Below are 72089 nucleotides of genomic sequence, written 5' to 3'. Positions count from 1 at the left end.
CTGACCTCAGAGGGCTCATGGGGGAGGACCAGTGATAGATAAAAGGAAAGGCTATGCTCCAATCGGAATGTACATCCTGTGTATAGGCACTCCCCATTGCATTGTTCTGTGGGAGGGGATTGACCTTATTCATGTGGGGGGCATGTGTGTGTTTGTAATAAAACCAGAGGCTGAGAATGAAAACTTCCTCTATGTGAATTCGAACAGCAACCTGAGAGTGTCGTGTGATCATTCCTGGGTATAGGGAGCTCCAATTCCCCACATCTCAACAGAGCTAACCCAGTTGGGGGCGCAGGAATCGTGTAGTTTAGCTGCAGTCGTGGTAAGCAAGATTCGCACAGCTTTAAGGGGGATTTCTGCGCATCCAACTGCGAGTACTCACGATAAGGAAAAATTCGTTAAAAGTGAATTTCCAAGACACCAGGTCCAGGCCTAAAAAAAGTCACTGCTATAAAATGTCACTTGAATGACAGGTCTGGGGCTGATGACACCACATCAGTGATGGCAGCTCCCAGAGCTCATTAACAGGTGCAGTATATCTGACATGCAGTTGACCACCTCCTTGCCTGCATTTGGCCTCCTATGCTGCGTAAACCAGCTTCAAGCTGCTTTTGCATTCCCAATTACTTTTATGGGGAGAAACCGTTCTTACGCAGACCCTAAAAGCAAGCCTCTGCTTTTGTTGTGGAAAAGGAAACATCCTTAGGCCTGTTATGTATATTGTAATTAGAGTGAGCAAGGCAACCAGCATAGAGTACGACGGCAGTGGCCAGAGCCTACGCTATAGTACAGAGGGAGTCTACCATTATATTGTATGACTGAATCCATCATCACAAGCTCAGGGCTTAGTTTTAAACATGGCATAGCTGAAAATGTGAGGACCTGTCTAAACTAACCAGTGAATTTGTACCCAATCATACAAATAATATCATTATTGGTACTACATAGTTATACATGTGTGGTGAGCTTAAAGCCCAGAATTGGACTGTGTTTTTTTTTTTTTTTTTTTAATAAAACCGCTCTTTCTGCAACACTTACTTTTTAGTGTTGTCTCCTGCAGTACCTCTTCTCCATTACAAGATGTCTTCAGTCTGTGTTGAGTGCCTAACATCATTCAACGTGGAAGATTGAGGACATACTATGAGTGCATTGTGTCAGGAAGTGTCACCATGGTGCCCTGCTTCCACTGTTCGAAGTCATTGCCACCCTCTGCATCATTGTGGACTGTTGGGAAATCCAAGAAAAGTGGAAAAGGACACTTTGTGTGGTTAGCACTCATGCCTTGCAGCAAGGCCTTCTGTATACCAAGGATATAATCTGCATTTAGTTTATATGTTCTCTGTGTTTCCTCCCACAGGAGTTCCATATGCTCCTTTGAGAACTAACGAACCTCCTCTTCGTAAGGTACTACAGAAAAAATTGGGAGTGCTATATAGATGTGTAAAATAATTTATCTGAACTATAGAATAAGTTTCATAATGTAACAGGCTGAGGTGTTAAGGCAACACTCCCCTATATATAGGCTTTCTAATTTTGTTGTGGTTTAGTAACTGGAGATTCACATGGGGCTATTCAAATCAGATTAACCCTGACAAGCCAGAAGGCCAAGCTGTCAGGTCTGACTTGTCCTTGGTGTTTGTGCTACAGATAGCAGAAAGGTCTGAAATAAGGTAAGACAACCAGCAACATAGGTTCAATGCACATATAATCTTATGGGAGGATTGTTGAAATGAACTAGGCTAGGCAACAGGGTCTCTAACACTTCACCTAACCCCTAAATTAAGCCCTTAACCTTCCCCCTCCAAAAAAAATACATAATCTAAATTTAAAGATCTTTGAAGATCATCTCTTGGTACAATATATCTCCTCTCTCACTCCCCTCTAAGCCATTCTGCAGGTCCCTTGTCCAAGCCCCTTGTCTGCGTGCCTGGGATCTTTTGAAAACCATAATTCTTGAGAATGAGGGTGGAGTAGTGGTCAAAGCAAATAGCGGTGCACGAATGGTGGATGTGGAAATATTTTGCGAATGGTAGGAGGAGCTTTACAACGTGAACCTACGTATATAGAAATATACTAATATGTACAAAGTGCAGGGGCCCAGGGTGGGTAATGTATATACAGTGCAGGGATACGGGATCAGTAATATAGTACAGGGGTCTGGGGTGTTTACCGTATATAGTGCAGGGGTTTGGGGTTTTTAACATGCATAGTACAGGGGCTGTATTTGTCAGTAAAGGCCTGGCTGCTTTTCACTAAGGTTGCCATCTTGTGATTACCTGTTTGGCTGGGATTACAGGAACTGATGCAGCCAGAATTGAGTAGCCAATTGTTGTATTGGATTGTTACAGAATTATGAACTATACAGCAGCAGCCATGGTGGTTCAGAAGCCTCATCTCCAGGACTACAAATATTCTATGATGTCTCCTAGGCATGGGAAATTGTGCAGCTCCACTCCTGTGATATATGGAGAAATCAGAAATTCTCCACTGACCAGTAGAGGTGGACTGCAGTATCTAGTAGTAGTAGTAGGCAGCCTACTGCTTTCTGTGACTGTGGGGGCAGGTGGAAGTACCACAAACCGAACTTGTGGTTAAACAAGCTGGTGGAGTCCATGCACCCTGAACTCAAGAAAATTATAGCCTGCTTCATTGTCAACTGGATAAACTCTGGGATTAGGTTCTTTTTTATTGAAGGTGAGGGTCTTGTGTCTGTTCACTAACTTTATATAAGGTATAAATCTGGTTCTGGTACTGGATCCTATTTTGGAGACAATTTTCATAGGGTGTAAAAAAAAAAGTCTTTCTTCTTCTTGTCCCCATCTTTTTCCCAGTGTGTATATAGGCATGGATATTGATGCATAGGTGAAAAATGTATTAAACTGTGGGTATTGAGGCTCTACGCACACTGGCTTTTCTGCCAGTGATTTTGGCAGAAAAAATATGCTACTTTTGAGCAACTTGTGTACTGGCATTTAGCGTTTTTCTTTTCTGCCAGAAAAATGCGCTCAAACGCAAAACAGAGTAGGATACATTGCAGTGTATACTTCACGGTTGTCACAGTTAAAAGGAACTTGACATGGATGGCAGGACAGAGCTCAGACAGGGTTCTGTCACTCAGCAGGTGTCCTGTACATCAACCAGTAGGCTGAACCCTCCTAACTTTACTGAAAATACATAAAGCAATAGTACCAAATGTCACTGTTTTATTTTAAATTTTATTTCATGTGAATGAAATCCATTGAATTTATTTCTTGTTGTTTTATCCCTGCTGGAACACCTTGATAGTTGAAGTTGACTTGTATTCCATTTCATGCTTTTAGGGTAAATCTTATGTCCAAAGAAATCACAACTCGTGAGATAAAAACTAAAAAAGGATCCCTGCACTCTGTGTATAAATACACAAACCAGCAGCACACTAATCGTCAGAATACTGGACCACAAATACATAAATTGAAAATAGATGTGCTATTTCATTAAATGTAAAATAAATCCTTACAGCTTTCCCCGAGGATGTCGATTTAGTGTTGGATGGGGCTTGACTCGTGACATCATCACGCCCGCAAGTGAACTTGATGCAGTGCTGTTTTTTGTATAGTTACATAGTTAGTCTGGCTGAAAAAAGACAAAAGTCCATCTAGTTCAACCATAAAAAATAAATAAATAAAAAGTTATAATCCTATACCCACAGTTAATCCAGGGGAAGGCATAAAACCCAGCAAAGCATGATCCAATTTGCTCCTGCAGGGGAAAATGTCCTTCCTGATCCCCCGAGAGGCAGTCTGATATTGACTAGATCAACTTTACCTATAAATGTTAGTATCCAGTTATATTCTGTGTATCTAGGAAAGAATCCAGGACTTTAACATAATCCACTGAGCTGGCCTTGATTCCCTTTTTACATATTCTGTTATATTCTTTGTAATGTTTAAACATTGATAGCGTTCCTTAATTTTTATATTTTATAAAAGCTCTTTTCTTATTTTCTATAGCTTTTTTAACTTTGGCTGTAAGCCACAAAGGTTTAATTGGTAGCCTTTTAAACTTCTTGCCCATGGAAATACTGTATATTTAGCAGTGTGTTCACATACAGTCTTTTTAAAGAACTCCCTTTTCTGTGTTGTGTTCATCAGTGCCAATATTCCCTTGAAGTCTAAGTCTTGGAGAGCAGCTCTCAGCCTTGGAAAATTAGCTCTCTTAAAGTTGAGTGTTTTTGTTTTTTTTTTTTCCCGTATGTGCATGTTATTTACAGCTAACAATAAATGAAATGTTCTGGTCACTGCTGCCTAGATGTTCTTTTATATGGACATTAGTAATAGGCTCTGCGTGTTTTTAGATTACCAGGTCCAGCAGAGCATCATTTCTAGTTGGGGCCTCTACGAACTGTACCATAAAATTGTCCTGTAGTAAGTTTATACATTTTTGCCCTTTAACTGATCCTACGGTGCGATTACTCCAGTCAATTCCCGGGTAGTTAAAATCCCCCATTATTATAACTGTGCCAGCCCTTGCAGCCTTTTCAATCTGTGCAAGGAGCTGAATCTCCACCTGCTTTTTAACACTGGGTGGCCTATAACAAACTTCAAGGATTACCTTTGTAGTACGCACCCACATGTTCAGTTCCATCCATGTAAGTGGCATTTTTAAATAAACGCTATTGTGTGTTTTAAATACTACACTATGGGATCTGCCCTTGTGTTCTTTCTATGCTTTGTGTGACCTTTTTTGAGGAGGGACAGATCACCAGGGAAATTATAGCTGTGTGGCAGTCAGGCGTATTTGATCTAGTTTTTTTTTAGATCAAACCATCCAGTAAAGGGTTTTTAAGCACTAGTGGAACACCGTGTGTTGTTTTGGGCACATCATCTCTCTCAAAAAACTTGATGTTCTGGTTTATTGAAAAATTTTTCCTTGTTTTAGAACGGGAATTGCACTGATTGTATTACAGTATATGCATTGATTTTACTTTTTAGATATGATTTTATATGTTGTGACTCACTTATATACTTCCAAACCTCACAAGATTCCTGATATTATTTGTTTTAGCAAGAAAACCTTCTTCTGTGCTCCTGTCTGATTTAGTTTCACTTTTTTTTTTTGGGGGGGGGGGGTGTCCTGAGGTTCTGTAACTTTGTGTCTAAGCCTTGCCAACTGTCATTCCTGTGTCTCTTAAGACTGAATCAGTTATCAGTAATGGCACTCTCATTGTGGACAGTAGGTTGATAGTTAGTGAAGCCTAACTATAAAGTCAAGGAAAGTCAGACAAAAGTGAGAAAAAAAAAAAGTAACTAAACCAGTCGGACCCAGATCTGCACCTGCAACCTCTGCTGTCTGGTGACAGCTCTTCTTGCCACCAAGGATGCTGTACAGCAGCCTGGACAATTTCTTGATCAATCTTGCCTTGAACCTTGTTTCTCTTGAATCCTTTGCTCATCCCACAAACTTCCTGTTTTAGTCATGCCATTGTACTTGCTGTTTGTCAGATTATTGTGCTCTCTCCAGCAAATATCTTGCTCTTGCCACTCCTGCTGCCATTGGTATCTTTGCTACCACTCGTTAGTGACCTTTGGCTTTTTCCTTGACTACGCTTCTGCTTGATCCCAACCTGCAACCACTTGTTATCAACCTTTGACTTGTTACTGACTATGTTTCTGCTTGACCCCTACCTGCTATATCTGCTACTGGACCCTGGCTGGCTTACCTCCTGGTGGGGCAATCCTGAGGACTGTGACCTGCTACTAACATGCAGCAAAACCCATCTCCACCATTAGGAGCTCTGATAAACACCGGTTAGTGCTTAGACTCCGCACCTTGGGTGAGCCTGTGTCATCAGCCAGGGTGACCTGCTTCTGTACTTATCCAGCTGTTCAGTGGGATTCTCTACTACTGTAGCTACTGGTCTCTGACCCTGACTGTAACAAACAGAGACTTTTCTGGGTGATAGTAGTATCAGGTAAGACTTTTACTTGAGAAATTTCAAAATGTTGTACCGGTTCAACCTAAAAGGCAAAGACTTATACCTACAAGAGACAGGTTATCACGCTTTTCGTGCTATCAGTTGGTTTAAAGTGTAACTACATTTTTGTTGCAGTTACAGAGATACTGTAGTCCTTCCTCCCTTTCTTATACTCTGTTCACAATCCAGCAAGATATCACCAATGAGGCTGCTCCTGTCAAAATCTTCTGAACCACCCCATGCATGCCCTCTGCATTCCCATCCAATCCTGTGGAGAGCTTCCAAGTGTGAACACCAGTCTAACTTTCCATAGGAATGAATGCGACTGAAGTTTTGACAAGCCAGAGTGCAGACAACTGAGGGAGGGCAGCTAAAGGTCCTACAATAAGGGTACCTGCACCACATTTTTTTTCCTGCATGTTTTGAGTGGGTAGTTCAAAATGTGTGAATAATCCAAAGACATATCATTAACAAATAGCATTGCGTTAAAGTATTACTAAACCCACAACAGTAAAATCAGTCTGTATATGCAGTAAAGCATGCTTGATATACTCACTGTGGAACCTAAGGGTTTAATACTCTGCATTGTGTAAAAATGCTGTTTGATCCTGACTTCTCTGATCCTCCCCTTCTTGCGGGGTTCCCCTCTTATCTCCTGATGAGACATATCATGTGAAGACACCCTGCACATGCTCAGTTTGGTGTGCATTGCTAGAGAGGTTTTTGTTCATAGGAGAGTGCATATGATCAGCATGGGGCCAATCAGCACTGTCTATACAGAGGTCAGGGGTTCTCCATCCTCCTAGAGAAGAATGAAAACCCCCTCCTACAAGCTTTAAGCAGTGCTCTGCTGGACACTGATAGAAGTCATGACTGCTCTAACTGTTTTGAGAAAAGGTATTTAGCAGTTTATATTTACTAAAATAATTGCACTTCCATGCTCTTTGTACTGTGGGAAACAAGATATAGTGAATGCAGGGCCCTGGGTTTAGTAACACTTTAAATGAGAAACTTTAAAATGTATGCAAAGACAAAGCTACCTTTTTCTGTTTTGGATAGAGTATGGAAGGTGTTAGGCTGAGTCACCCCTCTATTTGTACTGATGTTCATAGTCACAAAGACAGAAAATTAAGGGAATCCAAACTTAGAGATGTCACAAATTTAGAGAAGTGAGGTTAAATCCTTTAAATGGGACACCTGTTTAAGTGACAGTTGTCTAAGAGACACTCACTTTAGAAGATTTCCTCGTCACAGAAAAATGTTCTCAATTGTATACAGACAACAAAAAATAAACTGACAAGGGTTTAAGCTATTCCCTTCATTATAAGAGAAGGGTTTTTTTTTCTAATCACCTAGATGTATAAAAACGTATCACAGGAGTGTAAACCGAATTGCACTCCTGTGCTCAACAGAAGTACAGCCAAACGAGCTTTGGCTGTACTTCTTTAATCCAAAACAAAAAAAAGTTTCAGGTATACGTACACTTTAAAGTATAAGTTCACCTTTTCAGATAAAATGAAAAGGTGAACGAACACCGTGCAGCCTCCCCACCCCCTCCTTGTCACTGCTGTACTTAGCTCTGTGGGTGATGAGCTGTCAGTGCCCACATGGCCGATGCAGCAGTCCAGGAAATTGAAATCCCCACTCTTCTCCCTCTTCTTTCTGCAGCACTTAGGGACAGATCCAGGGGCGGACTGACCATTTGGAAACTCGGGCACTGCCCGAGGGCCCGGGGTCAGTAGGGGGCCCCATGAGATGCCCCTGGTACCTTTTTCATAGGCTTTTTTGAGTTTTGGCAAGGACACAGGGGCCCCATGATCCCCTATTGCCCGGGGGCCCCATGAGTTGTCAGTCCGCCCCTGGACAGATCAGAAAGATTCTGCTTGGTCAATGCTGGCACAGAGCATCACTCTGATGCATTTCAGAGGCAAGTACAGGGGCAGGGTGTTTGACAGGCACTACTCCTTCAATTAAAGCGGAGTTCCAGTCAGTTTTGTGTTTATTAAAAGTCAGCAGCTACAAAAATGGTAGCTGCTGACTTTTACTAAACACACGCTCGCCTGTCCCAGGGTCCAGCGATGGGCTCACCCGCGCCGTCCCTTCTCTGCCTCTTCTCTCCCCAGCACCGGCATCACAACTGTGGGCACCAGGCTGTGACAGCTTCACAGCCGGGTGCCCACTGTGCATGCGTGAGTCGCGCTGCGCACCCTGATTGGTCCAGCAGTCTTCTGGGACCTGTGAAGGTTCTCAGGAGACTGCAGGAGGAAGGAGGGGGGCGAACACCTGGCTCACTTCGCCGTGACAAACTGAGCCTGAAGTGGGAGAGGGTACCTCTCAAAAACAGGCATCCACTCCCCCCCTTTCCCCCAAAAGGTGGCAAATATGACAGTGGAGGGGGAGAGGAGGCAAATAAGCGGAGCTTCCACTTTTGAGTGTAACTCCGCTTTAAATTGGGATGTACTGTAACTGCATGCAATGCAGCGTGGCATTTGTGGGGTTGAAACAGGAGATGACATATTGCCTCTTCATTGTCTGTCCAGTGCCTTTGAAAAGCGATTCAAAGCTGTGGCAGTACAAGCAGCATGTGTAAACTACACCTTAATCCTTCCTCTCCAGCAGCACCTACTCCCCCTTCATTCTCTCCCCCTTCAATTTCCCTTCCTTCACTCCATTTAGTTACCAGTAGCCAAGAAAATACTTCGTACTTCCAGGTATAATGGAACACGTGACAGCACAGGGTCAATCACTAAACACCACCAGTCAGCTGAGGAGAGTTCTTGACCCTGGGCATGCTATAATTGGACAACTTTGAGCTTAAACATGGCAGCTTCCCTTGCTTCTGGTTGCAAGACAGAGGGGTAGCGGAGAATGGGAAAAGGGAATATTACAGAGAGGGGTGATTAAAGTGAATCTGAGGCTTTGCCCTGCGTAGGCAACTGGTTTACTTTCATGTAATCAGTACGTAAATAATCATATCATTGTGTACTAATGCTTTAAAACAAACAAGTTTCGGTGCACAGCTTGTACTTACACAGTATATGAACATAGAGGATGCCATTGTTATGTGCAGGTTTTGCTAGAAAGGACCCTGTGAGAATAAAAGTATCTGATCTGATGCTATTGACTTGAACAATGACAAAGGTAGAAGTTTAGTCTTCACTAGCTGCATGCTTGTTCCAGGCTAATAGCTCACTAGGTAGTAAAACCAGGATTAGAATGCCAATCTTGGAGCTTGTACCTTTTTAAAAATTGATGGTTGAAGCTCACAATACTTCTGACCTCCCAGGTTTTCTTTACTAGCGCTGCACATTGAGCGTGCTTCACTGCTAATCCCCCTCAGGGCAAGGTTGGGGGTCACCTCTGACCTGCCTGAAAATGATAGGCTTTCTATAGAGCTAATTATTTTTATCTGAAAAACAACATAGTTACAGTAAAATCCAGCTCTACTTTTGGTAAAAATAGTTGTATAGTTAGTCTGGCTGAAAAAGACCAAAATCCATCCAGTTCAACCATAAAAAAAAAAGTTATAATCCTACACCCACAGTTGATCCAGAGGAAGGCAAAAAAAAACCCCAGCAAAGCATGATCCAATTTGCTCCTGCAGGGGAAAAAATTCCTTCCTGATCCCCGAGAGGCAATCGGATATTCCCTGGATCAACTTTACCTATAAATGTTAGTATCCAGTAATATTCTGTGCAGGGGCAGACTGACAACTCATAGGGCCCCCGAGCAATAGGGGATCATGGGGCCCTTGTTTCCTTGCCCAAACTCAAAAAAGCCTATGAAAAAGGTACCAGGGGCATCTCATGGGGCCCCCTACTGATCCCGGGCCCTCGGGCAGTGCCTGAGTTTCCAAATGGTCAGTCCACCCCTGATCCTGTGTATCCAAGAAAGAATTCAGGACTTTTTTAAAGCAGTCCACTGAACTGGCCAGAACCAACTCAGAACAATTCCACAGTTCCATATTTTTTTTCTGAATTCTTCAGACCTGCCTGTTGACATTATGGTACCTTCCTCTTCTTCAATAGTGGTGTTCACTCCTGCACAGGGAGGTGCACACATCATTATGTTCAAGAGTACTGTGAGCCCTGGTTGGCATGTGGATGGTCTTCAGGGAGACATGTGCATGATGGCCGGGGCTCACAGGAAGTGGGTTTGGAGGTCATTAAAACCAAGGAGGAGCAACAGTCAGGAGTGGAGAGCTGAGTATTGCAGCCAGAGCTGCTTTTTTTTTTTTTTTTTAATTTTAAACCTCCTGGCCAACATAATTTTTCACATTTCTCTAAAAAAGTGGAGTTGGGCTTAAGGGCCCTTTCACACTGATGTGATTTAGACGTGTTCCCATTGACTTACAATAGAAGGTGCTTTTTTGGTGTGCTTTTGAAAATCTACACTGAAGCTGCAGTGTGAACAGTTACATAGGATTTATGGGGAATAGTTTTCATGCGCTTTTGGAATAGCGCAGCAGTATGAAATGAGCCTTAATTAAATTCTTTGATATACTGATGACTATTAGAGGGAGGGTTTACAAATCTATGAAATATACAAAATACGGAACAACAAGACATTAAAAATAGGAAAGTCTTATGAAAAAATGACCATCTGCAAAATTCTACAATAATAACGCAATACATGTACTCACTAAAGAGGCTGTCCTTTCCCTTTAACTTAGCACAGCACTTTCTGGATCAATTTTTACTGAAGACACTTTTTTTTTCCTTTTTCTTTATTTAGAAGTTTCATTATTTCTGTGAATTTACCATTTGTGCAGTTTCACATATATAGTAATGTGGAAGTTTCACTTCAGTTTCACAAGCATTGCACAATGCAGCTTTTACAGAAGAGCAAATCTGTAGCTTCAAGAGTACAGTCACACCAGCTACTTGAATTGAGGGGATGAAAAGGCTTCTGGGTGATTACATTTGTTTGGCCACTCTTGTATGTATTCACTGACTTTTCACAGCATAAAGAGTGCATGTGATTATAACAAATATTTAACAAGCAGCTTGTTTCTTCCGTATTTACCCTGCTTAGTGCAACCTGAAAATTTCTTCCCAGCAAGTGAGACATTTTAAAGCTAAACTCCAGGCACACTGCTAAATACACAGTTGAATTGCATATGTGGGAGCTGTCTTACCCTACAAAAGATTTGTATCTATCCATCCACACCTGGGATTTACACAGATCTAACACACAACTCAGCTAGCCAGGTGAATGGGCTTTCCTCTGCTGTAGCTAAGCAATACAGCTAGATCATCAACCTGTGATTGGACAGTGAAGGAGCAGCAGCAGACTGAGGAGGTTATCTTTCTTCTCCTGTCAGCATGTTCCTTGTAAGTGTAAATGCAGGACACCCAGATGGCTCAGTGTGCTGCCCCTACCTTTTCCAGTCTGAGTTCTGCTGTGCAGGGGACTACAGGAGGATGAAAACAAGTCGGATATTTATACTTGCTGCATTTAAAACACAATGACATAATAACTGCATCAGTTGGTGTTTTTTACTATCTGCCTGGAATTTAGCTTTAAAAACAGCCTCACATGGAGATAACAAAGGAGAACTTCCATTTTCTACAGTATGACAGGCCTCATTTATCACAGTTTCTTTAGAACGGTCTGTAATTCCCCAAATGAGGAATTAGCTTGCCTACATTGTTTTAGTGCAGAAAATAAAAGGGAGAACTTGCCTGTTTTTTTTTTCTCAAACAACACAGTGCATTCAAACACTTTATAAACGTGACTGCGTTTTTAGACTGACATTCCTATCTAAGAGGTTCAGAATGTGAGGATTCTGCAGTCTTAAACAAACCTGACCTCTATTTGAGTTACCTATCGTGTAATAACAGAACAAGGCAGTACCTCTTTTTATTACTTCGAGAAGTAGAACCCTTATCCTGCTACTCATTAGGTCAGCCTTTGGGATATAAAGAGACTGGTGGAGGGTCATCACATCCCCATAGGCCATGGCAAAATATCACATTTCAATTGCTGGTGGTCCTGAGGGCAAAATTTGAAGTCTTTGATTTTGATCACTCTGTAATATATGGAATTAGAGGGAATTTGGCATTTTAATTCATCTTGGAAAACACCTCTAAGGATTACCTAAAATGTGCTGGTGTCCAGTTCCTTAGACCATTTGTGTAATCCACGTTAGGTGAGTAACCTTTAATTTGTATTGAAAAACATAAATAGCAAGTCTATTTAAAACTGATAACACACTTTTTGGGTGAACACCAGCAGGGTGATTGTCTACCTTAGCATTCTTAGCTGATGCCACACTTTTGAGTTGTTGTAGATGAATTTAATCATCTCCTGGACACTTATATCATTTCAAGATCCCGGCAAAGGAATAGTCTCTTTATTTCCTAGTTTCTTCCTTTTGTTAACTCTTGGTGAGCTCATTTTTTATCTCCATATGGTGACTCCAGCATAAGTTGCAATCCCACATGGCTCATTTGATGGCCTATGCAAGTCCTTACGGTGAAATGGAGCCACAAGTTCACAAGCAGTTTCTTTCCACCGGAGTGCCTGAATGTTATAAGTAGCCAGAAGGTGACTGAACTTTATGGTATCCATCCAAAGTTTCTTTATCAGTTGGGAATAAACCTATCTTTACAAAACTCTTGAAGCTCTTTTCCAGTAACAAATCAATTTTGTCAAGAGGACCTGCAATATGTACCATAGCTCTTCTTTTTTATGAAAAGCAGCTGTACTGATAGAGGGATACAATAGCACTGGCCAGCAATGCAGGTATATCCCTTCAGTAGCTAGGCTACTAGCTATTCTACCCCTGAGTTTATCTTTTTACTAACTAGGACTCTTCCATTAAAAAAGGAGCAAACCAATGGAGGCTTTGCCCGTAGCAACCAATCAGGTTCTGTTTTGATAGTGCAGGAGTGGATTCTACAGGCAACATATGTTCCTTTTTGTTTTTCATAAAAGAGCCAACTGCACACAATAAACTGGTGCCATTTTTGCCATTGCACAAAAAATACTGTATATTCTATGTCAGCTTGTCAATCACCAAACCTAGTCTGTAATCCTTCAACAAAGGCAGCACACAAAAAGTGCCTTTAGGGGCAATGGGGTAATGGAGACATTTTGGCAACTTTCAAACCATGAGAAGAAAGTTGGTCGGAGGTATTGAATCTTTCATAAATAACATCCTAATGAAAATAAAATTCAAGGAGATCTTAGAAGGCTTAAACTCAAGCCTCAAATGAATTCTCTAGAGCAGATTTGTATCATTTTGGATCATAAATCCAACCTAAAAATGAAATGGATCCAGTACAGATGAAACAACAGTGTGTTTGAATGAAGGTCAGTAAAAGCTGGTTGAAGGTCTGAGAAGGTATCTGCAAAAGTTGTGCATTCCTGATATACCTCCTTATAACTTAGTCATGTAACAATGTTCTTGTGTAAAAAAAACACAGTGATACCCAAGGATTCAAAAAAACAAAAATAGTTATTTGACCTTTTTTCTTTTTTTGGTATTATTACATGTTTATTAGCAGCTATTATCTACTTTCTCAGATTCACCGACGCTTTGGGGGTATCACAACTACTGCCGGTTTGTTTTTTGGCCTCCACATAAGGACCTGTGCATCATTGGCATTCGGTTTCACAAGGGCGCTAGGAGGGATGGGTTCATTTTTGGTGAGCACTTGTGGTTGCTCCTGGCTAAAGGGTTCCTGCAGTTTGGCGCGCTGTCCCAATGGTAATGTGGGTTTGACCTCAATCTCCAGTATCATCCTCCACTTGATGGTATGTAGGACAACAAGTTCACCACTGGCAATGTTGATGGCCACCAACCAAGTAGTAAAACTTTGGTCCCGCCGGATGCCAGTCAACATAGGCACGTTGGAATCGCTAACAGGCACTGCCCACGTAACACTGGGGTAGAAATTATCATTCATACTGACGGTAAACTTGGTGTCTCTTTTGGTGGGGCCAGTAACAGTGCAGGTCTCAGTAGTGTTGCCATACCAGGGGTAGTTGACTCCATCTGAATCACTAATTGCTGGGATCTTACCATTCTCCAGATCTGGCAGTTCCCAGCTAGACCTGAGAAAAAGAGACCATTGTTAGTGAAAGACTTTAATAGCTGTATTAACGACAAAGTAGAGGTTTCATAAACATATTTAAACTTCAGATCGCCATTGTTCACTTCACTGACTCAATACTACCGAAAAGAGTGAAACATCAGCCCAAACTTCTTAAATTTGTTTGAATAGGGTGTGGAAAGGTTAGAAACTCTGCAGAGTTTATAATGCTGTATGTGTGCTTTGCCCCAGGAAAATCCAGCCTCCCTTCAAGTAGCAGTTTTAGGAACTTGACAGGGGAACAGTCAGTAGTAAAAATTTAGCAGAGGTTTGACATAGAATTCCAGGTTTACTTTGACTTTAATTTGTTTGAGCCAAGCCGGCCAACTACTGATGTCGCTGTGCTGTACTATACTGTAGCAGCATTGGCTACATACGGTAAGCTACACTGTGTTCTGGCAGCAGTATATTTGACTTCCCATCTGTTGCCGGAACTAAATTGAGAGCAGACTCCCACATGTGCAGTGTGGATTGAAGCTCAGGTTTCACAGCTAATTGATTCAGTATTTGTTCACCCGTTCATATCAGGTTTACATCAGGTTCAGGACAGGATTAGCTCTCAGGATTATCCTCCTCATACATATGCAGTTTAGAAATGGTTCCCATAGAAGTCAATAGCCTGTAGTCTGCACCTGAACCAGACCACACTGCTCAGAAATCGTGCATTACTCTTTTTCAAACCGCACTGAATCCGCACTGCCAGTGCTCCACACATGTGTGAACAGACACCATAAGAAGCAATAATTTTGCACGTAGTGCAAATTGGATGCGGTTCAAACCACTTCCAATCCGCATAAATGGGAATCTGCACTGAGTCAACCTGAATGCCCTGTATTTTTATCAATTAATACAAAACTTTCTGTGTTTGGCCAAGGCAGGGAGGCAGACACATGACGTTATGATTTTCATCTTGGCCACTTAGAGGAAGCCTTGCATTCATTGATAAAAATACAAGGCTTCTCCTGAATAATAGAGAAGCATTCAGGCTGACTCAATTTAGTTTCAGCATCAGATGGAAAGTTGTCTGTACTGCTGTGGGACACAGTTCCCCATACTATATGTAGCTGATGCTAATTCAGCATAGTAGCGCAACCAATGACAGATCGCGCCGGAAAGTGACCCGATCCTGATGTCCTCACAGGGTAATAGTGAACCTGCTTGCCAGTCATCATACAATATGCTGGGTGGGAAGGAGTTAAATATGCACTTTAATTATAGAAGGAAGTATGATTTTTGCAGAACTAGGATATATAAGGAGTGTGCTATGTACAGGGTGCAGAGCTATGGAGTGTGCTATGTACAGGGTGCAGAGCTATGGAGTGTGCTATGTACAGGGTGCAGAGCTATGGAGTGTGCTATGTACAGGGTGCAGAGCTATGGAGTGTGCTATGTACAGGGTGCAGAGCTATGGAGTGTGCTATGTACAGGGTGCAGAGCTATGGAGTGTGCTATGTACAGGGTGCAGAGCTATGGAGTGTGCAATGTACAGGGTGCAGAGTTATGGAGTGTGCTATGTACAGGGTGCAGAGTAAGGAAAAAAAAAACCCTGTGTTATTAGGGCATGCCCAGGTACACCCCATGTGCACACCTATGTTTGGTAGGCAGTGTCACCCGCTGAACGCAAACCATTCACCTGAATGGTTGACATTTGTCCAAAAGCTGAAATTTGCCACCAATCAATGCCTATATGGGCTTTACCGCCTCATGCCTGTACACATCAAGCAGCAAAAATGAAAAAGCATGTGGCCAAATGCAACCCATGCAAGTCTGTGGGGCCATGCTGCAACCACCCTGTAAATCATGCTGTAGTGTGGAATTTATGGGGTTAAATTGGGCAGTGAGGAAGCGATATAATGCCTCTTCATCACTTGTCAAATGCCCTCTGAAAAGCAATCCAAACAAGCCATAAGATGCCAGTCTTCTTAGCAAGCTAGCAGACAATACATGCTGCTTGTGTTGCGGTTCTTTCAAATAGGCAGTAATGCTTATGGCCCCCTGATCACTTTTCAGAGGGCAGTAAAACAGCATCTGGCAGGCATCCAGGGGGAGCTACTGACATCTCCTAATGCCTTTTTTATTTTTACATTGAGGAACTATGTCACAACTGTGAGCCAAGTGTTTGGCTCGTGGTTGCAACGTGGCTCCGTTGATCTCTATAGGCAAGTAGTGCCGCCTGTTAAGCTGTTAAAAATACCACAGCAGCCAAGCAATCTCTGTAAGGCTCTAATCTCAGAATACAGGTGGGCGGCCAGGGGGGTAATAAGACCATGGCTCAGCTGCCTGTTTTTACCCCCTTCCCATCCAGAGGTAGTTTGTTTGTTCATGTTTCAACTGGCATGATTTCCTCTCCATTCCAAATATAAAAGTTTCACAAGGACGTGTTTCACAATGATAGACATCCTGTCCTGTCTAAGACAGATTAGGGGATGAGACTCTACAGATTCCCTTTTCTCTTTATCCCCCCCCCCCTCTCCCATTTTAACTGGTCTTCCTGTGTCCTGCTGTGTACGGGAGGCTTTCGGATATGAGCAGCACTTCCTGTTGTAGGGGGAAAGATTTGAAGACCGCTATAATATGAGCCCTGAAAGGGGGGTGCAGCAGCTGCAGATGTAAATCGGATCATCAATGTATTGCTGAATGGAGAGAGTAAACCAAAGCAGTTATGTCATCCAGCAGCGGATAAGCCGGAAGGATGTGCTTTGTTGTTCTCTTCCTGCACTTTGCACTTAAGTCAGAAAAATAGAAATCTTTAGGGCTCCTTTATACTTGCAGTGTGTGTGTTTGACAGGCAGTGAGGTGGTATGTCACCTTCTATTTTAACCCCTAAGAAAAACTGCACCACTGTGCCGCAAACTCAGACCATGGTTGCAGTATGGTCTTAGGTGAATGGGTCATCCTCAGGGGGCCTTATCACCCCGCAGATGGGACAGGGAGTATCATTTTTGCCTGCTTTGCTTTACGACCCTGGTACATTTACACTCCCGTTCACTACCTGTGCAGCACGGATCAGAACATAGAAGGACTGTGTTACAATTCATGCATTGATCTCACATGGATGTACAGTCAGATTGGAGGTTGCCTGTATGGAAAACCCACACATTCTGTTACATAGTTAGTCTGGCTGAAAAAAGACAAAAGTTCATCCAGTTAAACCAAAAAAGAAAAAAAGGTTATAATCCTATACCCACAATTGATCCAGAGGAAGGTAAAAAAAAACCCCAGCAAACCATGATCCAATTTGCTCCTGCAGGGTAAAAAAAACTCCTTCCTGATCCCCCGAGAGGCAATTGGATATTGCCTGGATCAACTATACATATAAATGTTAAATCCAGTTATATTCTGTGTTTCTAGGAAAGAATCCAGGCCTTTTTTAAAGCAATCCACTGAGCTGGCCAGAACCAACTCTTGAGGGAGTCTATTCCACATTTTCACAGCTCTCACTGTGAAGAAACCTTTCCATGTTTGGAGATTACATTTCTTTTCCTCCAGATGTAAAGAGTGCCCCCTTGTCCTCTGTGATGACCTCAGGGTGAATAACTCTACACCGAGTTCACTATATGAACCATTGATGTATTTGGAGATGGCCCTTGCATGGGTGTACACCTGTCTGAATGAAACCTAAAAGCTACATAAAGCAAAGACACATATGTGCCTCTGTATTTTTAGGCTTGTCTTTGTATCTGAAAGCATAAATATGTGGATTTTAGAAATATACACTGACTGGCCACTTTATTAGCTACACCTGTTCAATTGATTGGTAACACAAATTGCTAATGAGCCAATCACATGGCAGCAACTCAATGCATTTAGGCATCTAGATGTGGTGAAGACTACTTGCTGAAGTTCAAACTGAGTATCAGGATAGGGAAGAAAGGGAAGGAATTTAAGTGCCATGGTTGTTGCTGCCAGATGGGCTGGTCTGCGTACTTAAAAAAAACTGCTGATCTACTGTGATTTTCATGCACAACCATCTCTAGGGTTTACAGAGAATGGTCTGAAAAAGAGAAAATGTCCAGTGAGCGGCAGTTGTATGGACGAAAATGCCTTATTGATGTCAGAGGAGAATGGGCAGACTGGTTCGAAATGACAGGCAACAGTAATTCATGTCAATATGGACCAAAATATCTGAGGAATGTTTCCAACACCTTGTTGAATCTATGCCATAAATAATTAAGGCAGTTCTGAAGGCCAAAGGGGGTCAAACCCAGTACTAGCAAGGTGTACCTAATAAAGTGGCCAATGAGTGTATAACCCCCGATGAAGGAACCCAAGGGCTCATGTATGTTTTATGGCCCCCAGCAATGCTGAACACCACCGGATTAATATTACCTAAATAATGTAAGCTTCATGAAAGCCACTGTAGATATTGTGTAGTGTTACCAGTCTACGGAGTGTGCAGTATTACCAGTCATTATACACAGCTCTCCCAACTGCCACTGCACAAACCAGTCTGCCACTGAAAGGCCACACATACAGTCATTGCTACAGTTGTTCTCCATCTCCTCGGCTGCCAGTAGGGAGAGGGGGAGAGAGAGAACACAGGACACTTGTAAGATTGTACTGTAGCCACTGTGAGTTGGAGGAGAGCCCACCCACCACCCCAGGGTGCAGTGGACACTGTATATGGCTGCTGTGCAGCCTGGGAGGAAAAAGGACTGCAGGGAACCACCTGGGACTATGGGAAATGTAGTCCCCAGGAAACTTCTTCCTATAAAACCAAGGATGGAACAGTGTTACGAGTCCCAAGAGACTAGAGTGCTGCAACAGAAGACGGGGAAGAGAAGAAAGCCTGGGGCTTGGGATAGTCTTATGGGGAACTGAGAAGTGATCACAGCAGAGAGAGCCTTGGACAGCTGACTGCCTTAGTGTTTGCCGTGGATACTGGAGAGCATCAGACTGGGCTTCCACACTAGCATGGAGGTCAACACTGACAGAAATTGTCACTGGTTCCATGAGAGATTGCCATCTCCTGGTCCTGAGTCACAGCTGACACTATAAGTTCAGTGGTAGATCATCATTGCAGAGTACTGAGATGCAGCTGACATCATTGGTTTCAGATGCTAGAGAATGGAAGTGTCAAGGTCCTACCTTTCCTCAGACCTTGTGCTGCTCCATGTGCTGGCATCCATCTTAGGTGTCTGTAAAGCATTGTGGGATCCTTTATGCTTTCAGCCCTCGGCGGCTGCTCCCCCAGGAGGTGGCGACTTATCACATATAAGTCTGCTGTTTGTAGCTGTCCATTGCATTTGTGTCCTGTCTGTTGCACAACAGCAAGCTCCTGTTTAGCTACTCATTGCTTTCCTGGATACTGACCGGCCTTGGCTAAGACTCCTCCTGGCTTCTGACCCAAGCTCTGGCGACGATTCTTCCTGGCTCCTGATCCCGGCTCTGGCGACGATTCTTCCTGGCTCCTGATCCCGGCTCTGGCGAAGATTCTTCCTGGCTCTTGACCCCGGCTTTGGCTACGATTTCCGCTGTTGGACTTGCATAGACTCTTGTCTTATTTTTATATTAATAAACCTACCTTTAATTGCATCTCCTTGTGTGTCTGGCTCCTCGCTCCCTGACAGAAAGCAGGTGTAATCACAGATTCTTTGGTGGTGAGAGGCCGCTGGCTACAACTTCCTGCCCACTGCTTAAAGGGACAATTTGGGTACTTACCCCCAATATTGTGGGTTCCACTCAAATTTTAGTTGCTGTAACTTTGGGCCCCAATGATCATAACACTGGCCAGTTGGAGGGATTTGGAGAGACTGATAGACCTTCACCTCTCAATATCCCTTCCCCTCCTGGTTAGGAACTCCCTGGTTTTAGGGTTCAGGGGAAAAGACATTTTGATCTTCCAGTTATTTAGGGTGTTGACAATTTTTAAGTGGTACTATTTTCTGTTATTACTGTTTTGTATTTTTGGAGGGAATGTTTTTCCTAAATATGTCCTCCTCATCCAGTCTTGGTGTATCAGAGAGTGTGGCATTGCCAGGAAGGTCATTGGCATCCAGATTCTGGGGACCCAAACATTAGCGGCTCCTTTTGAGGGTAAGCTCAACAATACATAATATGCAGTATGCTATCTATCTACATTGTATGCAGTGTCACTGGTGGACACTTAGTATGCAGCATTACTGGACCATTTATATAGTGTTCTGTGTTACAGTTGTATGTACACAATGTGTACTGGTCTTGTACTGTATATAGTGTTCAGTGTTACACTGTATATACTGCACTTACAGTGCAATATTACTAGTCTATGTATAGTGTACAGTATTACTGTGTATGTACATAGTGCGTAGTGTTACTGTATATATACTGTACTGTATATAGTGTGTAGTGTTACCATCTAGATGAGCCGTTCTCAATCTTTTTACTCCAGAAGAACCCTTGAAATAATTTTCAGACATCAGGGATTTTCTGCTAAGAATAGTCCATTGGGGGTCATTAGGATATCTCCACTTACATTGGTGGTCATTAGGAAGAATGCTTCGCCCTCCCCTCCTATAGTGTTGGTTAAAATGGCACCCTTACAATCATCTAAAAAGATCACTGGTGTCATGCTATGGCTCTGCCAAGTGGTTTTGGGCCCAGAAATATAAAGGGACCATAAGGTGAAAGGCTAACTAGCCACAGCTCATGGAACACTTAGAAACCTTTTGGAGGAACCCTAGGAGTCTTATGAAATCCTGGTTGAGAATGGCTGCACTAAACTGTTCTTTTAAAACCATTTACTAAAAAAAACTGGTGAAAAAAAGCACTTGTGGGTTAACCAATCATTTTTTGCATAACAATTCTTTGATGTCCTTGTAAATGGGGGATGTGACAGGGGTGAATTCTTCACCTACTTCAGCCTTTCTCGATGGTTTTACCCCAGAGGAAACTTTGAAACAGTTTTTATGTATTGGGGACCTCCCTGCTAAAATTAATTTATTGAACGTCGGTGAAAAAACTTAAACTTGCATTGTTGGCCTGTGAAAAAAATCCTTCCATACAGTGGTGGGCAGAATGCTATCCTTACATACAGCAGTAGTGTCCTACAACTGGCTCTGCCAAGTAGTGTTGGTTCAGGAACTATGAAAGCATCATCAAATAGGAGTTCAATCATCCAAAAGTCGAGGAACTCTTAGCAGCCTCTGGAGGAACCGTAGTTGAGAATGGCTAATCTAGGTACATAGGGAGATATTTACTAATACTGGTGCACACAGAATCTGATGCAGCTCTTGCAGAGAAACCAATCAGCTTCCAGGTTTTTTTGTCAAAGCCTATTTAAACAAGCTGAAGTTAGAAGCTGGTCGGTTACCATGCACAGCTGCTCCAGATTATGGGTGGTCCAGATTTAAAAAATAGATACTGGTCTATGCTTTGTACTGTGTGTGTATATGTATGTATATATATATATATATAGTTAGTCCCATCTAGTTCAACCATGAAAATAAAACAAATTAAAAAAAGTTATAATCCGGTACCCATAATTGATCCAGAGGGAAGCAAAAAAAACCCAGCAAAGCATTTTCAAATTTGCTCCTGCAGGGGAAAAAAATGATTTCCTGATCCCTTGAGTGGCAATTGGATATTCCCCAGATCAACGTTACCTATAAATGTTAGTATCCAGTAATATTCTCTGTATCTAAGAAAGAATTCAGGCCTTTTTTAAAGCAATCTACTGCGCTGGCCAGAACCAACTCTTGAGGGAGTCTATTCCACATTTTCACAACTCTTACTGAGGGTTTACTGAAGAAACCTTTCTGTATTTGGAGATTAAATCTCTTTTCCTCCAGACATAAAGAATGCCCCTTGTCCTCTGTGATGACCTCAGGGTGAATAACTCTACACCGAGTTCACTATATGAACCACTGATGTATTTATCCATGGAGATCATATCCCCCTTAATCTCTTCTTCTAGTGTGCAGAGTTTCTGGTCTATGTAGGGTGTGGTGCTGTTAGTCTATAAAGACTGGATTTCCATTTAATCTAGATAGGCTATGGCCTAATGAGTTTATATCCTAGGAACAGGATTAAGCTGTTAAAGGCCCTTAAAAATTTATAGAAGCCATCAATGCAGATTGTCATGTTGCCTTTCTTTCTACATACAGCTCCCTGTCTCCTGGTAAGTTGTAGTGGGGTAGGTGTTCCTTATGGGCAGTAGCCTTTCCTCCTGCACATAAGGAAGTACTGCCACTGGCTCCTACAGAACCCTTTCTCCAATAGCTGTGTCAGGGAGAGAGTTGCTGTTGGGCAGTAGACCACTGTTATCTCCCTTTGGTCACTTAAAATATCTTTACTTTCTACGGATTAGCCTGAACATCTTTTCCTAACACCATATATGTAAAAAGGGATTAACATTCTTCTCTCGGTTTGGGCCCCCCCCCCCCCCACAACATGTTTGACCCACATGAGCTTCCCCTATGATTGGCCTTCCTGCATGGGAGCTAACCCCTGATCTTGTGTTCTTCGCTGTAATGCCAATGGTTATGATTCTATTGCAGATGGGTTTCCGGACAGTGTTAAATAACCCAGGGTTGTTATGTGCCTTACTTCAATGCCATTATTTGGAAATTGTATTGACTTAAAGTGGTAGTAAAGTCTGTTTTTACACTTGTACCTACAGGTACAGTAAGCCTATAATAAGGCTTTCCTGTAGGTACTGTAAATATCTCCTAAATGTGCACTGTGAAGGAGATATTTACCTGTGTAGAGCACCAACATATGCGCTCTGAAGGAACAGCATGCCTGTGATGTTCCTTCAGAGCTGTGTGCTGTAAAAAAGTGACTCACGCACATGCGCGGGAGTGACGTCATCGTGGTTCGGCCACTCAAGCTGCTGGAGCCAGTGAAGATGGAAGCCCTGTCAGTGGTGACAGTGCACCACTGGAGGGCTTTGTTTTAAAGTAAGTTTCACATAATGTGCTAGTATGCGGTGCATACTAGCACATTATGACATTGCCTTGAAGGGGAAAACTTTTTTTTTGGGGGGGAGATTTTACTACCACTTTAAGGTCTCATGCACACAGGACGCTTTTTCTTTCCCTGGATGCCTTTGCTCCTGGCAGGAAAAGAACACTTAAAAAAAAAACACATCTAAAGCCACATTTTGCACACATACTGTATGTACGCACATTTAGATTCCATTAAGCAGATCAAGCATTTGGGCTTTCAATGTTTCCATTGGCCAGAATATTAACTTATTCTCGCCATTGGAATCAATGAACACTTGAGCTAAGCGTGGCTATTGTTTAGACACTTTTAGACGTGTACATGTGTTGACGTGTTTAGGTGCGTTCCGCATTTTTACTGCCCAAAAGTTCCTCTCCTGAACATGCTGGTGGTGTGCTTTTTTTCAGCCTCTAAAGGCTCCTCTTCTATGGGCAGCACAGTGGCTAAGTGGTTAGCACTCCTGCCTAGCAGCCCTAACATTGTTGGTTCAAATCCCAAACCACAGCACTACCTGCACATAGTTTGCATGTTTTCCTGTGCTTGCATTTGGTTTTGTCTGGGTTCTCCGGTTTCCTCTGACACTCCAAAGACATGCCTGTATATTAAGGTCCCTAACTCACATTCATATATATACATCCCAGGGCCACTTTAGACAGGAACCAATTAGATTGTATGCTCCTTGAGGGTTAGGGACTGATGTGAATGTAAAGCACTGTGTAAATTGATGGCGCTATAAAAGTACCTCTAATAAATAATAATAATACTCCTGTAAAGGTCAAGTGTGTATGGTCACATAGGCTAACATAGTGGTGTGTTTACAAGCTGAAAAAAGTCAAATGTCTGTAAATGTGACATTTTTGTACGTCAGTGTACGTGAAACCTAAATAAGTAAGGGAGATGGGTTTGGCTTCTAGCTGAAGGTGTGTTAATCAAAAAGGATGCCTGAATGGAGTGGAAGAGAGTAAAGTAGGTCTGTACAGAGTTAGGCCGCAGGCAGTTAGATGGGTGCTGTCTCATGATATGCTACAACAATACGGATCCTCAACACAGGTAATACGATGAAGAGAGGACCTCTCAATGGAACACATGTAGGAGACCCCAACTCCCGTGTCCTGTGGACCCAAGGTGCTTGGCTTGACTTTTAGAGCCTTAACCTGTAACCGTGAGAGAAGTGCAAGGCCTTGCTGTTTAGGTAACTCCTGACTGAGTGGAAGGATATATGGTAGTGGATCGGGGAGGGTAGCGTTGAGGGGTTTTGAGCCCACCATACATACATACATACATACCGGAGCAGACGGGCTTGATTATGTCTTTATATTTCGGATATTTATGTGTAAAAGTGTGTTAGGGGAGACAGCACCCAAACCAGTCGTTGGCGGTGGTGCACAGGTTAGTTAGTCTAGGGAGAAGAATAGTAATCTAATCCTGCAGTCTATATAGTGTATATAGTGTTCAGTGTTACCGTCTATGTACATAATATTTTCCTCTTGGAGAATTCCACACTTCCTACCGAAAATGAGAAGAAATCTCAGTAGGGTCACAGACCTTAATAAAATCCTGACAGAGGATCTGTTACCTACCCTATTCTAAACCAGGAAAACATGGGTACTTCCGGGGGTGTAGAAAAGCATGTGACTCACTCCATGTGACTGTACCGAGCCAATCATTGCTGTCACCTGAGGAGTCCATCATTGTTGTACAAGCTATGACTTTGGCCATTCTCAGCATACACAGGACGTTTCTTAGTTGCCTTCTGCTGAATGGTGCAGAGGGGAACCGAGAGGTAATAAAATGTTGTTGGGGATAAGTAAAGTGAACCTGTGTGGAAAATTTGAATGAGCCACATAAAGCTCATTCAGCTGGAGATACATTCATAGATTTTCAAACAAATGTTCAACCATACATATGAAAATTCTCACTACCCTTGATGACTTAAAGAATATATACACGGAACATTACATATTCCTGATATGTGCCTGCTGTGCCATGTACTTGTGTGAAAAAGTATCCTGTTCTCTTTGTATTGCTTCCTTTTTGTAAAATCCCTGCTGTTCCTGCCAGTCCCTCTGCTTTCCTAATAAAACCTGACCACACTAGGGATGAGAGCACACTGTGGTCAGTTCCCTAGCTGCGCTGGGAACTCAGTGTGCTCTCCTCCAATGATCAGACTTGCCCTGACCCCCCCCCCCCCACACACACACACACACTTCACAGCCATTCACTGGGAAGAGCGGTGAACTGCTGTTTCTCCTCCCCCATCTCTTATGTAGCTGAGAACAGAGGGAATTTGTAATTATAAAAAAGGAATAATAAGGTATATATAATGCTTTTTTTTTATATCAAACACAAATGTTTTTTCATTTCTATTTTAACACTGTCGCTGCCAGGCCCGTAATTTGTACAGACAGGACGGGACAGGTGTGGGGGAGTTGTACACACATTCCCAGTGGCTATGTGTAAATCTGACAATCAGACTCTTGCCTGTATGGTGAAAGAAGTCAGGTGGCTGCCCTGCTGCCCGATGGCTTCTACACATCCCGGATAATGGTGCCCTCCCCGCCATGTATCCCACGCTCCACTTGCCAATCTGCAGGCCTGGGACCAGGTGCTGCCAAATTGAGGGGAGGGAGCAGAGCAGACACACATCCTCTCTCTTCCCATCCTTGTTGCTGACCTGGAAAGCGATGTGTTTGATGTCACTTCCGGGGTCTCGTCTGTCAGTGTCCCCGGTGAGCATGACTGATAAAGAACGTATTGCAATATGATCTGCATTGCATTACATTCAGTGGAACACAGAGCTGACATCCAATTTAGACCCTAAATGTCTCATTAAAGAGAACCTGTCAACTTTTTTTTCATCATAAAGTCTCCTATGTGATGATTTTTTGGGAAGTAAAAAAAAAAATTTAAATTGTAAAAAAAATGAGGTTACACCCAAGTACATAAAATCCCCCCTCCCCCAAAAAATTGAGGCCCCTCACCCCCACATTTACACACGAATGAACATAAATGCATATGTCGGGGCTCTTGCGCATGAAAAAGTCATTTACGATACACGTTACATATTGCCATGCATGCTGGAGTGAAAGCAATATTTCTAGCACCAGACCTCCTCCTTAAAGTGGTAGTAAAGCCTGTTTGTGTACTTGTGCCTATAGGTAGGCTTTTAATAATGCTTACCTGTAGGTATTGTAACCTAAACGTGCACAGTTTGTAGTGTGTAGTAGCACCGGCGCATGCGCTCTGCATTCCCGTGTGCTGTAAAGAGTGATTCGCTGTAGTGACGTCATCACGGCTCCACCATTCAACCTGCTGGAGTCCGTGAAGCCGGAAGAAGGACTGGGTGAAGATGGAAGCCCTGTCAGCGGTGACAGTGCACCACTGGAGGGCTTCGTTTTAAAGTAAGTTTCACATAGTGTGCTAGTATGCGATGCATACTAGCACATTATGACATTGCCTTGCAGGGGATTTTTATTTTTTAATTACGTTTACTACCGTTTTAACTCTAAATTGATGACCTATAGGGGGCTTTTGAAGTGTCAGTACCCAATATTTTCCATAATCAAATTTAAGGCTTGACATGTTGGATATCTATTTAGTTGGTGCAATCTTGTCGTTTATCTCTCAAGATCTCTCCCCTGTAAGCTCCTACACACAGCTTTGTATTGCAATACAAAGCAATGCGCTGACACAGTGAAAAACACATAGCACACAGTAAAACAGCACACAGTTAACCCTTTGATTGCCCCAGATGTTAACCCCTTCTTGTCCAGTGTCAGTGCTTATTAGCACTGGTCACTTTATTAGTGTCACTGGGGATGTCAGCGACAGTCCCCCCCCCCCCCATCAGAATGCCCGCCGCAGTCCCGCAATAAGTTGCTGATCACCGCCATTACTAGTATAAAAAAAAATAAATAATTCCCTTAAATATATCACCATTTGTAGATGCTATAACTTTCACGTGAACCAATTGATTTACACGTATTGGAATTTTTTTTTTTTTTAGCAAAGATATGGCAGAATACATTTTGGCCCAAATTTATGACAAAATTAGACTTTTTACATTTTTTTACTAGATATGTTTAACCTCCCTGGCGGTATGATTATTTCAGATTTTTGGTGCTGAAAGCGGTACCATTATTTTGCATGGAAATATGTAGTTTTTTTATTGTAGGCTGTAATTTTTAGGAATCACTCACTTAAATTTGTCCGAACAAGAGTCTATTAAACATCCCGGGTATGATAAAATTTGAACCACGAAATCATAAATTATAATTTAATAAATAATCATAAAAAATAATATAATAATAATACATTTAATTCAATAATATAATCAAACCGAAAACACTGAAATTTGAAATATAGCAGCAAGTTCGCACATTGCTGAGCAAAGTCGCAAAATCGTTTTCAGTGTCTGATGACGAATTTCCCCCACAAATCATCACTCAATTCTCCAAGTGGTTCTGATTTACTATCGCTGTTCTCTAGCTGGTCTAAAACCGCTTTTGACCTAAAGGGACACTTTTTGGACGCCATGGACATTTCTCAGTTTCCAGGCAGAAAGAACAGACAAAACGCAGGCAGGGCACCCGACAAAGCACTAGGGACAATATGTATGTGAAATGGGTTGAAACAGCAATGTTTTATTATGAAAAATGTGTTTTGAAAAAAATGAAATTTTTTTAAATTTTCAAATTTCCCACCGCCGGTGGCGCCCATACGTCCCGACGTCACAGGGACCGGAACACAGAAGCCGGATGCCGGCATCGGCCGGAGGAGATGGCAGGGGATGCTGCAGGGGACGCATCGCGGGAGCGAGGGACAAGGTGCTACAGGGACTCCCTATGCAGCACTGCATGGTAAGCCCGAGTGTAGCTCGGGGTTACCGCTTTTGGCACTGACATTTTACCCCGAGCTACACTCGGGAATACAGTTAGGGAGGTTATTAGCAAAAAGTAAAAAATTTTTTTTTTTCTCAAAATTGTCGGCATTTTTTTATAGCTCAAAAAATAAAAAACGCACAGGTGATCAAATACTACCAAAAGAAAGCTCAATTTGTGTGAAAAAGGGGACATAAATATCATTTGGGTGCAGTGTTGCATGACCGCGCTATTGTCAGTTAAAATAATGCAGCTCCGTATTGCAAAAAAATGGCCTGGTCAGGAAGGGGGATAAATCCTCTGGAGGGCAAGTGACTTATTAATGAATGTCTTTCGAAAGTACTTTTTGCATTTAAAGGATAGGTTCACCTCTTGGAGCATGTTGCACCCATATTTAGGGTGTAACACGTAACACGCACCAGACTTGTCCCATGCACCCCCAATCACCCCCCTCCCTGGTAATAGCAGGTGGGGGATCCTCTTCCGAACCTCATTGTCACATTTTGAAAACTGTGGGTGGAGCCCAGCACAGCTGTGTCATTTATTCACAGGAATCTGCGAATGAGAAAACTACATGGCCACTCAATGGACTGAAACTGTTTTCATCAGCATGTATATTCATACTGCGGATAGCTTTGTAGCAGAAAGTCCTGGAATTGCGGGTGCAATGCTCTGCAGGCCCCTGCTTGTAAAAAATAATAAATGCGCATTTTTTTCCCTGCAAAAATATGCGCATTTATTATTTTTTTCCCATAAGGTGAACTTGGCCTTTAACCTTCGATTATGGATAATATTTGCATTTATTATTTTTGCCAAAAAGGTGAACTTAGCCTTTAACTTCTTCATGCAGGTGCCTCCCGGCCCTTTAAGGAGTTTCAGATGCCGGGTGCCGGGGTTTTAGGGTCATGTGACCGCCGTGATTCACTGTCACGGCAGTCACATGATCGGAAAAGATCACAATCGCAAGGGGAGATCGGGACCTTTCTGTGAGACACTGACATATGTGCTTGAAGAGTGTAGGGCGCGGGCTCTCAGCACATATGTGTTTTCAAATGGTACGTAAATATGCAACCGCTCTGCAGCCACCGAGAGGCCGCATATTTCCGTACGGTTGGCGTCAAGGGGTTACCCTTCGATTATGGAATGAATGGACTTTTAAAAAGGAAAACCACATCCACATTTTTAACAAAACTCTACTAGTGTATGTCCAGCTTTAGAAGATGAGAGTGTGAGACTTTTCTCTACATGTCCAAGTGGCCTGGAAGTGACAAAGCTTCCTGACCCATTCTATTAGTAGCACAATTTCAAGGGCCAAAACTGATATTTCCATCACAAGTTTCTCAGCGTCACTTCACCAGATAACCCCTGACACTGTGCCAGACATCCACCACAGAACGTGACTCGGGGCCATCGCTGTGAACACCAAACTAAATACAGCCACTGCAAACAGCTCTTCATATTGTCTGGCAGTCCTAAAATGAATGACTGCAATACAATGGAGAGGAATGTGTTATGTGACAGCCAGGAAGGGATATTACTACTGGAATTTCCACTAGGTATCCAGCACCAGGACTTCCCTATTGTTCTAATGGCTCTTCCTAAGAAAGTTCAGATTGAAGGTCAGAAAAGAAGTGTCTACAACAGTGTTAAGCTTAGTGACTTTAAGTGGACCATGCAGTTCAGTGCTGCACGGCATGCCTGGGGTGAGCTCGGGGATACTAGGGAGAAGGTTCAAGGCACCTACACCCAGCCTCAGACTCATATGGTTCTCCAAACCAGCTCATAGATTTTCAAACCATCATTCATACGGATTTTCGTGCACACGTTTTTACAAAAATTCTCATTAGTTTATTTGATGACAAAGTACTTAAAAAAGAAAAAAAAAAAGTTTGCATTTTAATATTCAATTTTGAAAGTCGACTTTTCCTGGAAACCACATTCACTGTTAGAAATTTGCTCGATCAGGAAACATTTTCCTTCCTGCTCCTTTGAATTTTTTCATCACTGTGGTTGAAAATATTCTGAAATTAAAAGTTTTTCAAATTTAATTTTACTAGTGTATGGCCACCTATAAAGTGCTGGAACAGAGGAGTGGGTGATTAAAACAGGCCTTCTGGGAGGTGTGTATAACACCTGTTCTATTCTGAGGAATGGGCATTTAGAATATTTAAAGTGTTCATCCTTATAGAAAAAATGTAAAGGTGAGCGAACACTTCCAACCTCCACACCCCCTCCATTGCCCGTTCTACTTACCACTGGGGATGCTGAGCTGTCAGTGCCCAAGCAGCTGCTTCAGTGGTCCAGGGATTTAAGATCCCCGCTCCTCTCCCTTTACTCTGTGCCGTGCTTCTGGGATGGATCAGAGCTATTCCGCTTGGTCCATGCTGTCACAGAGCATTGAGATGGTCAAATCCCTGGACTGCTGGATGGGCTGTGTGGGCACTGACAGCTCAGCATCCCTGGTGGTAAGTACAATGAGGACAGGCAGTGTTAAGAGGGAGTATGGTGTTCATTCATCTTTACAATTTTCTTTAAAGGTGAACTAAAGCAATCCATAGATGATGCAATTTTTCCTTTCCTGCAAAGAAAATCGCTTGATTCCCCCATCAACACTGACTGAAGACCCCCCAGCACTATTGTGTTCTGCTGGTGGAAAGCCTTCCCTGCCAATGACTACTGCTGGTGGCTATAGTCACTGGTAGTAATCGAATGTAAAAAATCCAACAGGCTGGTTGTACTGAAGTCCATCAATGATCGACTTCAGTACAACCAGCCTGCCCGTAGATGATTGAATCTCAGCTAGTCCCTGCTGGACCGGCTGAGATGCTGTCCATCTATGGTCGGCTTAACACTTTAAGGCAATGGACAAGGTTGCTATAAAAAGAGCCAATCGTAGAACTTATGCAAAAATCTCAATATACATCCTTAAAAGGCCATTAATGTGCAGATTTACCTATGGAAGGTTTATCTTTCCCCCTCTTATTAAGATAAATGTGCCTTGTATTCTGGGCTCTACTGGTTGGTGGTGAGAGGTCTCCTAACATTGTGTGGGTAACTCGGCTCCTGAGTATGCACAACAGTGTCGTATAACAAAACCATGCAGCTAAAGTAAACACGTCAGAATTACGGGGCTGGCAATGCTGAGCTCTTCTGAAAATGCTAGCTGACTGGCTGTTAAGTTGACCCTCTGGCTTTTTGGGTTACTAGCCTGGAACAAGTATCACATTTGTGATTACTTGGGAGCTGGAAAACAGTGTTATTGGCATACTTTAAAGTGTGACTAAAGGCAAATTTTTTTTTTTTTTTTTTTTTTTTTTAGTTTTGGATGCAGTGGACAGGGATTTTAACACCTGCCAGGTTTTTATTGCTGCCTGTGCCCTAGTAATAAAATTCACTCTCTTTATTTGTCCTGTTTACCAAGAGTAAGAGTGAAAGAAAATCCAAACTTTTGGGTTGTCACTAGAACAGGAATAAAAGTGAAATCTTCCACTGGGGTCGCTAGTTCTGGGGACAACCTCACTTGGGAGGGGAGCCACTCACTTCCTGTGTTGGCTATGGGACATGAAGTGAAGGGAACTCTCCCCAACTAGCAAAAAAAAAATGACTGGGGTTATAATTCTCCCTTATGCTACCCAAAATGGGAAAAAAAGACTCTTTAATTCTATATTAAACGGTTGACTGGACAGCAACTATCAGACTTTAGGGGCCTCTCTCCTTTGACTTATGGCTTGAAGCCATCCTCTGATTAAACAATGATTAATAAGAGGAGACAAAAACATCTTTTATAAGTAAGCCTGCAGCATTATAGTCAGCTACAGTGTATGTAAAGTCAAAACTTTTCAAGTTTTGGATAGATTAGGACATTACATTCACTTCATGTTCTATAGATGCAAAAGGAAGTTGGAGGAAATATCTACAAAGTCAGGGCAATTCCCTACTTAGACAATTGTCACTGGAACAGGTACCCCTAGAAGATTTTCTCTCACTTCCTGTTCCTGTGGCAGCTTTAAAGCGGAGCACCACCCAAAAGGGGAAGTTCCTCTTTAAAGGCTGGTCCCCCGCTCCCCATTAAGGATTGGCACCTTTGGGGAAATTGACAGTTACCTGCTCCTAATTCCTAGGCGAACGGAAGCAGAAGTTGTCCTCCTAACCTCCCTCTCCGTAGTCAGCTCCCAGAAGACTACGGGGCCATTCAGGAAGCACACGCTACTTGCGCAAGCGCAGTGGGCACCTGGCTGTGAAGCCGCAAGCTGTTACAGCTGGGTGCCCACACTGAAGATGCCGGCACCTGGAATACAGGACGGCCACTGAAACGGGCTGCGGGGAGGACTTTGCAGGATCATGGGACAGGTAAGTGGCTGTTTTTTAGAAGTCAGAAGCTAGTTTTTGTAGCTGTTGACTTTTTTTTTTTTTTTTTTTTACAGTGTGAGTGGAACTCCGCTTTAAAATTTTGGAATTCCTATCTGTGATCACTAAGACAAATAGCAAGGGGAAATCTACCTAACTGGCACAGAGATGGCAATAATAGGGGGTCTAATCTTTTCTTTAACTAACCAAAATACACATTAACCATTTTCCACATGCCGACTGTTACTGTGGATGGACAGGCTCAACAAAGTAAAAATACATTGACTGGCACATGCACACTGGTGCGTCCGCTGGGGTTACTCCTGTAACCACAGAACACAGTGGATTACATTTCCTGGAACTACATAGAGCAGCGAGGGGATCACATGATTGCATAGCGATCAAGATGTCAACAAAGCTTTTATGAATGAACAGCTGTGCTTCCTATAGTGATGCTGTGATTGACCCACAGCTATCAAATGGTACCTGGGCCAATCACCTCAGCCTGTACTATGTGATTGGCTGTAACTAATCACAGCATGTCAACAAAACAGTAAGCACAGCTGTTATGAATGGAAACCATTCACGACAGTTCATGACAATAATGAGTACTGCAACAGCAATCACATTGAAGAAAAGAAAAAAAACCTGGTCATCCCTCATTCCCAGAGTAGTACAGTATCACTATGGTGACACTGTACTACTCTGATGAAATTGTGTAGTAAAAAAAAAAAGGTTTAAAAAAATTGAATAACATGTTAATTATTTTTGTAAATACTGTCACCAGTCAGTATCCCTGATCACTGCCACACTAGGTATATGATGTTGCTGTACTGCACTGGTGACTATATAAGAAAAAAAATTGTGGGGGGAAAAACATTTGTATTTAATTTCTTAATTTTCCCAAAAAAGTGGCAAAAAATTATAACTTCAAAAAACTCGCCATGCCTCTTACTAAATACCTTAGTCCTTACAAAAAGGGGTAGTTTGGGGGGTATTTGTACTGTCCTGGAATTTTAGGGCCTCAAGAAATGAGATAGGCCATCAATACATCAGGATTGATCAATTTCAAATCTATATACCATGGTTTGTAGACTATAACTTTCATAAAGACTAAATAATATACACTGGTTTGGGTTATATTTACCAAAGAAATGTAGCAGAATACATTTTCGCTTAAATTTTTTAAGAAAAACTTGTTTTCTCTATTTTTTTCGTTGACATCGCAAATGATTAAAAATCCAGTAGTGATTAAATACCACCGAAAGAAAGCTCTATTTGTGTGAAAAAACTGATAAAAAATGTAATTTGGGTACAGTGCTGCATGACCAAGCAATTGCCAGTTAATGTAGCACAGGGCACAGCCTTGGTTACCCTCTCCCACCACCAATGCCTAGGGTGGAGTAGTTACTGATGGGACACGTACATCATTTTTCAATGTACCATATGGCTGGGTTGTGAGCTATCCCATGATTTCAGTCACTAATGCTTAAGCAAGGCCATACATGGGTCGAATTCCAAATGATTTTTCGATTGATGCTCGAAAACTTTGTTCTGTAGTCCGTTGGTGCCACCAATGATTTGAAATTGGTTGTTTTTGACAAATTTTCCAGCAGGCCCGATAAACGAAATGGGGAGGAACCACGAAAATCGACCGGTGCCATTGCCCCACTAACAGCGAAAATCGACCGATTATTCTTGGGTCCGACTTTTCAAATGAAAAATAATTCGGAAATCGACCCATGTATGACCGGCCTAAGTTTTGTTTATTATGTCCTTTTTGCAAATTGTAATTCTAATTACTCCTGCTTTGCTCCTAAGGATGTTCTTTTGTTCTTGGGGACTTGGTTTTCTTTTCGATTGTTAACTAGCCCACTCGCTTCTCATTGGGAGTGGGGTGCTGCTTGTCGTTCTGGGGGGGGGTTGGTTTCTCTTGTGTTTCTGCGCCAAGCTCTGCTGAGCATTAGGTGCATGTTTTTTTGTACTTGACTGTCTTGAAACTTGAAGCACATTTTAGCTTCTTCAGATCCTCTCCCCAGGTTTTATAAAGAAATTCATAAGGTTTATATTAAGAGGTCTCAGTTTTTTTTATAATTCTCGTGTTTCACATCCCCCCCCTCCCCCATGACGTAATTTTTCCTCAGCTCTGTTTCCTTGCTCCAGGAGGAGGACTTTCTGCCCTGCCACAGGTCACATCTGTGCAGTTATAAAAGACTATATTTGCCTTCCTGTAATGGGAACTGCAGCAAGTAATGAGCAGGCTGGTGGGCGGAGCTGAGGCTAAACGTCACACTGAGATACAGTACAAGGTGGGCGGAGCTGAGCTTGAGTCGTGGGCAGGGCTATCTCAGTTTTTGCGATACGGCGCTGCATTACGTTAACTGACAATTGCGCGGTCATACAACACTGCACCCAAATTAAAATTATTTCCTATTTTTCCCACAAATAGAGCTTTCTTTTAGTAGTATTTGATCGCCTCTGCATTTTTTTTTCTACGCTATAAACAAAAAAAGACCAACAATTTTGAAAAAAACATATATTTTTTACTTTTTTTTATGAAACCTATCCAGTAAAAAAATTTAAAAAAATAAAATTTCATCATAAATTTAAACTAAAATGTATTCTACTTAAAATCCCAATGCGTGTAAATTAATTGGTTTATGTGATCGTTATAGCGTCTACAAATGGTGGTATATATACTGGAATTTTTATTTATTTATTTTATACTAGTAATGGCGGCGATCAGCAACTTATAGTGGGACTGTGGTGGGCATTCTGACACTGGGGGGGAACTGACTGCCACTGACTTCCCCAGTGACACTAATACAGTAAAATAAATTGAAAAACTCAAGCACTAACTATGGTGAAATAAAAACAAAAAATTAAAAATTACAATTAAATACTGTAGCCGCTAGTGCACACAACCCATGTCTCCGTGGGGCAAATTATACAATCATAATGTGAAGTGAAAAAATGCTGCGCTACATGAAACAATGGCATAATCCATAGTCAATCCATATATCAATTATAAGTGAAAAAAAAAAATAATATATATATATATATATATACTGTGTGTGTGTGTGTGTATATATATATATATATATATATATATATATATATATATATAAAGAAAAATAATAGTAAAAAGATTAATAAAAAAAGATTAATATTAAAATAAAAAAATGATATATATATATATATATATATATATAAACAATAACCATACAAAAAATAAAAAGTAAAGATTATTTTTAGGTAAAAAATCAAGTTCAATCAATAAAGTGTTCATTCAGTGAACCCTCCTTTGGATAACGAAAAATATGTGCATCTGTCATCAATTCCCGTGCAAAGACATCCTCCACCATATATCTGCTCACCTCACGCAGTGTGACCTCACATTATACAATGTTACGGTCTAACTGCACTTTTGGTCCCATATGGACTCAGAAGATCAGCTTGCTGAATGAAGACTCCAAAGTAAGCTCCCTCCCGATGAGCGTCTTTGTATCAGCCGTATTCCTCATTAAAAAGAACTCGACATAGTGCTTTATCCTTTTAAACTTTTATTCATCAATTAAAACATATGAAATGCACTCATGTTCCGGAGGTGTATTTTGCACCAGGTATGATGAAGATCCAGTGATGTACTGATTGAACACAAGGTGGCAATATCATCTCAGCAGCAGAGTCCTGTACATGCTCAAAACAGACACCATCCGTAATGTAATGCAAGGCAAAGCACGGGCCCACTTAATGAATGCTATTGCCTGCTGTAATGTCGTTCCAAGAGCCGTTTGTAGAGTACTACAAGCCGCTATCCCGATGAATGTGACGTCATCCGCACACTCCTCCTCGACGCATTTCGTCACTAGTCACGTGACTATTAAGTAGATAATAGCAAAAAATGGCCTGTTCATGAAGGGGTAAACCCTTCCTTAGGTCATGTGGTTAAAGCTCAACTCTAGTCAAAACTTTCTTCTAGTATTGGATATTGTATAAAGGACTACACCATCTCTTACAGTTGTACAGGCGTTGGTAACTACATTTAGGAGATTTCCCCTCTCTTCCTGTTCCTGTGTTGGCAAGACATAGAATGTAAGGTAATCACTAGGACAGCAATATAAACCCCAAAGAGTTTCTCGCCTTTACCCTTCAAACTAGAAATGTGCTTTTGTTGTAGTATCTGTCACTATTGGAAAGATTTCCCAACACCTTATGTGCCTGTGACATCCTTTCACCAAGGCAAGAAGTGAGGGAAAATCTCCCCTAACAGGGATACGGGCAGCAATAGATACCTCCCAGAGGATCTCACCAAAAGCTGTTTTGGCTAGAGTTGGTCTTTAAGATTTAAAGAGTAACTCCACTTTTGTTGAGAAAAAAACATTTCCCTCTCCTGGGTGATCAATGTACATTGTGTGGATTTGAACAAACTTTGTATCAAATTCTTACCTTTTGTTATTCTGAAGAAATAGCTGTTTGTGCCAAGTGTAAAGTGAATGGGAATGATTTTATAATTATCAATCACCTGCTGCACTTGTGGGGCTCTAACAAAGAAATAATGAAGAAAATTGCAGGGTCTGCATCCCTTTAGATGTGATTTCCCTTTGGGAGTATTTCACTAAAATGAAAATTTTTGTTGCAAGGTATGCCCAAAATCTGACTTATTTTAGTGGAGACTTGTGAGAAAATCAGTGAGCCAATCACTAAAGCAGGAAATTACATATTTGGGGGCATTCTGTACACCAGGACACCTCCAGGTTGCCATAATGCATTGAATTTTACAGAAAAGTGCAGCATGCAGATTAAAAGGGGAAGGTAATTTTTAATAACATTCAATAACAATAAGACTTGTGTCGCAATTTTATATGCTATATCTTTTTTTACCGTATATACTCGAGTATAAGCCGAGTTTTTCAGCACATTTTTTGTGCTGAAAAACGGCCCCCTCGGCTTATACTCGAGTCAACGTCAAGGGGGGCGCGTACAGGGGTGGGCAGAGGGCTGCTGTCTCTTACCTGGCTCCCACGATGATCCATCCAGGAAGCGCTGCTCCTTCCGTCACTCCGGCCACTCCCTCACTCCTGCCGCTCGGCTCCGCCTCCTCACCGGTGATTGGCCGCCAGAACTGTAGCTCAGGAAAGGTACACAGGCGGCCAATCACGGGCGAGGATGCGGAGCCGCAAAAATCGAGTGAGGGAAAAGCCGGTAAGTGTGCAGTGCAGAAGTGCTGCTGCAACCACATATGCTGGCTGCAGCAGCACCATACTGCAACAGGGGTCAGCAAGTGTCATTGGTGTCAGTGGGAGGAATAGTGCCGCATCATTGGTGTCACTGATACTAATGATGGGGTATTATTCCTCCCACTGACACCAACGATGGGGCACTATTCCTCCCACTGACACCAATGATGGGGCACTATTCCTCCCACTGATACTAATGATGGGGCATTATTCCTCCCACTGACACCAACGATGGGGCACTATTCCTCCCAGTGATACCAATGATGGGGCACTATTCCTCCCACTGACACCAATGATGGGGCACTATTCCTCCCACTGATACCAATGATGGGGCACTATTCCTCCCACTGACACCAACGATGGGGCACTATTCCTCCCAGTGATACCAATGATGGGGCACTATTCCTCCCACTGACACCAATGATGGGGCACTATTCCTCCCACTGATACCAATGATGGGGCACTATTCCTCCCACTGACACCAATGATGGGGCACTATTCCTCCCACTGATACCAATGATGGGGCACTATTCCTCCCACTGATACTAATGATGGGGCTTATACTCGAGTCAATAGTTTTTCCCAGTTTTTTGTGGTAAAATTAGGTACCTCGGCTTATATTCGGGTCGGCTTATACTCGAGTATATACAGTAATTGCTATTTTTTTTTCCACAAAAGTGGAGTTACCCTTTAAGTGTAGTTATACACCCCTTCCCAAAAAAAAAAGTGAGGCAATATGGGATTCTTGACATCTGCTTAGAATGCAGCCTGGTGCTGGGACAATCTAATTCCAGCATGCAGCATTACATGACCATTGCTCTTCCATCAGTCAAAGAGGAGGAAGCAGTGGAGAAGAAGGCAGTGGCAGCAGATTATATGGGAAGGGACGGCACTGAACTGTCAGCGCTGGAAGACCGCAAACGCCACAATGAGTCTGCCATAATGGCAAGAGCTTTGTGCAAAGAAACAGAGTGCACATGGGCCTAGTGCATTACCTTCTAAAAATAATATTCATTGAATAAAAAGTATTATACTCACAAAAGAATAAAATCAAAGGCACATCACAAAAATGGCAGCATGATTCAATCTCCCTAGATGGTGGCTGTTGGGGGACTGTCAGCCTCCAAATGGCTGACACATCTCGAGGCAGAGGCATCTGCTGAGAATGGAGCCGGGTGCTGGGACAATCTAATTCCAGCACGCAGCATTACATGACCATTGCTCTTCCATCAGTCAAAGAGGAAGAAGCAGTGGAGAAGAAGGCAGTGGCAGCAGATGATATGGGAAGGGACAGCACTGAACTGTCAGCGCTGGAAAATGGCAAACATCACGATGAGTCTGCCATAATGGCAAGAGCTGCCTAGCCTTGGCCACACTGTAGTTTTGCTTTCGGTGTTCCAAAGATTTCATAAGCCCAACCATGACTGGTTCTCTTTAAGATGTCACATATGTAGTTCTCACTGGCAGACATCGCAATGGTTTCTACACTTTACCTCCTGAAGTGTATTTAGGTGGACTGACCCTTTAATTCGGTTATGATTTACAGGATTTATTGAAGGCGTCTCTGCTAAACCTGACTGCTCGAAGGTCATAGCTGAGCATTTTAGAATGTGTAAGAAGGTCAGAAAAAAAAAATCTAATTCCCAGGACACGCAGGAAAAGTCGATGAAAAAGATAATGAAAACACGATCCCTGAGGCTGCAATCACTGGCATGACAAGAGCCTTGAGGATTTAATTCCACTGCTTATTCATATCCAGCTTGTTTCAAGCTCCATTTCAAACATTGATTGTTTCTAATCATTTTATTGGGTTTCATAGCTGGAGCTGAGCCATCTACAGCCATGAAAATGATATCTTCCTTCAGACATCAATGTGGCCCAGGAAGAGGCAAATCTGCTACATAACTGATGGAATGGGACTACAGGTCTCAGCATGATGGTGGAGCTGGGTCCAGTGTGCCCACTCAAGGAACCCATCAGGATAGGAGTATAAAGTTGCCATTGCTGACTTGTTTTTGAGCTATAGAGTTGGGCCAGAGCAACTATCTTCACCCTCTTTGTTTCTTATGTTTACCATTATCTCTGGGGTGAAAAGAAAAGAAAATCCCAAACTTTGGGTTGTCACCAAAGCAGGAATAGATAGGGAATCTTACAATGGGGACACTAATTCAGGGATAGTTCCCGGAATCCATCTTCCCTTAACTCATGCATGCAGGATGTGCTTAGCTGAGAAAATCTCTCCTCCCTTCTCGAAGACTCCTGGGATGTATGACATCATTTGCCTAGGCATGAAAACCAAGTAACTCAAGAAATGTAAAAGAAAAATTAAAACAAGTAAATATGATATACTTTCCTATCTATTTATTAATTCTAGCAACATAAGGAATAAAAATAGTCAATGTTGATTGAGAGAATGAAGTTATGCTTTCAGGAGATTCACCCCCTCTCTGTATCCTGTTTACCATTATCATTGAAAGTGAAAAAAAATTCCACTTTTTGGGTTGTCCCCAAAAAAGTAGTAGAGGGGAAATGTTCCAATGGGGACACTAGTTCTGGGGTACCCCAAAGAATTCCCTTGATTTGCAGGGATTTTCTCTCACTTTCTATTTGGCTATGGGACAGGAAGTGAAGGGAAATCTCTGCAATGGGACACTGATAGCAAAAAAAAAAAAGAAAATCTGACAGGGGTGCTCTATCCAGAATGGGGAAAAAAAGTTTTGCCTACAGTTCTACTTCACAGGTGTCAAATACAAGGCCCGAGGGCTGAATCCGGCCCTCCAGACCATTTCCTGTGGCCCTCGCACCTCTCCTGCAGGCACCCCCTTCTCTCCACCCCCGCCTTGTCTCAGCAGTCGGTAGCTGAGAGGAGAATAGAACTCCTCTGCCAAATCCTGCACCTCTCAGTGTAGCTGCAGCACCCCCTTATCTCTGCTACCCTCTGGTCTCAGCATACAGCAGACTCTGGTAACTGACTTCACTCCTCTTATGGTTCTCCTCCAGACCCTGCACTTTCTGCTTTCCAGCTCTGCCACTAAAGGGGGTGCACGGTGATGTTAGGGAGGGTTTGGGAGTCTTGACATATGATGTAATGGGGGGTAAGGGGTGCTCTTTAGTCTTACAGATACAACCGGCCCTTTTGAGGGCAAACATAATGCTGATACACCCCGGTATGAAATGGAGTTTGATACCCTGTTCTACTGTCAAAGAATAACATTCCTTACGCTATCCAAAAAGAAAAAAGTGTTGTCTTTAGTAGGACTGATGCTAATTGGTGGCTGAGAAGAAGTATCTCTAGGATCAACAAGGCAGCCAAGCGGCTAGTATTTTTCAGGAGGTCAGCAGTGGCAGGCTACATACTCCTCTCAAAAAAATGTTCTTTCAAGCAGCAGGGTTACAAATAGTATTTGGATCCTAGTCTGAACCTACCTGAATGAACCCACCATGAAGCTGTCACTGTACTGGGCCAATCATCTGTGGCCAGGGCATTCCCCATGACTGTTTTCATTCATCTGTAGTGTTGGGAATGTCTCAGCCACATATGATTGGCCCAGTACAATGACTGCTTCTTGATGGACTCGCTCAGATGTGTTGGGAATAGGATCCAACTACGCCAAAACTCATCCCTAGTTACAAATGTTGGTAATGCTGAAAGGTTCACTTTAAGGGAAACCGGATTAGTTGCTATAGGCAACAAGAACAGTTCTTCCCTCAACCATTTCAGTTACTAACCCTAATGTAGCTGCTAGGCAGCTTTAAATCTTAATTGTAAAAGTTTATGAAAGGGAGCAAACGGGGAAGTCACGTTGCCAATAGAAACCAATGAAATGCCTTCTTGCCTTTCACAAGCTTCTCAAGGCCATTGATGAATGCTTTCAAATGAATTGCTCTGTGATAATTTGACAGCTTACTTATACTATATGTAATACATATATGGATTGAAAATTAACTTGGTAGGATACGAATATAGAAGCTTTTTTTTTTAATTTGCTCTCTTTAAAGCCATCATCTTGAACCTTTATTTTACTACTTGGTGCATCACCAACCTAGAACAAGCTTTACAGTGCCAGGATGTGAATGTTTGTTTTTTTTCCAGATCAGCGGCTCACTAAAGTAGTGAAGTAAGGATAAAAATAAATCTTGGGTTTACATTACATCATGCCCCCAGATCTGCTTTAGTTTACACTTACATGCCCAAGTCTCCATAGTAGTTGTAGAACTCCATATGGTTGCAGGCCTGAATCCATCCCACCCTCCAGGTCTCCTTCCCGGTAATTGGAGGCACTAAGACTTCAGCGGTGGCTCGGAAGTGGGGCGTCCTGTATCTCAGCACGACACTAGATGACTCATCAATTCTTGTGGGCGTGGAGTCAATGGTGGCTTTGATGTCCAGGACAGAAATGGACTCTCGAAAAACCTTGGGCTTGCAGCTTAGACTGTGGATGCACCCCATGGTATTTAGCACTAAGGCAATCTCTAATAGGCTCAGGCAGTCCTGAGGAAGACGACTCATGGAGACCAAGATGTTCTTCTTTCCATCCAAGTCACAGCTGGATGAGACCTCGTCCCGACGGCTATAGCTGACGTGGTAGATTTCCTTTGCTATATCCATAGAGATGGAATGAGGAGCATCTCAGAGATGCCAGCTATGTGCCGGTTCCAGGCTTGACCCTCTGGGTACCTGGAATAAGCAATATTTTCAGTATAACAGTAAAAACTAGCAGTTGTCATTAACTGTCATTTAGCAGTTCATTGTGATATCCATAGCATCCCATCACCATCCATCTTTTACTCTGGGCATGGTCAAGGCAGAGGCAGGAGAATGTCCCTCATCAGGTACTATGGTGGGGAATGTGCAGCTGTGGTGGGAGCTTCTCTTGCCACTGTTTGTTGCCCTAACCATGTCCTGCAATAAGCAGGACTTGGCAGTCAAACTAAATACATTGCAGTGGCTGACACTGTGACTGGAAGCTCAGTCCTGGTTTAAGGGCACTAACACTACTCTTGATACACACAGACCAGCAAACTGACAAACTTGACAGCAGAGCCCTGCTAAATACACTGGGAGAACCTCTCTCCCAGTATTAGCATCAGGGCTGGGCTGTCCGCATGACAGCTGGGCCCTACACTGTATTAATTTTTAATGGAACCTCCAAATCATACATGCCTCATCAGTATCTTTCTGTACGCCTCTCTTCTTCCTATACAGCTTTCCACCTTTGTCTGGCCTCTTGTCCCCAACCAGTGCACCCCTGTACTATGACTCCTTCTCATTCAGTGTCTCCATTGTATAGTGCATTCCTTCTCTAGCATCCCCTCACTTCCACCTGCTTTGCAATCCAAAACCCCCATATAGCACTGTGCCACTTACCCTTATGGCATCTTCCCTGTACTGTGGTTCTCCTTCCTCTCCAGCATCCTCCTGTATTGCACCTCTTCTACCCTCCAAACCCCAAATGTTACCCCCAACAACCTAGTGTTTCATATGTATTGGTCCTCTTCTCTCCTTTACAGCACCCTCCCTGTATTGTTGCTCTTTGCCCTTTCAGTGCCCCCCCCCATAATGAATCAAAGTTCTCCCTCCAGTGCTCCCCTGTATGGTGACTCTTCTCCCCTATAGTGCCCCCTACCTTGTTTTGCTCTTCTACCCTCCTACAGCATCCATGTGTATTACACTTTTCCTTCCCCTCCAGTGCTCTCCTTTACTATTCCCATTGCTCACCATCAACAGCCCCTTGCACTTGTTGTCTTGTTGTGCATCTCTCCTTCCCCTTATGTAAAATCCAGTAACCCCTACTTTATAGTCTAACCCAACCTCACTACATCCTGCCAGGGAGAAGGCAGCATGCCAGCCAAAACACAATGATGCTGGGAGATCAACTTGCTAGCCATTGGGGACATAATGGGAAACATGTTAACCACATCTAAAAATTGGTATCTACTACAGAACAAAATGCCATCATGACTTTCAACTATAGTAAATTACACCTAGGGGCAAACAGGAGAGTCTTGATAAACACAGCTAAGTGACCTTCTACATTTGTTGAAGTCCTATATTATTCACTCTTCATCTTTTTGGTACATTGTACTGTGGCAAATAAGGTCAGTAATACTAACTTTCTATTATTTCTTGTGGGTATCATCAATTACTACAGTCAAAACGCTGTACATGACAGTTACTAAACTTTAAGTATTTTATTGATTTTTGGAAGACCATTCATACCTGGTATACAATTTACTTCTGCCTAAAAGTGATACCAAAGGTTAATTTTTTTAATTAAAATAAAGAAGATGTTATACTTACCTACTTACCTGCTGTGTGCAAGAATATTGTACAGAGCTGTCCCTTACCTCCTCTTTAGCAGTCCCCGGCCGGCACCATCCACTCCCCCTTCCTCCGGGTGCCTCCTTAGTAAGCCAGGTGCTATAGAGGCACCTTTGTGTGTCCACTCCTGAGCTGGGCTGTGTGCATTCATAGACACACACAGCACTGGTAAGCCATGCCCCTGTTCCTTCCTCACAGGAGCTTGACTGACAGCAGCAGGAGCCTATGGCTCCTACTGATTTTAGTGTCTTCTGTGAGACCAGGATGTGACAGGAGCAGTGCTGCAGCCAGGACAGCGCTTGAGCGGCAACAGTATTATGGTAAGTGTTTAGGGATGGGGAGGGTAGGATAGGTAGTGGGGAGTTTTTTTACCTTTTAATGTAGAAAATGCATTATGGTAAAAAAAAAAATCTCACTTTAGAACCACTTTAAGTAGTATGTTATACGTGTGTAGAACTAACCCCTGAAGAATTGCTTAGTCATTTTTGGATTCCCTCTCAATCTGGACCTCTCGTTTTTGAATATAGTAAGGGAGGGTTATAATGCCGTCAGGGTTTTTTTCTTTTGTCAACTGTTAGATTTTTCTTCACTGTCTGTTCTGTAGTTCCAACAGGAAGTGAGAGGAAGTCCCAAAAAAGTGAGGTAATTCTTGGTTGTCACCAGAACTTGTGTCCCCATTGGAAGAGTTTCCTTCAATTCCTTGAGGAGTTTCATTCAGTTCCTGTTCTGGGTGACTTCATGCTCTCCACCTTGTCCAATCAGAGAATGTCACCAGAACTAGTGTCCCTATTGGAGGAGTTTCCTTCTATTCCTGTTCTGGGCGGTGTGATGCTCTCCATCTTGTCCATGAACACTTTGCTTTCATTCTCTGAATGGCTCACATGCTGGCTGAGCGACTGACCCTCCTGTTTAGAAGACAGCAGCTCTGCACAGGACCCGAAAGCAAGTTCAGATCCCTGGAGTAGTGGTGTCTACTTTAATGATTTTCAGCTTCCAGGAGTGTTGACTAGGTATGTTATATTTTATGCACAGTTACATTGGTCCAAGCTGGACCGGTGTAGCAATGTATAAAATATCCACACCTGGAATTCCTCTTTAAGACACTGCCAGGTAGTATGCATTGTTCTGGAGGTCTGGATATAGAGAACTGGATCCAGCATCGGTTTAGTTTCAAAATGCAGACAAGGCATACTGTATGTTATAGAGCAAAATAGCTAATAACTATAATCTGAAAGATGTACTTTTTCACCCTTCATAGTACTCTTTGTAACTGTTTAAATGGGGGATTTTGCTGACCAGATGCATTTTTAAAATAGCCAAATATGCATTGAAACTCTAATCCTGGATTTATCAATACATTTAACGAGGGACATCTCTACCACATGTGACTATATAAGACATGGTGGAAAAAAGAGAACCATTGATTCATCACTTTTTATCATAGTATGCAAATTTGCCTGCATAAGCTCCCACATTTTAGAGCCATTCTGCATATATTATATTATTCTGTGTATAATATATAGACAAGCATTTGTGGACACCTGACTATCACACTTGTTTCGGCTTATTTGACTTCCCATTCTATAACCATGTTTGTGATCTTCAACGCATTTGAGCAGCACAAACCAAAAACACTATTTACTTATTTTTAATACGCAAAGCAAACGCCGCCATCTATCCATGTCTCTATGCTTTATTTTGTTGAGAAATGACTTTGAAAAACAACCCCTAGCATTTCAGGCAGTGGAGATCTTGTGTAATGGCAAATGATTCATGTAGCATTTACTTCCTAGAATCCATCTGCCCTTAGCTCAAGCATGCAGGCAGAAGAGTGTGCTTAGCCGAGAAAACCCCTAATCCTTTCCCCCGTCTTGAAGACTCCTGGGATGTAGGACATAATTTCCCTAGGCAAGAAACCAGAAAGTAACTGCAGAAATGTAAAAAAAGGTTTAAAAACAAGTAAATCTGATATACTTTCCTATCTATTTACTAATGCTAGCAGCATAAGGGTTAAAAATAGGTAATGTGGATTGAGGGAGTGAAGTTCCACTTTATTAACCTCCCTGGTGGTGATTTTTGGTGCTGAAAGCAGTACCATTATTTTGCATGGAAATTTGGCGTTTTATATTGTAGGCCTGTAATTCTTAGGAATAATTCACTGAAATCTGTCCGAACAAGAGTCTAGTAAACATCCCGGATATGATAAAATTTGAAACACGAAATCATAAATTATAATTTAATAAATAATCATAAAAAATAATAATATAATAATAATAAATTTAATTCAATAATATAATCAAACCAAAAACACTGAAATTTGAAATATAGCGCCAAGTTCGCACATCACTGAGCAAAGTCTCAAAATCGTTTTCAATGTCTGATGACGAATTTCCCCGCGAATCATTATCACTCAATTCTGCAAGTGGTTCTAATTTACTATCGCTGTTCTCTAGCTGGTCCGCTTTTGACCTAAAGGGACACTTTTTGGACGCCATGGACATTTCTCAGTTTCCAGGCAGAAAGAACAGTAAAAATGCAAGCAGGGCACAGGACAAAGCACTTGGGACAAAATGTATGTGAAATGGTTTGGTATAGTAATGTTTTACTATGTGATTTTAGTGAATGTCACTTTTTGTATTTTTCAAATTTCCCGCCGTTCCGTCCCCTGTACGTCCCGACGCTCGCAGAGGACGGAACCCAGATGACAGATGCCTGCATCCGCTGGATTTCATTGCCGGGGACACTGCAGGAGGGACATCGTGGGAGCGCAGGACAAGGTAAGTGACCGAGGGATCGCGGAGCTGCGCCGCATGGTAAGCCCGAATGTAGCTCGGGGTTACTGCTTGTGGTACTGAAACTTTACCCCGAGCTACACTCAGGAATACCACCAGGGAGGCTACGGCGTGCCCCAACCTTCAATGGATATACAGTTCCCACTGTTCTGGAAAGGCTTTCTGCAAAATTTGGAGTGTTTGTGGGAATGAGAAGACCTGGCTCGTAGTCACCATTCCATTCCATCCCAAATCTGTTCAGTAGGGTTGAGGTCAGGGCTAAGTTCCTCCACACCAAACCATGCCTTTTTGGAGATGGCTTTACTGAAACAGAAATGGGCCTTCCCCACACTGTTGCCAATGAAAGCCCATTGTCTACAACAGTGGTGTCAAACTGGCGGCCCTCCAGCTGTTGCGAAACTACAAGTCCCATCATGCCTCTGCCTTTGGGAGTCATGCTTGTAACTGTCAGTCTTGCAATGCCTCATGGGACTTGTAGTTTGGCAACAGCTGGAGGGCCGCAAATTTGACCTCCGAGGTCTACAATGTCTTTTGTATCCTATAGCACAAGATCCTTCTCTGGAAACACCTAAACTCTGTAATTCGAAAGGATGTCCATATACATTTGGCCATTTGGTGTAGATTACAAGAATCTTTTGTATATACTAAGGAGACTCGGTACATTTGTAACATGAAGATTTGCCTGTTTTTGAAACCATTAATAACTAAGTGTTAAGAAAGCACAAGGAACCCGACTCTTCGATGCCATTTCATACAGTTAGCTTTCCCTTAACGGCAGAGCTGCCTTCTGAACCGGCATCCTCGTTCTTATTTGCATAGGGTGCCACTGGCATTGCTGAGAGGTTTCCAGTAACAGAAGATGGAGAGTCAAAAATAGTTAAAAGCCTTTCAGGATCTGATAGCTGGTGAGATATATAGGGCACTTTTCAGATAACACAGAATGAAGAAATAAGAAGTTGCGGTGACAGGTGTTACCATGAAAGATAAAAGCAGAAACATCAACGTGTGACATTTCTCGTACGCTGTAGAGAATCACACAGAATTCTAAATGCAGAAAGAGGGAAATAAAAGTTTTTTTTATTTTTCAGAATAAATAGATTAATTTAGTTTACTGCGTGCTGGAAAATTAATTAACAAGTAACTCCAATCAAGAAAGCAAACAAGCCCCTTGTAAGCGATCTGGCTTTCACTATCTTCTCTCAATGTCTAAGACAAGATAGAAGTGACAGTTGTGACAAAGTGAAGTTAAAGCAGAACTTCACCCATTTTTAAGGTCCTCTTTCCTGCCTCCCCCTCCTCCCATTTAAAAAGTTAAAAAGAAAAAAAAAAGTAAATTAGGTAAGATCTCAAGCAACCATATGAAGATACATCATAAGCCTCCGCAGCATGTGCATGCAATCATGACATCTTATAAACAGCCTCATGGGATGTGTGATATACAGTTGCAAGAAAAAGTATGTGAACCCCTTGGGATTATGTGGAGTTTTGCATGAACTGGGCATAAAATGTGCTCTGAACGCCATCTAAGTCACAACAATAGAACACAGTCTGCTGAACATAATACTACACAAACATTAGATGTTGCCATGGTTTAATTGCACATAACATGTAAAAATTCACAGTGCAGAGAGGAAAAAGTATGTGAGGCCCTAGCTTAATGACTACTCCCAGAGCTAATTGGAGCCAGGAGTGAGCCAACCTTGACTCCAATCAGTGTGATGATATTGGATGTGTTGCGGACAGCTGTCCTGCCCTTAAAAAAACACACACCTGTTTTGGGTTTACTGGTTTCAAGAAGCACTGTCTGATGTGAACCATGCCTCGCAGAAAAGAGCTCTCAGAAGACCTACAATCAAGAATTGTTGACTTGCATGAAGCTGGAAAGGGTTACAAAAGTATCTCCAAAAGCCTTGATGTTCATGTGTCCACGGTAAGACAGACTGTCTACAAATGGAGAAAGTTTAGCACTGTTGCTACTCTCCCTAGGCGTGGTCGTCCTGTAAAAATGACTGCAAGAGCACAGCGCAGAATGCTGCATGAGGTAAAGAAGAATCCCAGAGTGTCAGCTAAAGACCTACAGAAATCTCTGGCACATGCTAACATTTTTGTTGACACATCTACAATAAGGAAAACATTAAACAAGAATGGAGTACATGGGAGGACACCACGGAGGAAGCCATTGCTGTCCAAAAAGAATATTGCAGCACGTTTGAAGTTTGCAAAAGAGCACCTGGATGTTCCACAGCACTACTGGCAAAATATACTGCGGACAGATGAAACCAAGATTGAGTTGTTTGGGAAGAACACACAACACTATGTGTGGAGAAAAAAAGGCACAGCACACCAACATCAAAACCTCATCCCCACTGTAAAACATGGCGGAGGGAGCATCATGGTTTGGGCTGCTTTGCTGCCTCAGGGCCTGGACGGATTGTTGTCATTGATGGGAAAATGAATTCCACAGTTTATCAAGACATTTTGCAGGAAAACGTATGACCATCTGTCCGCCAACTGAAGCTCCGCAGAGGATGGGTGATGCAACAGGACAATGACCCAAAGCATACAAGTAATTCAACAAAACAATAGCTGCAACAGCACAGAATACGCCTTCTGGAGTGGCCCAGTCAGAGTCCTGACCTCAACCCGATTGAAATGCTGTGGCATGACCTTAAGAGAGCGATTCACACCAGACATCCCAAGAATATTGCTACACTGAAACAGTTTTGTGAAGAGGAGTGGTCCAGAATTACTCCAGATCATTGTGCAGGTCTGATCTGCAACTACAGGAAACGTTTGGTTGAGGTTATTGCTGCCAAAGGAGGGTCAACCAGTTATTAAGTCCAAAGGTTCACATACTTTTTCCTCCCTGCACTGTGAATGTTTACATGTTATGTGCAATTAAACCATGGCAACATCTAATGTTTGTGTAGTATTATGTTCAGCAGACTGTGTTCTTCTATTGTTGTGACTTAGATGACGTTCAGAGCACATTTTATGCCCAATTCATGCAAAACTCCACGTAATCCCAAGGGGTTCACATACTTTTTCTTGCAACTGTAGGATGCATTTGTGAGCTGTCACACGTGTGCGTACACACACACAACATTGGGGTCTGTGGCAGACTCATGGCATGCCTGTGCATGTGCCAAATCGCAATTAAAGATGGCAGAGCTGTAAAAGAGGGATAAATGGAGAGCTTTTACTAACTTCATATGCAGATCAAAAGTCACCTTTTTCCTGCTATGAACAAGCCAGAGTAAAAAAAATAACAATATTACTACATTGTAACTCTCCCTGACACCACATACACCATTCTCCAAGTGGCAGTTTACGTAAGGCAGGCAAAATCTGCCCTTGTGTTACAGTCCTGGCTGTCAAAATGACATCTGGGATTTGCTGATAAATGCAGCCAGGGGAGGAGGAAGAACAAGATGGTTAACCACTTGCTCTCCAGAGGATTTACCCCCTTCCTGACCAGGCCATTTTTTTAAGCTACTGTGCTGCGTTACTTTAACTGACAATTGTGCGGTCATGCAATGCTGCACCCAAATGAAATGTACGTCTTTTTTTCCCTCACGAATAGGGCTTTCTTTCAGTGGTATTTGATCGCCTGTGCGCTTTTTATTTTTTGAGCTATAAAAAAAAGACCAAAAAAGAGAAACTATATTTTGCCTTTTTTGCTATTAAACATGTCCAAATAAAATTCGTCATAAATTTAGGCTAATGTTTATTGTGCTCCATGTCTTTGCTAAAAAAAAAAATCCCAATATGTGTAAATTAATTGGTTTACGTGAAAGTTATAGCGTTTACAAATGTTGGTATATATACTGTAATTTTTTTTTAAACAAGTAATGGTGGCGATCAGCGACTTATAGCTGGACTGCGGTGGGCATTCTGACACTGGGGGGAACTAACTTGGTGTCACTGACATCCCCAATGACACCAATACAGTGATCAGTGCTAATAAAAAGCAGTGACACTGTACTAATGGCACTGGGCAGGCAGGGTTAACATGTGGGGCGATCAAAGGGTTAACTGTGTGTTGTTGTTCTGTGTGTGTGTGTGTTTACTGACCGTTCTCTCCCTCCGTCGGTAATACTCTGCGATCACTGGGTAACCGGGACCCGGTAATTGACAACCAAGGCCACAAATAGAGGTGCAGGTAGGGTTCGCTTGTGCCCCCTACCTGACCATGCAAAATCACATATATATATACGTGAATTTGCGCACCCCTGCCGCCCTGTAGCAGAGTTACTGCTATAGGGTGGACGGAAAGCGGTTAAAGAGTGTCTCTAGCAAAATAGTTTTTTCCTTGATAGAACCTGAAATTGTTAGAACTCGATTAAGGTTTTTATCCCTGTTTATGCACCCACTGAAGAGATTTTCTCTCTATTTTTTTCCTGATCTCCGTTATCGCTAGGAGAGGAAGTAACTGGGAATCCAAAATGTTACAGTTGTCACTGAAACAGGACATGATACCTGTTAAAGTGACAACTGTCTAAAGAAGTTTCCTCTAACTTCAGACAGCTTTTTTCTCCCTTCCTGTTGTTCCTCCTTTCACAGGAAGTGAAATTTTGTTTCCAAATGTATAATCATTATCTCTGCAAGTTCCCATAACTCTATTATTTATTCCTTTTGTTTTAAGTATTGATGAGCTTGGGTTCAGCCAAACCCAGAAGACAACAGTCAGTGCTGGGCCAATGAGCTGTGGTGGGGGGATTCCATCCCTGCAGCTTCATGTACAGAAAGGAGTGGGGACAGGGGCGGACTGACAACTCATGGGCCCCCCAGGCAATAGGGGATCATGGGGCCCCTGTGTCCTTGCCCAAACTCAAAAAAGCCTATGAAAAAGGTACCAGGGGTATCTCATGGGGCCCCCTACTGACCCTGGGCCCCTCGGGCAGTGCCTGAGTTTCCAAATGGTCAGTCCGCCCCTGCGTGGGGATTATTATGACAAAATCAACCTAGTATGACCACCAAATTGTTTAACTTGCACTGAATTGGTTGGAGTGGAAAGTATCATTAAACCGACTGCACTAAAAACTTTTAACTACTTGCCCTTCAGAGGATTTCCCCCTCCCCCCCCCCCCTCCCTAAGAAGGCAATTTTTTGCGTTACGGTGCTGAGTTTTTATTTTAACTGACAATTGCACGGTCATGCAACGCTACACCCAAGTGAAATTTACGTCCTTTTTTCCCCACAAATAGAACTTTCTTTCAGTGGTATTTGATCGCCTGTGTGTTTTTTATTTTTTGCGCTGCAAAACAAAAAAAGACCAACAATTTTGAGAAAAAAAACAATATTTTTTACTTCTTGCTATTAAACATGTCCAGTAAAAAATTTTTTAAAAAATCAAATTGCGCAATAAATTTAGGCCAAAATGTATTCTGCTACATGTCTTTGCTAAAAAAAATCCCAATACGTGTACATTAATTGGTCTACAAGAAAGTTATAGCATACTGGGATTTTTTTTTTCTTACTAGTAATGACGGCAATCAGCGACTTATAGCGGGACTGCGGCTGGCATTCTGACACTGGGGGGGGCTGACTTGGTGCCACTGACATCCCCAGTGACACCAATACAGTGATAAGTGCTGATAAAAAGCACTGACACTGTACCAATGGCACTAGGCAGGAAGGGGTTAACATCTGGGGCGATCAAAGGGTTAACTGTGTGTGTGCGCTTCACTGTAAGCACACTGCTTTGCATGGCTCTAATATGCAAAGCCATGCATAGCAGTGTGTCGGAGCTGACAGGGGAGAGAACTGTATTGTTTACTTACAGTTCTCTCCCTCCGTCAGTAATGCTCCTCGATCACTAGGTGCCGGCGAGTTATCACCGGCCGGGACCCAGTGATTGACAGCCGTGGCTGCGGATAGCGCATCCCCTACCCAGAAATGCAAAATCACGTGTATGTAAACATGATTTTGTGCACCCCTGTTGCCCTGTAGCAGTATATCTGCTATAGGGCGGCGGGAAAGTGGTTAATAAATGCTGTTAATACTCAGTCACTATGGGGTTTATTTTTTGTATTCTGCAAAAAAAACCTGTCCCTGTCCCCACTGCAGTTGGGGATTTTAGAGAGCAGTGTGGGCAGCTAGTGCACATACTCAGTTTTCAGTGTGTTTCTACCCTGAGCATTTCTTCCCTATCACATCTGAGCAGCCCATGTGACTATACTGCAGAGTCAGAGTATACACAGTAGCAAATGACAGCCAACTTCATCCCTCTTCTTCCATGCCAACTAACCAGTTAAACACAATGAGGGTGGGATATTACATCTTGATTGATGGAGGCTTCACCTCTATCTTATTCTAAGACACAGACTGGAGGGACGTAACACAACCTGTGACTGTCAGAAATCCAACCACACAATGTTATTACCAAAAAATAATATAGATTAGATTTCAATTATACCGTATATTTGTATGACACTTTAAAACAGTTTATTGATATTATTTGTTTTTACTCTGTATCCCAAAGACTGAATTTTGTATTATTTTGAACATGTGACCAGCAGCAGAGGACTAGAAGCTCTCCTTGCCAGTGTTTTCTTATGGACAGGCTGGGAAAGAGCTGGGTCATATGACAGCTGTATATTGATTAGGAAAAAGGGTACTTAGATTTTTTTTGCTATTAAATTAATTACAGTGCCATCATCCACATACAGAAAGAGAAGGGATCATTTAAATTAAACAATTTAGTATCACTTTAGGAAGAGTAGAAATTTACAGGGGCAATAATAAGATTAGGTAGAAACTTGCAGTCAAACACAAGCTCATCCCTTATTTTATTCTATGAAGATCTCCGCTAAACTGTACTTAGGCTGCCATTGCTGAAAATGCTAGTTCCCTGGCTGTCTCTGGCCTCAATGCTTTTAGTCATTAAGCCAGGAACAAGCAAGCAGATTGTGAGCAGAGAAAATCAGAATTTAGAGTACTTTTCTGTTTTTGCAGGGCAATATCAAGGGCTTTAGAGTAACATAACAGGCAGGCCATAGGTATTTTCAAATGCAGAGCAATGGCAGCCAGTGTATTTTCTCAGTCAAAGCTTCCATCTGCAAGCAAAACAGGTCAAGATGTTAATAGATTGTACGTGATTTCAACAACTCCCTATTGTAAACCAATATCCTGCTTTCCAATTAGAATTGTGCACTTGATTACAGGTAAAATCAAATTTGATATATTAAAATGACATTAGCATGAATTAATAATAAGAGATAAAGTGATTAAGAAAAATCGCTTAATCTTTCAGCTGGGCCAGGTCACCCATCAAATAGACAGCGGTGAAATGTGGTAATTAAAACTATGACCTCTGTGATTAACTTCTATGAATCATACTAAATCTGATTATTTTATTTACTGACCTTCACTAGTTTGTCTCACAGATTACATGAACATGTGGATGATTCTGCCAGGGCCCAGCTCCAGCTTTAACACAAATGTAGTCATTTAAATGGATATTTCAGGGTTTGGTAGTTGCTGGCAAGTTAACACACATGACGGCTTCTTATATCTTTTGGGGATTGGTGAAATCGGGGCCAGATTTCCATCACTGAGGCCCATAGGAGGCAAACAGCCCTTGGTGGCCATAGGTGATCTCTGCTTGGATTGTCTTATTTACGCAGAATGTTTTTTTGCTTCTGTAGTCCTGATCTGACTTGTATTGTGAAAATAAACAAATAAAGATATTGTATATGAGAAGAATGTTGCCTGTTGGGAATGCAATGGTTAAAGTGTAACTTTCCCTTTTCAGGAAAAATAAAAAGATAAATGAAGTCCAAACATCCTGGCCACCCCCCACGTGGAAGAAATATATATTTTAAAAATATTCTTTCCTAATATATTGACATAGATTTGAAATACTACAAATTTGGCCATATTCAATATATTTCAAAATATATTTCAATACACACACACACACACACACATATATATATATATATATATAATACTGCATGTTGAAATGCATTTTTTATATATTGCAAAATATATGAAAAATATTTTTAAAAATATATATTTTTTAAATATAGTCAGATTTTTTTTACATATTAAAAAAAGTCATTTTAACACATATTACATATATTTGTAAATGCATTCCACAAATGTAGATTAAATGTATTTTAAAGACATACAGTATATTTGAAAATGTAATTTTAAAAATGTTTCATATATTTTGTAATAAAAACTCATTTCAACATATAGTGCAGTGGTTCTCAACCTGTGGGTCGCGACCCCTTTGGGGGGCAATCAACCCTTTCACAGGGGTCGCCTAAGACCATCGGAAAACACATATTTCCAATGTGTAAAGAGCAGCTACTGTGTAGAAAGCAGCCTCTGTGTTGAAAGCAGCTACTGTGTTGAAAGCAGCAGTATTGGAGAAAAAACGACACTTCATGAATTATAATTAATGGGTAAATAATTTTATGGTTGGGGGTCACCACAACATGAGGAACTGTATTAAAGGGTCGCGGCATTAGGAAGGTTGAGAACCACTGATATAGTGTGTGTGTGTTTGTGTGTATATATATATATATATATTGAATACGGACAAAATTGTAATATTTCAAATATATGTATTTTTCTTCCATGTGGGCCAATCCGGACCCTGTGGCCATGATGCCCCATGCTACAGATGTAACAGTCTGTTGACTGCACTACAGTCCTGGAGTAAGTATCCATCGTAATGTCAGCAATGGCAAGAGCTCATTGCATCCGGTGACCATTCTGACCAATGAGAAGCTCTTCTTTCTTCTAAGACACCTTATCATAAGAAGAATCCTCGGATGTGCTTGTCATTGGTTTGTATGGTTAATTGTGGTTAACTGGCTGCCCTAGCAACGAGTGCTTGCCATTGCATGCATTATGATGGATTTCAATCCGGGGCTGTGTATTGTGGTGTGCAGTGTGTGAACCACTACTGATTTGGACTGCAATCACCTTCCACTCTCCATCTCATTGGGCAGGGGATGTACTAGACAAGAATAGCGGAGAAGAATGATAACATTGGGATCTAAGTTCAATGCACAGGCAGTTAAAAGAAGGCTGGATTTCACACAATCTCACCCTGTATTTTCTATACTTGTTGCAGAAAATGTACTTGGCTCGAAAAAAAGTGATTGCAGCCACCCCATCTAAGGACTGATAAGCTACCATGTATTACATTTTAATTATTGGAATAAGGTATACTTTAGTTCTCAGTCATGTGTTCCTCATGTTTTTCCCTTTGTATTTTTAATGCATCTCTAACTAAGGCTTCTACTTTATTTGTTTATAAAGTCATTATGCTTTATGCTAGAACCATCATTTTCACATACTGGCTATATGTTCAGTTCAGTGACAGAGGTTGGGGGTTGCAGTAAGGTTCTCTGGGCAAGCTGTACCTTTTTTTTTCTCTCTTTCAACTGTTGTAGGGTATGTAAACCCTTTTCATAAAGTTGATTATCTGTCTTGACAAGTTTGTCATGAGGTTGAAATTGATTTTTTTAAAGCCAGCAAACCTAAACCTGGCCATAGAAATTGGAAAAGGGCCAGATGTGCACATGTGATCCAATGGTCCAACAAGGTCTTTCTGCCAATTTCTCTTTTACTTGATGCCAGACTAGGATTTTCTAAGGCAATCATTCTCAACCAGGGCTCCACTCTTCCACAAGGTTTAGGAGGGTGTCTATGGGAATGTTTGACCATTCTTCCAAGGCGCTTTTGTGAGGTCAGGCACTGATGTCAGATGAGAAGGCCTGGCTTTGCAGTCTCTGCTCTAATTCATCCCTAAGGTGTTCTATCGGGTTGAGGTCAGGACTGCAGACCAGTCAAGTTCCTCCATCCCAAACTCGCTCAACCATTTCTTTATGGACCTTGCTTTGTGCACTGGTGTGCAGTCATGTTGGAACAGGAAGGGGCCATCCCCAAACTGTTCCCACAAAGTCGGGAGCATGAAATGGTCCAAAATGTCTTGGTACGCTGACGCCTTAAGAGTTCCCTTCACTGGAACGAAGGGTCAAAGCCCAACCCCGGAAAAACAACCCCAAACCATAATCCCCCTCCACCAAACTTTACACTTGGCACAATGCAATCAGGCAAGTACCTTTCTCCTGGCCACTGCCAAACCCAGACACGTCCATAATATTACCAGACAGAGAAGCGTGATTTGTCACTCCAGAGAGCACGTCTCCACTGCTCTAGAGTCCAGTGGCGGCGTGCTTTACACCACTGTATCCAACGCTTTGCACTGCACTTGGTGATGTAAGGCTTGGATGCAGCTGCTCGGCCATGGAAACCCATTCCATGAAGCTCTCTACACACTCTTATTGGGCTAATCTGAAGGCCCATGAAGTTTGGAGGTCTTTAGATATTGTCTCTGCAGACAGTTGGCGACTTCTGTGCACCATGCGCTGACCCCGCTCTGTCATTTTACGTGGCCTATCACTTCATGGCTGAGTTGCTGTTCCCAGTTACTTCCACTTTGTTATAATACCACTAACAGGTGACCATGGAATATTTAATAGCAAGGACATTTCACAGATGGACATATTGCACATGTGGCAACCTATCACAGTACTACGCTTGAATTCACTGAGCTCCTGAGAGCGACACATTCTTTCACAAATGTTTGTAGAAGCAGTCTGTAAGCCTCGGTGCTTGATTTTATACACCTGTGGCCATGGAGGTGATTGGGACACCTGAACCAATGATTTGGAGGGGTGTGCCAATACATTTGTTAATATAGTGTAGCTCCCAATAGCCACATAGGATATACATTCAGTTTGTGTAAATCAAATGCCTTTGCAAACCCAGATATTGCCTTGTAAAAGCAGCAGTGACAACATCACTGTGCATTGCTTGTGCAGCGACCAGAGCTGTAGGAGGGACCAAGTAGGCTCCACCCACTACAGACTGCCTGTAGAAAACAAGAGGAGGGGGCAGAGACAAGTCCAGTCACCCTGCACAAGTAGAGAGAGCAGTGGTGACTGCTCTGTATTACAGGAAGCACCTGCGCAGAGGTAAAGTTTCACACTGGATCACAGCACAGATCTGTAAGAAATTAATTTGCCAGGAGCCCTATTTAGACACTACCTACCTATGTATCCAAGCTGTCTTAGCTCAGGAAACTACCCAACAGTACTTTTCTGTGATTTCAGCACACTCTTTCTGGGAACTGGCTTCAGGAAATAATACCAGTAGCTGTCATACCTCTTTATAAACCACCAAAATGCACATTAAAGCCGAACTAGTTAAAAATATGCCAGCAGGTAATAGAAGAGAATATAATGGACATATATATGTATATAGCAGTGAATGGGACATTTACCAAACATTCAACTGAACTAGTCCCTGTAATTTAAAACAAGCGCATCAGGAAGATTCGCCTGCAGTATATGTTTGGTGATTATCACATTGTCTGCTTTAAAAATATTCCTCCATATGTTTTTTCTGTCAAAAAACTGTTTTACCTTTATCTACTTCCAAATTTTAGTTTATTTGTACAGGCGCTGGGACAATGTAACTTGAGTAGGAGTCAGGTGTTGGGACGATGTAGCCTAAATAGGAATCAGGTGTTGGGACAATGTAGCCTAAATAGGAATCAGGTGTTGGGACAATGTAGCTTAAATAGGAATCAGGTGCTGGGACAGTGTAGCTTAAATAGGAATCAGGTGCTGGGACAATGTAGCCTAAATAGGAATCAGGTGCTGGGACAATGTAGCTTAAATAGGAATCGGGTGCTGGGACAATGTAGCCTAAATAGGAATCAGGTGCTGGGACAATGTAGCTTAAATAGGAATCGGGTGCTGGGACAATGTAGCCTAAATAGGAATCAGGTGCTGGGACAATGTAGCTTAAATAGGAATCAGGTGCTGGGACAATGTAACTTGAGCAGGAGTCGGATGCTGGGACAATGTAACTTGAGTAGGAGTCAGGTGCTAAGACAATGTAACTTGAGTAGGAGTCAGGTGCTAAGACAATGTAACTTGAGTAGGAGTCAGGTGCTAAGACAATGTAACTTGAGTGGGAGTCAGGTGCTGGGCCAATGTAACTTGAGTAGAAGCCATGTGCTGGGGCAGTGTAGCTTGAGTAGGAGTCAGGTGCTGAGACAATGTAACCTGAGTTGGAATCAGGTTTGGGGCACAATGTAACTTGAGTAGAAATCAGTTTCTGGGACAATGTAACTTGAGTGGGAGTCAGGTGCTGGGTTAATGTAACTTGAGTAGAAGCCATGTGCTGGGGCAGTGTAGCTTGAGTAGGAGTCAGGTGCTGAGACAATGTAACCTGAGTTGGAGTCAGGTTTGGGGCACAATGTAACTGGAGTAGAAATCAGTTTCTGGGACAATGTAACTTGAGTAGGAGTCAGGTGCTGGGGCAATGTAACTTGATTTGAAGTCAGGTGCTCAAGTGAGATAACTTGAGTAAGAGTCAGGTGCTGGAATATTGTAACTTGAGTAGGAGTCAGGTGCTAAGACAATGTAACTTGAGTAGGAGTCAGGTGCTAAGACAATGTAACTTGAGTGGGAGTCAGGTGCTGAGACAATGTAACCTGAGTTGGAATCAGGTTTGGGGCACAATGTAACTTGAGTAGAAATCAGTTTCTGGGATAATGTAACTTGAGTAGGAGTCAGGTGCTGGGGCAGTGTACCTTGCGTATGAGTCAGGTGCTGGGACAAACTTTGATTTAGAAGAAAAAACTCAAAATTATAAATGTTGCGCATTCCTGTGATCATGTAATCCATGCACCAAAACTCATCAAATAAAAAATATCCTCGTTTTCAACAAAATCTTCCTTAAAACAGAAACTACATATCATATAGTGTCCACAGTCTATAAATTGTGTATATCTTTCTTCATGAAATGTGCCACGATATTCTCTTCTGTGATAAATGTGCACAACCTCCTATAACTCTCCAAAAAAATTTTGGCTGCTGTGATCTGACTGCCTTTTAGAGGATGACAACATTCATTCGCCGTGGTTCTACTTGGGATTATTTGCTAAAACTAGAGAGCGTAAAATCTAGTGCAGTTGTGCATAGAAGTCAATCAGCTTCCAGGTTTTATTGGCAAAGCTTAACTGAACAAGCTGAAGTTAGAAGCTGATTGGTTACCATGCACAGCTGCACCTGATTCTGAGTGCTCCAGTTTTAGTAAATCTCCCCCATATTGTCTAGGAATATAGCTATCCTCTATTGCTCACTTCTGAGTTAGACTAGGGACTATGGACTATGGGATGTGTGCATAGAGCAGTGTATATGCAAGCAAATGGTACTTCTTTTTAACAAACAAATGGAAGCAGGGATGTGCAATTCATATCGTCCGACGCCTGGGACATGCAGTTCCAGGCAGGTAGTTTTTTTTCTGCCTTTAGCCGTGCTGCAGGCAAACAGCAGGGCCTACCTGCCCGGTGTAAGCATTCCACACAGCCCACAGTGCCAGCCCCCTGCCCGCTAATTGTCCAAGGCTCTGCTTGCCCATCTGCGGGCCCAGGACTGGTTCAGTGGGTGCCTGGAGGATGTGGTATAGGGGAGGGAGGAGAGCAGACACATCCGCTCCCCTCCCCTTCTTTTCCTGACCCAGAAGTGATGTAACGTCACTTCCAGGTCCCTGTTTGACAGATTCCCGGTCATTGAGGCTGGGAAAGAATGTAATGTGGTGCGATGTGCACTACATTACATTCAGGGAAGATATGCAGGGTCTTTTAGACCCTGGATGTGTCACAAAAGAACCTGTCACCAAACAGTCATCAAATAGGGGACTTTTTGTCCCCTATGTGAGTTAAAAAAAAAAAAAAAAAAGTTAAGTAAAATTTTTTTTTTTTTAAATGGAAGTTACACCCAAGTATGTAAACCCCCCCCCACAATTTTTCAAGGCCTCCCGCCCCCACATATGTACAGACACAAACGTAAAAGCACATACTCGGGCGCTGACACATGAAACCGTAGATTGCGATACACATGTCACATATTATCGAGCATACCAGAATAAGAGCAATAATTCTAGCACCAGACCTCCTCCATACACTATACTGATGACCTATAAGTGGCTTTAAAAATGTCGCCTATAGAAAATATAGGGTACTAAAGTTTGTTGCCATTTCATGAGCGCACGCAAATTTAAGGTTTGACATGTTGGATATCTATTTACTCGATGCAACCTTGTCTTTTATATTTTACAAACAAATTGGATAATTTATTGCTTTTTGTGTCCTAAAATTAACTTAAGTGTATTTTTTACTGAAATTTTGCATTTCCTAGATCTTTGTGATAATATTGTGTGACATAAAAAAATTATCGCTATTTTATTCTCTAGGGTCTCAGAAAATATAATGTTGAGGGTTTTGTGTTATCTTCAGGCCTTAAATTATTTTTTTAAACATGTGCAAAAAATGCAAAAACAGCTCTGGCAGGGAAATGGATAAAGGATAAGCCAGACACTCCCCTTTCCTGACGAGCACCCAATCAGTGCTCATTACACTGCAAGGTCTTTCTCCTCCCTGCTAGTCCTCGGGTGCAGTGCTGGAGACAGGCAGGGAGGGGAGGAGGAGATAAACAGCGCAATGTTAAAAATATTAAACTTTTAAGTCGCCATAAATCCCCTTTTGTTTTTAAAAGCCCCAGACATTACTTACAGCAGATTTAAATACGGTTTTGGTTACAAAAAAAAAAAATGTTATCAGGACAAGTAGATTGTCATGAGGGACAAGTAGATTCGGACACCGATTTAGTCCCTGGACAAGTAGTTTTTTAAAAATTTCCACACCCCTGTGGAAGTGAGAGGAAAATGGAATGGTTCAGGAGCTCATAGAGGATATTACAAGAAGGAAGAAAAACACAGTAAAAAAAAATTGTGAAAAATAAATTACAGGGCCAGCATGTAGTGGATGTGTAAAGATTATACAACATACTGTATTTTGGAGAATAAGGATATTGTTTAGTGCAGGGGTGGGCAAACTTTTTGACTTGAGGGCCGCAATGGGTTCATATATTGGACCCGGGGGCCGGACCAAGTGTAGATGAATGATGTGTATGTGTCATCCATAGTAAGTATAGTAATATTCCCCCATAGTAAGCATAGTAATTAATCCCCCATATAGTAATTCATCCCCCATAGTAATTAATCCCCCATAGTAATTCATCCCCCATAGTAATTCATCCCCCATATAGTAATTCATCCCCCATATAGTAATTCATCCCCCATATAGTAATTCATCCCCCATAGTAATTCATCCCCCATATAGTAATTCATCCCCCCGATAGTAATTCATCCCCCATAGTAATTCTTTCCCCCTATAGTAATTCATCCCCCATAGTAATTCATCCCCCATATAGTAATTCATCCCCCATAGTAATTAATCCCCCATATAGTAATTCATCCCCCATAGTAATTCATCCCCCATATAGTAATTCATCCCCCCTATAGTAATTCATCCCCCCTATAGTAATTCATTCCCCATATTAATTCATCCCCCATATAGTAATTCATCCCCCCTATAGTAATTCATCCCCCCTATAGTAATTCATCCCCCATATAGTAATTCATCCCCCATATAGTAATTCATCCCCCCTATAGTAATTCATTCCCCATATTAATTCATCCCCCATAGTAATTCATCCCCCCTATAGTAATTCATTCCCCATATTAATTCATCCCCATATTAAGTCCCCAAGTCCCCCCTGTGTCAATTCACTTACCTTTGCTCCGCGCGTTCCTCTCGCTGTGTTCCCGCGCCGTTCCGGTGTAGCATGAAAATCTGTCTCCTATGAGGATCTGTACCCCTCGACGTATCTGCGCATGTGCCAGTTTCAGGCATTAGCAGCCGATCGGCGATCTCCGGCACATGCGCAGATACGTCGAGGGGGACAGATCCTCATAGGAGACAGATTTTCATGCTACACCGGTCTTCAGGGCGGACTGTGAGAGGAGCCTAGCGGGAGCCTAGCTCTGCGGGCCGGATTAAAAGGTCCGCCGGGCCGTATACGGCCCGCGGGCCGTAGTTTGCCCATTGCTGGTTTAGTGTCACTAAAGAGGATGCAGCCAACCTATTTGGTGCTTCAGTATTTATATCCAGACTTTGCTCTAATACAGGGGTCTCCAAACTTTCTAAACAAAGGGCCAGCTTACTGTCCTTCAGACTTTAGGGGGCCGGAGTGGCCAGTGGGATTAGAAAATGTCCCAGCGAAAGTAGGAGTAAAAAAAAATTACATAGTGCTTGTAGTAAGTGGAAGGAGTAACAGTGTCCAATCAATGGTATTAGTTGGAGCAATAGTACCTCATCACTGGTATTAGTGGGATGAATTATGCCCCATCAGTGGTGTCAGTGGGAGGAATAGTGCACCATCATTGGTATCAGTGGAGGAATAGTACCCCATCATTGGTATCAGTGGAGGAATAGTACCCCATCATTGTTATCATTGGGAGGAATGGTGCCCCATCATTGGTATCAGTGGGAGGAATGGTGCCCCATCCTTGGTACCAGTGGGAGGAATAGTGCCCCATCATTGGTATCAGTGGGAGGAATGGTGCCCCATCATTGGTTTCAGTGGAAGGAATGGTGCCCCATCATTGGTGTCCGTGGGAGGAATAGTGCCCCATCATTGGTGGCAGTGTAAGGAAAAATGCCCCATTGTTGGTGGCAGTGTAAGGAAAAATGCCCCATTGTTGGTGGCAGTGAGAGGAATGGTTCACTACTGTTGGTGCCAGTGTAAGCAATATTGCTCCCTTGCTGGTGTCAGTAGAAGGAATAATACCCCGAGGGCTGGACAGAGGCAAGCAAAGGGCAGTAGTTTGGAGACCACTACTCTAATACACAAATGCAACCCTCTTCTTTTTAGTTGTTCTTGAGATATGATATTTCCTGCTTGTAACGTAGGTGAGCTATGCTAAACACACCAAAGCTGTTTATTCACCCTCCGCTCACATACAGGAGGCTTGATCTAAAAACAAATACTAAAATGTTTTTCATGTCATCAGTTTGGTTCAACCCTGTTTTAGAAGTATAAGTTTGAATGATCATACAAGAAGCAGAGAGGGAGGACACAGTACACTGCCAGTGACTCAGTGGGGTACTTTCTGCCTGCAGTGGATTAAAGAGGAAGAGGATTAAAGTGTATCTAAACCCAGGAATAGAAATACAATATATTGGAAGCTGCCAGTTCTTAGATGAGGTGTTTTTTGTCCTTCATTTGTCACTTGGTGATCTTGTCAGTAACACATCTTCTCTCCTGGGGTGACAACGCTTACCTATGGAGGAGCAGCATTGTCACCCTGGGACATAACGCGGTTTGGGTATTTCCTCTTCTCCATATTGTAGGGAGATGTGTTCTGTAATAACAGAAGTGAACTGGGCAGGACTTAAACAAGGGCTTGAAAAACAGAGTGTGCACTTACTGGAAAGATATAACAACACATTTTTTAGTGGTATATTTAAACGCTTTCCGCCACCTTATAGCAGATATACTTCTACAGGACGGCAGGGGTTTGCAAAATCGTGCATATATACAGTATATATATATGTATATGTGATTTTTGCATTCCCATGTAGGGGGTGCGCGTGCCCTACCTGTGCCGCCAGTGCTGTCAATCACTGGGTCCAAGCCGGTGATTACCCGCCAGTGCCTGGTGATTACCGAGCATCTCCGATGGGAAGGAGGACTGTTTTATTTACTAACAATCCTCTTCCCTGTCATCTTGGGCACGCGGCTCTGGATGGCTGTGCTCAGCACAGCCATCCAAAGCGATGTGATTACGGTAAAGCACACTGACACCGCCCAATAGTAAAACACTACCTGCACACAGTTAACCCTTTGATCACCCCGCATGTTAACCTCTTCCTGCCCAGTGCCATTACTACAGTGTCAATGCTTTTTTTTTTAGCACTGATCACTGTATTGGTGTCAATGGGGATGTCAGTGACACCAAGTCAGTGTTAAAATGCCGCCGCAGTCCTGCTATAAGACGCTGATCGCCGCCACTACTAGTAAAAAAAAAAAAAAAAGAAAAAAATTCAGTATATATACCGCCATTTGTAGACGCTATAACTTTCTCGTAAACCAATTAATTTACACGTATTGGGATTTTTTTTATTACAAAGGACATGTAGCAGAATACATTTTGGCCTAGATTTATAACGAAATTAGATTTAATTTTTTTTTTTACTGGACATGTTTAATACAAAAAAAGTCAAAAAAAATTTTCTCAAAATTTGTCTTTTTTTTGTTTAAAATGTAAAAAATAAAAAATGCAGAGGCAATCAAATACCACCGAAAGAAAGCTCCATTTGTGGGAAATAAAGGACATCAATTGAGCACGCAATTGTCAGTTAAAGTAACGCAGTGCCGTATCACAAAAAATGGCCTGGTCAGGAAGGGGGGTAAATCCTCTGGATGGCAACTGGTTAAAAGAGCAAAATATTGCAAATACAAGAGCTTCATTGTTTTCGTTTACATATACTTTAACATAATCTAGAACTACTTTCTAGTTTTAGTGCAGCTGCATGGCTTGCTGGATAGAGTTTTTAAATAAATTTGTAATGACGCAGCATGTACGCTGCCATTGCTGGCCTCTGTCTGAAAGTGCAGGCTGACTGGCTGTCATGCTCATCCAATGACTCCAATGCTTCCTGGGTCACTGAAAACCAAGAACAAGGATGAGGGGTAGCAGTTCTGACTTCCAGTTGACTTTCTAATCTGCACACTTGTTCTGGGTCAGTTATCCCAAAAGTAAATCAGCAAAGGCACCCGCACATTTCTCTCAGCTGCCATAGCTGAATTTGCCTTCCCTAGCTGATATGCTGATCCAATGGCTTCCATAAGTTCTAGTTCACTAAACTATACCAAGTATTCAGATCAAGAGTTCTGAATGCCTGTTCCAGGCCTGTATCTTAGAATTGTGAACCCAGAGAGAGCCAGACAACTGGCAACCCCTGTATATGTCTCAGTGCAGCAGGCCTATTGAAGGACAATGTCTCTTTTAGTAACGTTTCCCTTTATATCTTCCCCAGCCCCCCTCCAGAAATAGCCACATACTGATATACGTTCGTTCAGGCTTCCTCCAAAGATCTCTACTTTGTGGCCCTGTCCAGCTCTGCACAGTCTTCATATGAGGAAAGTCCTGACCGGGTCTAGGTACTACTGCACATGGCCATGTGTAAGTACTACTGCATATGGCCATTTTTAGGTACTACTGCACACGGCCATGTCTAGGTATTACTGCGCATGGCCATGTCTCGGTACTACCGCGCATGGCCATGTCTCGGTACTACCGCGCATGGCCATGTCTCGGTACTACCGCGCATGGCCATGTCTCGGTACTACCGCGCATGGCCATGTCTCGGTACTACCGCGCATGGCCATGTCTCGGTACTACCGCGCATGGCCATGTCTCGGTACTACCGCGCATGGCCATGTCTCGGTACTACCGCGCATGGCCATGTCTCGGTACTACCGCGCATGGCCATGTCTCGGTACTACCGCGCATGGCCATGTCTGGGTACTACCGCGCATGGCCATGTCTGGGTACTACCGCTCATGGCCATGTCTGGGTACTACCGCTCATGGCCATGTCTGGGTACTACCGCGCATGGCCATGTCTGGGTACTACCGCGCATGGCCATGTCTCGGTACTACCGCGCATGGCCATGTCTCGGTACTACCGCGCATGGCCATGTCTCGGTACTACCGCGCATGGCCATGTCTCGGTACTACCGCGCATGGCCATGTCTCGGTACTACCGCGCATGGCCATGTCTCGGTACTACCGCGCATGGCCATGTCTCGGTACTACCGCGCATGGCCATGTCTCGGTACTACCGCGCATGGCCATGTCTCGGTACTACCGCGCATGGCCATGTCTGGGTACTACCGCGCATGGCCATGTCTGGGTACTACCGCGCATGGCCATGTCTGGGTACTACCGCGCATGGCCATGTCTGGGTACTACCGCGCATGGCCATGTCTGGGTACTACCGCGCATGGCCATGTCTGGGTACTACCGCACATGACCATGTCTAGGTACTACTGCACATGCCGCATGTATTAGATGTATGCATAGAAGCCGCAGCCATTTAGAGGAGTACAACCCCCAGGAATAACCATTCATGGGATGAGCAAGGTGCAAGTGCAGGGAGCGGCTGGTCTCTGTGCAAAAGTCATGTGATGTCAAGTAATGCCACACAGTAAAGATTTTGAGAATGTAAGTGTTCAGGTAGGTGACCTTTTCATGGGGGAGAGTCTTCAAGTAGAATTGCGGGATAACTAATCTTAAAAAAATGTTCCCTCCTCTTTCCTAACTCCTATGCCTGCTAGCTTATGTAAGATAGATGTATATATTTACTAAGGTTGGGCTGATATCCGTATCGGTGTTGGTGGTCGTACTCCTGCAAATCGTCCCAATACAATACCTTTGCAGTGCGATTTGAGCCCATACATTCGGACAGAATGCTGTGTGATTCCTGTCCGAATCACATGCGATTTCCTGCATAGCTCCTGTGTTAAAGTCACTATGACAAGCCTGTGTTAAGTCTGAGTTAATACAGGAGCAGTGCAGGAAACCTCCCTGCATGAAGGGTTTCACCAGCCTCGGGTCCCGTTCCCACTGTGGACATCAATACACCGGTCCCGCTGTACCAGATTGCCAATCCCCGCTATCAGATAATGAAAAGCCGCTTTACAGGTCTGGGGATTTACAAATCCCCATTGCTTTCTCTCCTCTCCTTCCAGTACTGATAGCATGCGATTTGGAGAGGAATCGCCCAACTTTCCTGTTCAAATTCCATGCAATTCTGTGCAGTGCGATTTGTGCCTATTAACTTTGTATGGGCTCAAATTGAACCGCGAAGGTATTGGTACTTGGTATTGGCAAGTACATGATTGAAAGTATCGGTTTTTGTACTTTCTGGTAAAAAAAACTGTATCAGTGCATTCCTAATACCTACATACTTTCAGCCTTCACTGGTCTGGTCATATGATCTCCACTGTCAGCCAGCAGCGGCTGCAAAGGAGAGAGCACCAACAATGACTGGAGCAGTGACATCACCCATAGGCTTTATTGGCTCATCCATTGTTGGCGCACCCTCCTCTCCTGTGAAGCTGCCGCTGGCTGAGAGCGGGGGAGCTGATCACATGACCAGACTGGAGCAGCATGCAAATAGGCATCAATATGCATCTTTCTAACACAGGTTAGTAAGCATAGGCATTAGGTCAAGGGAACGAGTATTTGTAAAGTGGAGTTCCACCCAAAAGGAAAGTTCCGCTTTAATGCTTTGTCCCCCGCTCCCCATTAAGGATTGGCACCTTTGGGGAGCGGGTACCCGAATTTTGTGGGTACCCACTCCCACTTCCGCTGTGATCGCCTAGGCAATTGGAAGCGGAAGTTGTCCTCCCCTCCTCCCTCCCTGTTGTCTTCTGGGACATGTGACAGGTCCCAGAAGACTACAGGGCCATTCACAAAGCGGAGTGCTTCTCAGGCATGCGCAGTGGGCACCCGGGAGTGAAGCCGCAAGCTGTCACAGCTGGGTGCCCACACTAAAGATGCCAGCGCCAGGGAGAGAAGACAGCCAGTGAAACCAGCGGTGGTGAGGACACAGCTGGATCGTGGAACAGGTAAGTGACTGTATTTTAAAAGTCAGCAGCTACAGTTTTGTAGCTGCTGACTTTTTTTTTTTTTTTTCTGCTTTAAGATTAGTTAGGGTATCTCTTAGATTGTAAGCTCCAAGGATCAGGGCCCTCCTAACCCTCTTGTACTGAACTGTATTGTTGCTATATTATCTCCTGTTATATTGTAAAGCGCTGAGCAAACTTTTGACGCTATATAAATCCTGTATAATAATAATAATCCCAGGATTCTACTTTACTAAAAGTGTAGTTGTCCTTTAAGTGTATTACATACAGATAACCACAAGAGGGAGCATTTATAAACATATATATGAAATATAATAATTAAAATATGGAACAGAAAGCAAATGAAAATGTTACATCACCAATAACTTCTGAGCTGTTACTGATAGAACTCAGAATGTGCACTTGCACAGAACAGCAGCAGAGTTTCCCTTTAAATCTGTTTGCTCTTAGAAGAGAATGAATCTGCATCTGTATGGTATTCCTTTTTAGGTGTCATTGCAATTGGTGAAACAGACTAAGCTGAAGCTTTTGAGCCCATTCAGCTGATGTGACAATACTGAGTACATTCAGAATCAGCATTTCACTGTGGCAGAACGGCTGTAGCATAATGCAGCAGTCGGGGAAAACACCATACCGTTGTGTCTCCCACAATAATTAAAATGCATCTGCAATGCTGTGCAAAGCATAGAGAGGCAGCAGGGGGGGACTGGGGTAAAAAAAAAAAAAAAAGGGAAAAAACAAAACACCATACAGCCGGTCATATCACAGGCAAGCCAACGTAAAGCTCTTGTATTTCAAGGGCTGCAGATTTGAACCCAATTTGCAGCTAATTCGGATGCAATGAAAGGCATCTAGAGGGCAAGTGGAAACTAAGGAAGGAGCGTTACTAGTCGCCTAACAGCCATAAATAAAATATGGAATATTAAGTACCTGTATGTTTGCTGGCATGCAGATGTACAGAGTCTCCTTGGGTGCTCTCAGATCGTTGCCCGCCACACGATCCGTCTGTCCTCGCCTGGATTCCTGTTGAGAGCAGAATAATTGAAGGGGGGATTAGCCTGCACTTTTTTTTTCCGCTCACAAGTCCTGTTGCAGTCATCTGTCACTTGCAGCATCTATGACAGGGAGAAGCGTGCAGGGGGTACGTAGGGGATCCCGTTAGAGGGTCTTGTCACCTTCCCCTCTGCGTGGTATCGGGTGTTCCTGGCTTGTCCTGGTCAATGCATCTTATAATGTCACTGTCACTTCTGTAACTGAGACACTCCACCCTGTGCTGCTGCTAGCACAGGAAACTTTGCAAGAGCAAGCGACTGATCGCAGACCTATCTTGTGCTGACAGACCTCTCCACTCCCCCTAGGGAGGGACCCTTTGCGGTATGGATTACTCACCCATCAGCCAACCAAGGGTGCTGTGATAGGAGCCGGCGCTATCACGGACAGTGATGAAGGAGGCAGTGCAAGATCAAGTTTTGTGACAGTCAACCTCCCTGAGGGTGACACTTGTCCTTGCCTTCAAGGCAGTCCCAGGCTGCTGCTTGTATGCTCTGTCTCCTCTCTATGCTGCTGCTGCATCCCATGTGCTGCTGACCTCCCTCTCCCCCCTTCTCATTCTCTGTACAGCTGCAGGTCCTGCCTGCATACGAAGCTGTCTTACACACGACATTTCCTCCGCTGTGCTGGGGGCGTCCTGGGTAGTGTAGTTTTACATGGCTGACGGCAGTTCTGCACTAAAGAAATGCAAAATATTTTTACTGCATTTATTGACATACGCCTGCAGATCGAATTTACACCTGAAAAACCCTTGAACAGTAAACGAAAAACCCCACAACAGTAAAATCAGTCTGTATATGCAGTAAAGCGTTCTTGTTATACTCACAATGGAACCTAAGGGGTTATTCCTCTGCATTGTGTATAAAGGCTGTTTGATCCTGTCTTCTCTGTTCCTCCCCTTGTTCAAGCAACCACCTGTTACCTGATAAGACAGGCTGAACCGTAGACATTTTGCACATGCTCAGTTTGGTGTGTATTGCTAGATTGCTAGTGTGTATTGCTTTTTTTTTTTTTTCTTGGGAGAGTGCATGTGATCAGCGCAGGGCCAATCAGCACTGGTCAGACAGAGGTCAGGGGTTTTGCATCCTCCTAGAGCAGAAAGAAAACTCCTCCTACAAACTTTAGCTAGTGCTTCCGAGGTCCCCCTCTTATCTCCTGATAAGACATATTGTGTGAAGACACTCTGCACATGCTCAGTTTGGTGTGAATTGCTAGAGAGCTTTTTTTTTTTTTTTAATAGGAGAGTGCATATAATCAGCACAGGGCCAATCAGCACTGTCTAGACAGAGGTCAGGGGTTCTCCATCCTCCTAGAGCAGAATGAAAACCCCCTCCTACAAGCTTTAACCAGTGCTCTGCTGGACACTGATAGAAGTCACAAGACTGCTCTAACTGCTGATCAGAAAAGGTATTTAGCAGTTTATATTTACTAAAATAATTGCATTTCCATGTTGTGTGTACTGTGGGAGACCAGATATAGTGAATGGAGGGTCCGGGGTTTAGTAACAAGGTCTCAGGAAACCATTGCTAAAAATAATTCCACCTACAGCTCACAGTACATTAGCACAGTGTCTCTTAACCTTTTATCTCAAGGCACCCCAGTCTAAGACTTCACACCACTGCATGTGGTTGTGGATATCCTGCTCCCCCGCAGTTAAAACATGCTTCTTTATGCAGACGCATGGGGCTGCCATTCATTCTTCATGACACCTCCATTCATCTAAAAATGAAGCGCATTTGCAGATGTGAGAACTTCTGGGAAATTGCATGGTGAAAAAGCACTATGCAATTTCCCAGCCACTGTGGTTTGTAAATGGTGCAGAAACCTTTTTCCTGCAGGAAACGCAGGCACGGCAAATTAATGAGCTTTGGGGGGATCCCCAAAGCACCCCCCCATTTTGAGGGCATGTAGCCTGATTTGTCCCCCCCCCCCCTTTTTCCTGACTTGCCAGGCTTCATGCTTGGATAAGGGTCTGGTGTGGATTTTGGGGGGAAACCACACACCATTTTTTTTTATTAAATGTTGGCGTGTGGGTTCCCCTCAAAATCCATACCAGACCCGAAGGGCTTAGTATGAATGGGGGGGACCCCAGGCGGTTTTTTCTTAATTTCTTCATTGCTGGGCAATTCTTTTTACATTCAGCTGTCAGTGGGGGAATCCCACTGACAGCTGAAACATGAAATAATGTTTTCACTACTAAAATACTGCGTGACTTAATATTGCGTTTTTTTGTTTTTTTTTTTAGTAGCTGTGTGGTATCTTAACACATACTCAGATGTGGTAAGATTCCACTTACTGAATTGTCCTCTCTGTTTGAAGTTGGTCAGGTTTGAATATTCAACCGTGAACCAAACAGGGGTGTGTACAGTCCATAGCTAGTTATGTGTAATAAAATGGAATGACACAGGGAAAAAGTATTGAACACGCTAACTGAAACTTATTTAATACTTCATACAGAATTGTTTGTTAGTAATTAAAGCTTCAAAATGCCTCCAGTATGGAGAAACATGCATTGCTTAGGTGTGATTTTGGCCCATTTTTCTACACAGTCTTCAAATCTTGAAGGTTCTGTGAGCTTCTTTTATGAACTCTGATCTTTAGTCCTTTCCATAGATTTTCTATTGGATTCAAGTCAGGTGATTGGCTGGGCCATTCTAGCAGCTTTATTTTCTTTCCTTGAAACCAATTCCAACCAGTTTCCTTGGCTTTGTGTTTGGGATCATTGCCTTGCTGAAATGTCCACCCTCGTTTCATCTTCATCATCCTGGTAGATGGCAGCAGATTGTTATCAGGAATGTCTTGGTACATTTTCCATTCAGCCTTCCTTCAATGATATTAATTGAAACACCCCTATGTTTGGTTCGATGTTGAACGTTCAAACCT

General features: G+C 42.7%; 1 protein-coding gene across 2 annotated transcripts; it reads right to left on the bottom strand.

The window, feature by feature from the left end:
- Positions 1-13396: 13396 nt before the first annotated feature.
- On the bottom strand, positions 13397-69762 carry FAM78A (family with sequence similarity 78 member A). 2 transcript variants are annotated; one of them, XM_089669027.1, is made up of 4 exons: positions 69546-69762; positions 69087-69179; positions 41632-42122; positions 13397-14014 (listed from the first exon to the last, which is right to left on the bottom strand). In XM_089669027.1, the coding sequence occupies exons 3-4, from the start codon at positions 42051-42053 to the stop codon at positions 13486-13488; spliced, it is 951 nt and encodes a 316-aa protein (XP_089525153.1). In that variant the 5' UTR covers positions 42054-42122; positions 69087-69179; positions 69546-69762; the 3' UTR covers positions 13397-13485. The 2 variants fall into 2 exon arrangements, with proteins under 2 accessions (XP_089525153.1, XP_089525152.1); XM_089669026.1 differs by lacking the exon at positions 69546-69762 and having other exon boundaries at positions 69087-69503.
- Between the last annotated feature and the right edge of the window lie 2327 nt (positions 69763-72089).

Source organism: Staurois parvus, unplaced genomic scaffold (assembly GCF_062004578.1).
Source record: "Staurois parvus isolate SC_StPar_1 unplaced genomic scaffold, SC_StPar_1.0 ptg000068l, whole genome shotgun sequence".
Classification (NCBI taxonomy): Eukaryota; Metazoa; Chordata; class Amphibia; order Anura; family Ranidae; genus Staurois; species Staurois parvus.
This window is presented reverse-complemented; position numbering and strand designations above follow the sequence as displayed.

Excerpts from the sequence above, each read along its gene's own strand:
- FAM78A (XM_089669027.1), bottom strand. The coding sequence starts at position 42,053 with ATGGATATAGCAAAGGAAATCTACCACGTCAGCTATAGCCGTCGGGAC. Across the intron at positions 14,015-41,631 it reads TACTATGGAGACTTGGGCAT|GTCTAGCTGGGAACTGCCAG; the intron begins GTAAGTGTAAAC and ends TCTTTTTCTCAG.